General features: G+C 40.5%; 8 protein-coding genes across 8 annotated transcripts; 6 read left to right on the forward strand and 2 right to left on the reverse strand.

Moving 5' to 3' along the window:
* Positions 1–22,444: 22,444 nt before the first annotated feature.
* On the forward strand, positions 22,445–25,672 carry MELLADRAFT_102440 (uncharacterized protein; the record flags this gene model as incomplete). The annotated part of the gene is made up of 6 exons (XM_007405034.1): positions 22,445–22,682; positions 22,760–23,352; positions 23,852–24,061; positions 25,077–25,133; positions 25,201–25,594; positions 25,653–25,672. 6 exons carry the CDS (start codon positions 22,445–22,447, stop codon positions 25,670–25,672), a joined length of 1,512 nt encoding a protein of 503 aa, XP_007405096.1.
* Positions 25,673–25,687: 15 nt separating this feature from the next.
* On the reverse strand, positions 25,688–27,106 carry MELLADRAFT_59648 (uncharacterized protein; the record flags this gene model as incomplete). The annotated part of the gene is made up of 1 exon (XM_007405210.1): positions 25,688–27,106. One exon carries the CDS (start codon positions 27,104–27,106, stop codon positions 25,688–25,690), a length of 1,419 nt encoding a protein of 472 aa, XP_007405272.1.
* Positions 27,107–38,075: 10,969 nt separating this feature from the next.
* Positions 38,076–40,142, forward strand: MELLADRAFT_46840 (uncharacterized protein; the record flags this gene model as incomplete). The annotated part of the gene is made up of 7 exons (XM_007405035.1): positions 38,076–38,211; positions 38,368–38,398; positions 38,521–38,839; positions 38,923–38,995; positions 39,073–39,266; positions 39,411–39,548; positions 39,633–40,142. 7 exons carry the CDS (start codon positions 38,088–38,090, stop codon positions 39,792–39,794), a joined length of 1,041 nt encoding a protein of 346 aa, XP_007405097.1.
* MELLADRAFT_91004 (uncharacterized protein) lies at positions 40,119–40,972 on the reverse strand (the record flags this gene model as incomplete). The annotated part of the gene is made up of 5 exons (XM_007405209.1): positions 40,119–40,393; positions 40,476–40,577; positions 40,673–40,752; positions 40,834–40,868; positions 40,937–40,972. The coding sequence occupies 5 exons, from the start codon at positions 40,970–40,972 to the stop codon at positions 40,119–40,121; spliced, it is 528 nt and encodes a 175-aa protein (XP_007405271.1).
* Positions 40,973–41,167: 195 nt separating this feature from the next.
* MELLADRAFT_115262 (uncharacterized protein) lies at positions 41,168–42,985 on the forward strand (the record flags this gene model as incomplete). Its single annotated transcript, XM_007405036.1, has 6 exons — positions 41,168–41,363; positions 41,446–41,815; positions 41,905–42,039; positions 42,124–42,225; positions 42,303–42,340; positions 42,431–42,985. The coding sequence occupies 6 exons, from the start codon at positions 41,168–41,170 to the stop codon at positions 42,664–42,666; spliced, it is 1,077 nt and encodes a 358-aa protein (XP_007405098.1).
* Positions 42,986–52,352: 9,367 nt separating this feature from the next.
* Positions 52,353–54,281, forward strand: MELLADRAFT_59650 (uncharacterized protein; the record flags this gene model as incomplete). The annotated part of the gene is made up of 1 exon (XM_007405037.1): positions 52,353–54,281. One exon carries the CDS (start codon positions 52,353–52,355, stop codon positions 54,279–54,281), a length of 1,929 nt encoding a protein of 642 aa, XP_007405099.1.
* A 1,268-nt stretch (positions 54,282–55,549) lies between these two features.
* On the forward strand, positions 55,550–56,414 carry MELLADRAFT_102446 (uncharacterized protein; the record flags this gene model as incomplete). The annotated part of the gene is made up of 4 exons (XM_007405038.1): positions 55,550–55,824; positions 55,893–55,975; positions 56,061–56,101; positions 56,199–56,414. 4 exons carry the CDS (start codon positions 55,550–55,552, stop codon positions 56,412–56,414), a joined length of 615 nt encoding a protein of 204 aa, XP_007405100.1.
* An 890-nt stretch (positions 56,415–57,304) lies between these two features.
* Positions 57,305–59,044, forward strand: MELLADRAFT_59652 (uncharacterized protein; the record flags this gene model as incomplete). The annotated part of the gene is made up of 2 exons (XM_007405039.1): positions 57,305–57,841; positions 57,950–59,044. 2 exons carry the CDS (start codon positions 57,305–57,307, stop codon positions 59,042–59,044), a joined length of 1,632 nt encoding a protein of 543 aa, XP_007405101.1.
* Positions 59,045–72,089: the final 13,045 nt, after the last annotated feature.

The raw sequence follows: 72,089 nt of genomic DNA on the forward strand, positions 1-72,089 counted from the left end.
CTCCAATGGAACACAACCCACTACGATTGACCTAGTTTGGACAAGCTGGAACTTGACACAAAAGGTTCTAAGCTGTAAAGTACTCACCAATAGCCTGCTCTCTGATCATCTCCCACTAGCCACTTATCTAGACCTATCACTAATCCATCCCTTAAAATCACACATCGCTCTAAGAATAGCTGACTTAGACATCTCTCGCTTTCATAGTAACATAAAGAAGAAACTTCATCTCCTCCCACCGAATTATGATCACACTGATGATATCAACTCAGCAGTTACGACCTTATCCCAAATTTTGCTCGATTCCGCTCATGAACAGGGAAAAAAGGTCAAAACAAAACTCAATAGGTACAAAGCGTGGTGGGACAAAGACAAACTCACCCCTATCCTAAAAAACCGTAACAAGGCTAGACGTTGGATGATTCTATCAAATTCACCTGAGGCCCGGCAGTGTTATTCTGAATGGCAAAAATACTTTAGAGAACAAGTACTTAAAGCGAAATTTACACACTGGAAAACGTTCTTAGCCACCTGTGCCAACAACGATACTTTCAAGGCTTTTCGTTACGTGAAACCCTCATCAACTGGGGAAATAGCCCCGCTCAAGAAACCTGATGGCTCAGTATCTATAACTAAAGAAGAACAAGCGTCTCTACTATTCTACGGTACATCAGTCGCCCATGTCGAAGCGGACCTCTCCGATATCCCACCTGAATTCCCGCATCAAGAACAAATGGTCCAATTCTCTTTTCCCCTCCTAGAACCTTTGGAACTCCGAAGAATTGTGAACAACCTTCCAAATCATCGAGCCAGTGGGGGCAACTCTTTATCAAATGAATTAATTAAATTATCATTACCGGCTATTGAAGAAGAACTATGTCAATTAATCAACGCCTGCTTCACCAAAGGTTACTTCCCTAAGGCTTGGAGAACAGCCGTAACTATCATCATCAGGAAACATGGTAAAGATGACTATTCAAACCCAAATGCATATAGACCAATAGCATTACTCAGTGTTTTAGGTAAAGTCCTGGAAAAGATTATAACCAGCCGGATCACGTACTGGGCCGAGTCAATGAAAATCATTTCAATCAATCACATGGGAGGTAGAAGGCAACACTTGACAGAAGATGCATTAATCATCCTCACGTCTTGGATTAAGAGAAAGTGGAGAGAAAACAAAATAGCAACAGCTCTCTTCCTGGACGTCAAATCTGCTTACCCATCCGTACACAGGGAAAGACTTTGGTATATCCTTCATAAACATCAATGCCCTAAGTACCTTGTTTCTCTCATCCAAGGTTTTCTATCAGAAAGATCTACAACTTTAAGACTACAAGATTTTCTTTCTAAAACCTATAACATTGAAAATGGTTTACCTCAAGGATCTCCTCTTTTGGTTATACTGTACATCATCTACAACTCATCCATCCTCAACGCATCAAGACTATCACCGGATTCTGACACCATCTCACTAGGTTTCATCAACGATGTTGTCCATGTAGTAGCATCCCCAACTTGTAGGGAAAACCTGATTAAACTTCAATCACAAGCATCACATTCACTTGAATGGGCAAAATCACATGGGGCCATTTTTGACAAAAAGAAGGCTCAACTTTTACATCTAACCAATAAAAGAATCAAAGATCTCCCTAATTTCACGTTTGGAGATGTCTTATTAAAGCCTAAAAAGGAGGTTAAATGGCTTGGAGTTTGGTTGGATACTAAATTACTGTTCAATTATCACCTACAACAAGTCAACAAATCAGGCTCATTCACATTACACCAAATCCAGAGATTATGCCGATGCTATACAGGTTTACCTCCCAACGAAGTCAAAAGACTTATCTTAACTGTACTGATACCAAGAATACTCTATGGTAGTATTATCTGGCTCACGGAACGCACCTATAGTAAAGCAACTAAAATACTAACTAAGATACAAAACTCAGCTCACCGACTTATTCTCGGAGCCTTCCGTGGTACATCAACCGATATGATGAATCATGACGCTTACATGACCCCCTTTGCCCTCACAGCCACTCGTCGTCATCACAACTTCATTTTGAAATGATTAACTTCACCTGACACCCATCCCACACACGACATCATCAAAGTTGAATTGAATCAAATCTCAACCAGGCATAAAGGCCCAATTCAAGAAGTCCTGCAAGCAGAAGAACTAGGTAGGTTAGCTAAAGAGAAAATTGAAACTATCTTTGCTCATCCACTAGGCCCGTGGACAAAAGAACTTGGCACTCTACTCAACCTTGACAAATCTAAAGAAGAAGTCACCGAATTAATACCTCAACAAATTGAAGACAAAGAAAAAAAGAACTCGTTAATCATTTTCACGGATGGTTTGGTATCTCCAGAAGGGGGAGGGGCCGCAGCAGTATCAAAATCTTTAACAAAAACTATCACGTTAAGCCAAGAGAACACGTTCTCTAATCATGAAGCCAAACTGATGGGCCTAGTTCTGGCCGCAGAAATTTCTAACATTGTTTTCAGGAAACAGAATCCACCCCCCTCCAATATTGCTATCTTCTGCGATAACCAAGGAGTTCTCAAACTCATCCATGACTCACCTAGAGTGTGCTCGGGACAACACTTAATTTTTAAGATAAGAACTAAATTCAAAATGTTACCTACTGACGCAAAGATTTGTTTCTACTGGACACCCGGTCATGTAGGAATTGAAATGAACAAAAAAGCAGACATATTGGCTAAAAACGCAGCTTCAAACCAGACACCTACAGACGTAATAACCCTCCCAACTAGTTTAGGAAGCCTAAAAAGAAGATCGAAGGAAAAATTCAATATTAAAAACATCTCATTTAGACCAGGCAACAATCCCTTTCTCACAAAACCAGAAGAAGTATCAAAAGTCCTCCTTAACATGGAGAAGGGTAGATCAGCGGCTATCTTCCAGCTGAGAGCTAACCATAGTCCTCTAAATGACCACCTGTTTAAAAGGAAACTAACAGAATCACCTTTATGTAAAACATGTAGACTAAAAGAAACAACTGAACATTTTCTCCTTTACTGCAACAGATACACGAAAGCTAGAAAACTATTACGAAAGAATCTACGGAAGGAAAAAATCAAAGTCAACTGGAACAGCACCAAGAAACTTTTAGATACTCCAAAGGCATTTTTTCTACTCTCAGAATATATTTTGCAAACTCAACGCTTTGTACATTTCATTTCTTACACACAGGAGTCCACCGAAGGATCGCGGTCTCGGGACAGGAGTTAGCAGTTCTGAATCCGCATAACTCACATAGGTTATCACCATCTACAGATTAACCCAACAGGCCCAAAACCCCACCTCCTTCCTTAGATTGGGGGACGAGTGGGTAGTAGAAGGCGGGCAATTCAAATACAGAGCATTCTCAACACATACTAAAGCCGACACCATCTTTAAAGAAAAGAATAGGTGCTATAACTAGGCAAGATGTCACTGTTGACGTATATAAGGGCAAAGTCGCGATTGGTAAACAATCATTGACAGATCATACACGTACTACTGTCCCTTTCCTTCCACCTTAGATTGGGGATGAGTCTGGGGCATTAGACTGTCACTGAAGCTCAAATCACTGCGTTAGTAGAAAACCTCAAGAGATGAGTCGCGAATGTAAACATCCCCGACAGAACAAACAACCTCTAGGCTCGCTACCTTCCACCTTAGATTGGGGATGAGTAAACAAACTATGTTGTCACTGTATAGATCTCTTTTAAAAAAAAAAAAAAGATAGCTATCATAAATGTGTAACGATAAAAAGACAAAGCTAACTCCTGGAACCAACTAGATGACCGTTTGTATCTAGGTGGACTAGTCCTCAACAGTATTTTGTTCAGTTAGTGTTATATGCAATTAAGCAACAAAGCACTTTTAAAAAAAAAAAAAAAAAAGTCGGGCCGGGTCCAAGCCTTAGTAGCCGTAGCCGTAGCCGCTACAAAGTTGCACAACCCTTTGGTTACTTACGGTGGCCAAGGAGCGCCAGTTGCGCCAAAACGACAAAACAACAAATTGCCCCACTTTTGCCCCGATTGGGGCCCTGTCCAGCCTGTTCAGACTGGTACTCCACGGTATCAGCTACTCGATTAGCCCGGGAGACTCCGCATCCACTGGGAATTTGTTTTGGTACAAGTGGCAGCTCGCCAAACTACGAACAAGAACAGATGAACAATGTAGCAAGAACGTAGGATAAAAGATAAGAACAATAAAAACGATGAAAACAATAAACACGGTATCGTATGGATTTCTTTAACCAGAACTTCAAGTTCTAAAAAATGTTAACCGATGCCTTATAACGTCTTCATGCTTATGTAAGAGTTCATAAAGAAAATTCTCTTGATCATCAATAAAGGAAACAACAACCAATGAGATTCAAAAAGGGGGTGTTGACAAGAAATTTTGGAGTGGAAGTGGAATAGCCCGTCAAGTGAGAGGGCGACAAGAGTCGGGAAGTAACAGCCAACAGGCTGGACGGGGCCTCAATTGCGGCAAAATTGGGGCAATTTGACATTTTGTCGTTTTGGTGCATATGGCGCTCCTTGGCCACCGTAGTTACTCCCGATTTGAACGTTATGAATCATGTGAAAGGAAAAGACGAAATCTTAAACTTAACAAAGTCCCACGCTCACGCATCCTTGCGAGAGGATGCGCGAGCGTGGGACTTTGTTAAGTTAACAAAATCTCAGCTGATGGATATAATAAACTAGCAGTTTGGCGGCGGGCGCCACTGTCGAAACCAGGCGCATGACCTGGAAGGAAATTGACAAAAATGGATCGAAACCAAGTCATGTCTGACCGCCCCAACAACAATGTAATTACTTAACATTCAGACCCGTATCAAAAGATAAAGAGCCAGATCACAAAATCGCCTGTAAATTTGATTTCAAACAATGCAAGAAAACTCCAAGCCGTTAGTTCACTTATACATATGACTCGGGGCAAGCAAGCCAAGGTCCAAGTCATTGTTGTAGATGTACAATAACCACCGGCACGAACGCCTGACTCCACTATTCAGAACAAAGCATTGTCAAACTTAGACAGTTGTTGATGAAGGCCATACTAGCAAATCAGCGGCGGGCGCCGTGGCTAGGTATTTTTATTTTTAGGTAGGCGTAATGACTGAACATTGGCCTGTGGCATTGAACCCAACATACTTGTTTCTACCTGTATCCTTTTGTTATGTGGTAGTGCAAATGTAGTTCCTTTCACCCACGGTAGTGTTCAGGTTTATTCAATTAAATCATGCAGTTCCCACTGCTTTTCATTTTCCATTTGCTTAGCTTAGTTGCCAATTATATTGCTCCTGCTTTGCCAAGTTGTAATTTTTAGTTGTGGCAATGTTCACCTGCCCTGCCAAGCACATGACAACATCTTTGAGTTTGAGATGATCTACTTCTGCGTTATTGTGAGGCTGGTCAGCTCTACAGTGTTTGGTCCACAAGGATATGTGTGCTTCTTTAGGTGAGCGTATGTAGCTTTTTCCTCTTACCCTTTATCCTTGAGTTTGGTTTGTAGACTTGAATTCAAATGATTGTATCAATCTCCACGTCCTTTGACTGGAATATCTCCATCCTTTCCAAATTTAATCAAAAGAGAAGCCAAACATTGCAATTTCAAACCTTTTTCAACTTGATCATTTTCCGTACTAATACCAACATTTTGACTTCCTTTAGTTTTCTTATTATATTTCAAATTACTGGTTCCAATTTTTAATCTTTTAGAATTGTAAACTTGATTTAAAAAGTTTTGAAAAATTTATTAAATGATTTCCTTCCTTGACTGTCTTCATCACAGATGCATTTCATCAATTGATTTCTTTGTAAACTTTCTAAAACTCCTCCATGTGAATCTACAATTGTTAAGATTTCCATTGCAAAACTTCTTCTGTTGATTTCAGGTTCTCCTGTGGCAACTTCCAAAAATGTTGATCTAAATTGGGTAAAATGTTGCATTGGCCCTAGATTATCTTCTGTTGAGTATAAATTCTTTAAAGCTTTCATGGCTTCAAATCTTGCTTCTTTGTTCTGATCCCAGAACAAAAAACAGGTGTCAGACTCAAAGAAGATGAGATGATGTGGTAGAGGGATGAGAAAGATCCTTACAGTATCAGTCAAGACCCAACCCAAATACTCAAATGATGATCACCCAAAAATGATCAGGAAGTTGGTTCATCCATTGTCCTAAAGCTTGAATACATTTGATTTATACCTTGGGATCTCAATCCCTATATTGATGAACATAAACACTGTAAGAACCCAAAAATGCAACTTTATCAAGAAAAATTCTCTTATTCCATAGCAAAGAAGCTTGACTAACCCATCAAAGACATTGTTGATATATTTCTCAAGAATCTCTTTCTGATCACTAACTAAACTTATCCTTTTTTCTCACTCATTTAATCCTTCATCACTACCAGATTGATTTTTATGATGATTGCTACTTTTAAGATCTAAACTATCTTTATTCATTTGAATGAAGTTCAAACTAACTTGAATCAAAATCTTGATGCATGAACTCATCAAACCAAAAAAAGAAATGAAAGTAGAAGTTTTTCTGATTGATCTTAAGGAAGGCATAGATATACTAACCAAATGAGTTTGAAATGCATTCATCACATTAGTGCCATATCAAATTGAATTTATATGTGATGAATCAATTAATGTTTCAAGAAATTGATTGAGTTTTTTCGAAGTTTTTTTGTAGTGAGTTTCAGTTTGGATGATTGATTGATTCTTGAGTTAATGGAAGGGTGTGTATGATTAGGTACCTAGTTTGATTGGATAACATGTGCCATAATTTGTTTGTGATATAAAAAAACACAGATTTTTGTTTATCAGATTCAGTTTGACATGTGTTATAAAAGTTCTTCTCTTCTGATGATAAGGGAAATGATAGCTCTGAAGAGTTTTGTGTCTTACTAACCTTTTTGAATTCTTCTTGTATATCACTCAACCATTCAGGAACTTCATCTTTATCAATAGTACTATTACAACCACAACACTATTTCACCAAAGAAAAAGAAAAACTTACCATCCAAAATAAGAGTAGAACAACTTGATCAAATCAAGAGAGAGACAGTGTATAAATTCTACATAGTGTAGCATCACCGCCATTATAGATGCCTTGGGTTGTGAAATCCAAGGCATCATCAAAGGTGAATCCTTGGACAGACCTTGTCCAAGTTTTTTGTCTGAGGTAATCTTCTACGCCAAGAATTGCCTGGGGTCAAAACCTTGGACAGCTTCTGTCCAAGGTTTGGAATCCGATGATACCTCAGATTCAAAGATTGAGGTAAATATGTTGGCTGTGTGTAGGCTGTGCTGGAGAGGGTAAGAACCACCACTTGTGAGAGTGGATGAAAATATGGGCGCAGTGAGGCTGCCCTTGACCTTGTATTGCAGTTCAAGTAGAATGTGGAGCAATCTAACAATTTCCAATGTTCACAAATTTTCCTGTAGAACTTGGTTTATCCTGTAGAAGGTTGCACAATGTGTGGCAAAGCCTGACGGTGTATGGTACACACCTACACAGACTCTATAACCAGAGCTATACAGATTCTTGATTTTTACTACTATTTGGATCTGTGTACACAACAAGTCTTGATATTGGAGAGGGGGAGAGGGTTTTGGTGGTGGTGGGCTTATTATCCAGGAATTGGGTTCTCAGACCCGATCTTTAACAATTTATTGTATATGTAATTGCTTGAAATAAAGTGACAAAGTTGATGATGAATTTGAGCAATTGAAGAGTTTGTTGACAGGAAGGGAAATAAGTCCTAGAGATTGACTCAACCCGGCCTCGACTTGAATCAAGAGGCCGAGCTGGTGACTTCTTTTGAATCTCAAATTTGATCAATTGGAGACTGACTTATGACAGAACTCAGCAACAATACAAAAATAACTAACAACCAATCAACACTATCACACTGCCAAATCCAATGGGATGGAGGAAGAGGACCAAGAAATATATAGAAATATCTAAATCCAAGACTTGAGTTTCATTACTCAACTCAAAGTGATTGGACTTATATTATTTTTGATTATAGCTTATTTACGGTACTCAAAACAATCAGGTTCGTGCTACCTTTCTTGAAAACCTGCTTTCAAAATGTCGTTTTTGTGGGGAAAATGAACTGTAGAAAAATCCAAAAACAAAGTTCCAGCGAATTCCCAGGAATTCCCCCGCCAAAAGGTCAACTTTGAATCTATGTTTTTGACATTTTTTGAAAAAGGTGGCACGAACCTGATTGTTTTGAGTACCGTAATTAGCTTCAAATCTGGCACTTTTATTATTTTATTACTCATTTCTTCACAATAGATAGCCTATGTATAAGCAAACAAAACCATATAACAAAAGAAGAAACACTCAAAGATCAGTGATTACTATTGAATAAAGTAAAGAATATCTAGATTTCAGTCAAAGTGAAGGTGTCTGTATTATTCAAGATTGAGATTAAGGTCTAAAGTCAAGATTTAAGATTAGAAGGAAACAAGAATGCCATACCAAGATTACAAGCTGGGATCAACATGATAAACTAAATAAAAGGATCAAATCTAGGGTGTATACTTAGAGAAGAAAAAGATGTCAGGTGGATGCAAAACATAGGTCAGAGTGAAAGAGAAAAGCACTTACTTATTCAAGAGTTAAATTGAAAGATCAAAATCGAAATTGAAGTAGAATTAAAACTACAAAGATGAAAAGGACAGTGGAGAAACTTACTTACCAAATGATCAAAATCAAAATCTCAATGTAGAAGCTGAGAGATAGTGGAGAAAGAAGAGATGCAATGATATCAGTATGAATGAAACAGGAGAAATCTAAATCAAAGTTACTCAAATGATTCAAAGAGCCAGCCAAAATCGATTTTTGAATCTGGACAGGAAGAATGATAGATGTAGCAGATTAATTAGAGTATATCAAATGAAGATGCAAGGTTTATAGTAAAAGTGGCTGAGATCGAATATTCCTTGATGTTCCTATAAGGGTTCAAGATGTAGAAGAGGTGGTGAGATGGGGAAGAAAATTGATGCAAGAAAAAGTTAGATTTGATAACGAGTAGAAGCTGAGGAAGTAGAGAAAAAACTTACACAATTGAAAGCCAAATTGAGGGTAAGAGGGGAATCAGTTGATAATGGGATGCCAAGTGCGATCGGAGTAAAAGTTAAATAATCTGATTGGAGCGATTTGAAAATGGCGGCAAATTTCACGATATAAAAGCAGGGGGGACCAAATGGATATCCATCATAAGTGTTTGATTGTTTCAATTTTGTGTCTGTCTGGTCTGTGTGTGTTTTTTGTGTGTTCAAGTGTTCTGTTTGTGTGCGTGTTAGTGATTAAGGGGGCTCAAGTCAAAATATTTGCCACCTTTTCTTAAAAAGTCGGGGAAAGTTTTTTACGGTACTGTGTTGTAAAAACTTTTCCCAATTCGTAAAAAAGTACCAAAAAAATTCTTTTGGATCTGCTTCTGAGCAGTAAATTTACGCAAATTTGCTGCTTAACAAAATTTGGGATGTCGTATAACATTTCCCAAATTCATAAAATTTTGCGTAAATTTTATGAAATTGGGAAAAGTTTTTTACAATAAAAGTAGTAAAATTTTTTGACTTGAGCCCCCCTATTGTATCAAAGTGTTTGGTTGTGTGTTATCAGTTATTGAGTGTTTGTGTTTGTGTCTGTGTCAGATCGGCGTTAGTATCAGTTTGTATCAAAGTGTTTGTGTGCGTTATAAGTGTCTTACGTTTTCTTTTTAGTAAGGGTACTCAAAGTAAAGTATGTAGCGCTACATACTTTCTTTGGCGGGGACAAAGAAAAAAATATACTTTTGGCCTCGTCTTCCCCGCCAAAAAAAGTATATAGCAAAAAGTATGTGTACAGTAGTTAACGTCTACTTTGTACTACCTTCCAACCAGCCAAATGAAATCTTGTTTTTGAGATCGAAAATGACTACCTCAATGACTACCTTTTAAGTTGATAACTAGACAAGTACATTCAGGAGAGTAAGTGTAATCTATCTATATCTCCTTGGGACCATCTGAGGCATTGATAGATTTTTTTTTCACTAGATGGTCAACATTTGGGCCCAAGCATAAGCTGGGCACTTAAGCCCCTTAGGGCAGGTACATAAGGTCTTAAGCCAAGTACTTAAGGTCTTGAGCCAAGTACTTACGGTCTTAAGCCAAGTACTTACGGTCTTAAGTCAAGTACTTAAGGTCTTAAGTCAAGTACTTAAGGTCTTAAGCTAGGTACTTATAGTCTTAAGTGTCCGTGACAATGTGGACTTACACAGACCGGGGCCAGCTATGTGTCAGTGGTCCTGTGGTAGACCCAACGGGCTTACCAGCAGGGTAGATTGTAGGGAGAAGTGTTTGACCCAGGTGTGATGCAAGCTTTGCATATCTATCACAAGTTGCCTTGGGAAGCTTTTTAATACTCTGATGGTAGTGTATAACATCCTTTCTTTGTTAATCTTCAATAACCCAACCATGTTCTCAAACCATATTGGTTTGCCCTCACTTTTAATCTCTCAACCTCCAATGATGTATATTTGGGCTATTGTTCACTTTCAAGAATTCCTACACAATCATGAACCTCATTTTGCAAGTTCACACTCATTCACAAGGTCATTCTAACAAAAGCCAAGACAAAAACAAGTAGAGAAAAAAAATAAAGTAAACAAAAGGAGCAAGAAGAATTTTTAAGGAAATGACAAGAAAAAGAGGAGGAAACAATGTAACAAAGTTACATCACGTATAGCGGGTGTGGAAAGTTTCCAACCACTACTTGACCCTTGTACATGGTTTTTTTTCAAATCCATGCCAAAAAAAATAAAAATCAGAAATGCCTGACAATTGGGCCCAGGGCCAGCCCCGGGGCCGCCCGTAGTCAGGTGTAGCACAGAGTAGACTTTAACTAACGTACATACATACTTACTTTGAGTACCCTTAGTAAGTGTCCTATGAAAGTGTCAGTGCGATGAAAGTGTCCTTTGTGATTTAAATGGAAGTTAAATACGCTAAGGGGTCTTGAGGTCATAAACAAAGTCATCAGCAACCTTGACATCGAATCAAAACAAAAAACCCGCTCACATAATCCAACATCTTTCAATACACTGATTCTTGTGGCCACAGTTCCAGAATACAGTGAATTATGAAATCTAGACCTTGCTCAACCTTTGGTTCTGCAAACTTTGACATCTTTGGCAATTTTTCTTCATTACCGGTAATCAAATAAAGAATGATAATCGATCAGATTTTTTGGTACATTGATATGAGATCTCTACAATCGGGTATAATAAAAAAAAGTTGAGTGTGAGTAATTCGGAAAAAGATACAACATCAATGAGTGAGCAAATGAAGAAAAAATCCGAAGTATAAGCTTCTTTGTTTGATTGGGTTTGATTTGATTATTCCCCTTTATACATCTTGATCCAATCTTCTAGAATGGGTTTGAGAGCTGAGCTACCCTTCTGGATCAAATCTGATCAAGTGATTTTGAAGCAATGGTCAAAGGTTTTCAAGAGGATTTATAAAAAGACGAGTGCTGATCAAGTGTAACAACACTGTGATATCATCGATGAACAGGAAAGATGAGAGGAAGAAATTAGTTTGTTATACAACTGGAAGAAATGGAGATCATCTATAACTTACAGTGGTTTGACAGGCCACGAAGAGAGCAGGTGGGGTTGGAAACAGCTCAGCCTAAGAGGTTCCTTAGGTGTACAGCTTATTAAGGGCTTAGGGGTTTAATCTAGTTTCGCCGAGAAACTGGGTTGTGCCTTTAGTGTTATGATATCAATGCTAAGTGAAGAGATGGGTGTGGTAGAGAATAAAGAAAAACGCAGTGAGTTCGCGGAGGAACAGTGTTACCTGGGATTCATCTGGAATGGTTGCAAGAAGACAGTCCGTTTACCTCAGGAGAAGATAACGGCCCGAATAGAAGAGATCGAACAGTTTATGAGGGAACCCCAGCACAGGTTCAAGGAGGTGGAAGGTTTAGCAGGTAGATTGAACCACACGGCAATGGTCCTCCCACAGATGTGCTGCTACACAGTAGATATTTACCAATTCATGGCGGAGTGGCAACACAAATCAGCAAAACGCGAAACACCAGAGTGCGTAGTTAGAGACTTACGGATCTGGTTACACACGCTACAAACTGCTACCCCAAGACGTCTAATACCAAAACCAGATATACATTGGCTGGGTAGGTGATGCCTCAACCTCTTATGGCATTGGCGTAAGAATAGGAAAGAAGTGGTGCAAATTCCGTTTGAGGAGGTCATGGGATCGCTGGGAACAACACACAAATCGGACCGCAGTGAAGTGCACTACGGTCCCTGCTGCGGTGCGGTACAGTTTAAACTCTTAACCGTACCGTAGTCGTAGTGAAGTCACAGGTATTACTCACGTAGGCTGGTCACTATGGTACGGTCAGCCCGTAGTGTGCCGTACCGTAGTGACCGTAGGCACCGTAGGCTACGGGTACACAGCGGCTCAAAGAAATCAAAAACGGGCCTGATGAATTACTTACATAGAAACAGAAAGAGAGACGGGTTACAGCCATATTCAATGAGATAAAGAAAAACAAGACGCAACTAAAGATAAAACAAGATGAAAAGATAGGTGAAATAAAACAAATGAGATAAAGAAAAGAGAGAGAACTACCAAGATTGGACCCATACCAAATAAGTCGAGAACTCAAGTCTCCTTATTCTTCTTTTTGCCCTCACGCAACTCATGATCCAAAAGGTATGCAACTGCCTCCTGAAACTTGCCAGAAGGCTCTGCCTTATTCTTCAACCATTCTCGGCAAGCAACAGCCTATGAGATGGTTGAAGGTTTCATTGATCCTCGACTTGAAACAGCGATGTCGGCAGCCGATGAGAAAGTTTGCTCGACCGCGCACGAAGTTGCCGGCAACGCCATGTAATCTTGAGCCATAGTGGCCAAGATTGGGAATACCTTTTCATTATTCTACATTGCATATCGTTCAGAAATCAGTGGTGAGTAAGAATAAGAAAATAATGAAGATGAGCCAAAAAAATGTACTCACAGCCCACCAGTCAACACTGCAGACATTATTCGGGTTCCCCAAGTGGGCAGGGAAAAATGATTGGGAGTATGATTTGTCATAAAATGGTCTATCACTCCACACCTGAGCCATAACACCCACACTACATATGTGTAGCAGGCTCAGTGAATATGTGGTTATCATGTACATACAGTTCTGCTCAGTTATCTGCTCATCAGGACAAGTTATTCATATGTAATACATGCTGTAACTTCTTTCAGATTGAAAAAAGCTTCCAAAAGATTGACTACATACACTGACTCAATGTTTTGGTGTGATCTCATCAACTCAACTGCATGTAACACACTTTCTGTTACTAAGACATAGCTTCAACAATATTGCCTGAGCAGCTACAGAATTATATGTAGTGAATTTTTGGGAAAAAAATTTCAAAGTCGAAAAAGTTACATGTGGTATAACATGTGATTTATTTATTCTGATGGGCAAAAAACTGAGCAGACCTGTATGTACATGATAGACAACTATTGACTTAGCTTGCTGCACATATGTAGTGTGGGTGAAATGGCCCAGGTGTGCAGTATTAGATTCTTTTATGAAAAACTGTACTATTAATCATTTTCCTCTGCCAAATTGGGGAAGTTGAATGATGTTTACAGTGCAAGTGCACTAACTCCTTTGCCGATGGGATTAGCACCCTCAAGATATCGTTTGAGTTCAAGTTGGATGTCCTGGACAGTCTCAGTCGCTGGTGCGGCTGGAAACAGGTTATCTTCTTCATCATCACTAACATCAGGTCTATTTTCTGCAATAATTTCTACTGAAGGCGCTCGTGGGGGTGGCATGTTTGCAGAGTATTCAGAAAATAAAGTTTCTAAGGAGTGTCGCGCACTGATTTCAACGTCTGGGTAGAACTTTGTGATGTAATTTAATCGATGTCGTGGGTTGAGGATTGTGGCAATCTGTACGACCTCCGTTCCGGCGGCCTCGTTGGCATAGATTTTTAGATGCTTGAGCATCTCAGTGATCATTACGTCGAGGCTAGGAAAAGCACTGTCTTTGAAGAGCTTGAAGTTCACTTTGTACCTTACGATACTCAGACAAAACTTTGCAGCCTGAGGGAAAGTCACCCTCCATTCGAACAGTTGCACACTCAAATACCTAGAAGTAGGAAGTGGATGCTCCATCAAAAGCGTCTACCAAAACTTATAAAACAGAATGACTCACCTCAAGCACCTTGTTCACCGAACGGACAGCTTTCCATTCTTCATCGGAGATACTCAAGCCACGGAAGAAGCGATTTGTTTTTGAATCCGTATGAAGCATGCTGTTGATAATCTGTTCGCAGGAAACAGGTCAGGTAAATATATGTAATTCACATACAGAGTGATTACGATTATCTTACCTCATGTCCAGCGGTCGCACGCCTTCGGCTATCAGCTTTGGCATTCCACCGCACTCCCAGCCATGTATGATACTTTTGAGACCTTGTGCCTTTGCTCGGCTGTTGAACCATTGTCGACGCGAGGAGCTCGAACAGATCATCGTTACAACCTTGTCACACTAAAGTAGAAGTCATTTAGAAATGTCAGCTGCAAGCATTTTTGAATAGGAGGGAAGGAGAAGAGTGAGTTGTGCAATGACTGACCTTTAATAATGCACGTTTGACCAGCTCCGTAGTGTCGGTGGGTTCCTCGTTTTCACAATCGTCTTCTTTATCGTCGGCATTGACAGTGGTGGGTAACAAGCCTGCATCATCCTCGTCTGATGACGATTGGACATCGATTTCGTTTTCTCCGGTGTTGAGTGTCAATGTGGGAATTGGGACACTAGACCCAGGTCGAGTGCTTGGTTTGACGTGACCCGCTGAGATTTTCATGGTGTTGAGACCGTGCTTAACCACGAGGGCCAGCTTATGGCAATAGCATCACACATGGTTGGCGGCTGAATCCCAATGGACTGAGTGTTCGGCGTTCTTGAACATGTTTTCGAGTTCGTCGGCCATAGTCTTATTGTTTGAACCCGAATCAGTGGTTTGCGCTAGTACCTGAGATGATTGGAAGAAATACAAGAACATATGATAAGATATCAAACAAAAAAATAGAATAAATAAAAAGAAATATTAGTAAAACATTTAAAAAGAAATATGAGCGTACCTTCTCATGAAGACCATGCTTGATCAGAAACTTTCCCACCGGTCGGGCAAGCAAAGCACCACAATGGTGCCATGTTGCCAACCTCAAAGTTAGGTGGCTCGTGTGATACTTCCAATCGGAGTCAATCCAAGTGGCGGTGACACCTATGAAAGCTAGACGATTCCCCTTCGTGGTCCATCCGTCGTGGACGAGGCAAATCTTGCCTTTGTTGCCCTGCAGTGTACAAAGAAAAGTCAGATGGATACTATTCAAAGCATCAAGATATAGAGAGTACTACTAACCTTGATTTGGCTAATCAACTGGTCGTATAAAGATGAATAAAGTTCCTTCGCAGTAGCGGCAGCCCAAGTGGGGCTTCTGAGATCGGCCTTGGGATGGGTGAGATGAAAGGCAGCCCTGAGCGTTGGGTCTTGAAATCAAACCCATGGAAGGGCATGTCGCAACAGCCATATTACCAATAAAACGTTGAGGATGTCGACGCTGAAAGGCGGTCGGTTGACAAATGATTTCATAAAGGTAGCGGATGATGATTCATTTTCATTTGATGTAACTTCATGTTGCTTATTTCGTTCTTGGTAGGTAGGAGGAAGACCGTGATTGGGTTCCTTCATCGTGTTGATACGTCCAACGCATGGAGTTCGGTTCTTGTCACCGTCTCGATGCCCATATAAATTGCTGTTTCCATCTGTACCCCGTGCACATGTCTCAGGGCAATACTTGCACTCGTATCCACGCAAAACACCTACTGGCTGTTAAAAAAGATTGATCAGTTCAAATCAAAGTTAAACTAAAGTAATGATAAGTACTGAAACGAACTTACATCTTGCGGGAGTTGGACCGGTTGGGGTTTATAATACGACAACAGGTGGGTGACTCTCTTGCTTTGAGTTCGGAAGGCCTTGACAGGAGCCGCGGTTGGGCTTCCTTGATTGATATCGACACCGTCAGGTACTGTAAAGTCCTGAGAACAAGCCAGAATTTAAGAAATCAAATCAACACAAGGTAAAGAACACAGAGATTGACTGATTTGGAGCGGTACACTTACAGTTACTGCTGACCGGGCAGCTTTAACTTTGGCGTTAGTAGTACTACTAGTCTTTCGAGGCTTCTTAGCTGGCTGAGGTTGGACTTCTGATCCGGCTGTGCGCTTCTTTGGCCGAGGAGGAGCTGGAGGTCGTGTTGGGGTATGAGAAGGTTCTCTGACTCTAACGTCCTCTTCTGGATCGGGTTCGCTTTCTTCTTCTTCATCAGGTACATATAACGACTTACGAGAATCGCCCAAAGTAGGAATAAAACCAGAATCACGACGAGCAGGGCTAACACGAGTAGAGCGGCGAGAGCGAGAGGAAGATTGAGTGGATTCAATTTGGGAACTCTTAGGAGCAGATAAATGAGAAGACATTATTTCAGCGTCAAAATTAAACTTAGGAATGGAAAGTAAAATGAATATAAAGGATAAAAGAAGAGAGGAAAAGTGGGAAGAGGAAGAGGAATGAACAAAAAATTTGAGACGAACCCATTTTTTTAATCGATCCCTTGCTGGTTTTTTAATTCTATCCCTTGCGTGTTGGAAGAGATAGCATCTCGATTGGGAATAATGTGGACAGATGCGTCCGTTTCTTACCATCTTGGGATTCGAATATGGGACGCTGAGTAGTATTGGAGTGACCGCTGTCACTTCGAACTACGGTGATATCTACTCCGATTGCGGTGACAGCGGTACGGTACCCAGCCCCATATCCCTGGGGGTTTACCCCACTACGGTACAGTCGGACCGTAGTCTGTCGTACCGCAGACTACGGTGCCTAGACCGTACCGTCCTCCGTATTTCTCGACGGTCCGATTTGTGTGTTGCTGGGAAGACGGAAGCCAGAGGGGAATCGCATGGGCCGAGACAGTGGCTGCCCGGCTAGGTTATCTGATGCTAAAATCCTTACAAACAGTAAAAGGTCAGCGTTTTCTGATGCTAACAGATAATGTAGTAACAGAGAACGCGATTAAGAATGGGAAGTCAAGGGACAGATGGGTAAATCAAGAATGGCAAAACTTACAAAAGTTACTAATTGGCGATCAGGCCTGCATTGAAGTAAGAAGAGTGGTATCAGAAGACAATGCAGCGGACAGATTGTCGAGAGGTTTCGATTCGTCAAAACACGTCGCGGACGTAGTAAAACTACAGGTCCCAGAAGATTTATCAAGGTTTATTGTTCAAGAGTACGGGAAACCTCATCCGACCGCACTTCGACACGATTCAACATTGTTCAGATGAAAGACCTACCGCAGCACTTCAAAACGGCAGCAAGCGGAACGTCAAGGGCCGGCAGACATGTGGCAAAAGGGAGCTGGGCAACGTCGACGTTAGCAGGCTACAATTTGGGTGTGACAAAGTTCATGGAGTTTAAGAATCGAACTGCCGGCGGTTTTGACCCTACTAGAAAGATCTCAGACGATGACTTGTATGACTTTATTGCATGGGCAAGTGAAACGGACGAAGACATACCAGACGGCCCCTCGAAAGCACTGAGCTCGGTGACAATAAAGAAATACCTAGACGGTATTTGTGCATGGCATATTGTACAACACAGAGCAAAGCCAACGGCAGATCAGGATATTGTAAAAACTCTTATCGCGGCAACGAAAAGAAAGGAAGAAGAGAAAGACTTAGTGACGGTGAAGAAACTGATAATGGTCAAGCAACTATTTGAACTGTTACAAAATACGTACAAGGGGTCAGATACCCAACAACTCATTGGTGTGGTAGCTCTCGTCGCCTTTTGGGGTGTGGCACGTCTGGGTGAGCTGCTGAGACCGACAGTAGAGAGTGGAGCTTTACTAAGGAAACACATCGAATTCGGGTCGAAACGAGGAGCGGTCTACGCGAAACTGTACTTGCGAAAGGCCAAGACGGCAAAACTGGGGGAAGTTCAAGTAATTCACCTTCAGCAGCAGTTCCATGTTTTGGACCCAGTAGCGGTGTTGAAACAATGGCTAGAGAAAGACCCAACCTTAGATCCGGACAGTATCCTGTTCGCCACAAAAGAAAAAGACACAGTTTGACCCTTAACAAAAACTAGATTCATGAACGGGGCAGCGAAAGTGTGGGGAAAGGACAGTGTCAGTACGTGGAGCGGACACTCATTCCGGGTAGGGGGAGCGTCGTTGAAGTTCAACCTAAACACATCAATGGAACGGATAGCAAAGCAAGGCAGATGGACCTCGCTAGCTTACCTCAGGTACCTAAAAGAGTACACACCGGAAGAATTGGAGGAGTCAGAGAAACTGCTGGAGGCCATACACAATGTGAACTGGAACGCCAAGATGACAGGCGACTTAGGTAGCTGAATCGGCCAGAATAAGAGGGAAAGATGAAATGAGAAACTTAATTGATGATTGGTGGTCTGTTTTTGATAATAGACAAAGACCAAGCCGTGAGTATATGAGACAATCGTTGTACCATTCAAGGGGGAAGATCCACTTCCCCCCCTCCCCCCTGAACTGAACAGCAAGTAAGTGAGTGACGTACCTGCATGTGATTGTCGCACGAATCTTAATTAGAGTTCAGAAGATGAAGGAAGAAAAAAGGTCTTCAGAAGACTCAGGCGCGCGGTGACCGTGTGGGGCGTGTGCCTGAGGCTCAGGACGCTCATCCAGGCACCTGAGAGGAGGCACATGGCACACGCATATACACAACAACACAGGCGCGCGTCTAGGGCGGGGGGTGGGCCCAGGGATGGAGGATCCCAGCCGGGGCCACATGGTTTACGAAAACCAACTTGGTTTCAGAAAACCAAGCCCCGGGATGTTTTAAGATAATAATTAGGGAAATTATTAAATATAATTGACGGATGTTGCTTGTTTAAAGTAAAGAGCCCCAGTGGAGGGACCGTTGTAGTATTTAAAGCTCAACAAGAGCTTTACAACACCTAAGAAGGGATAATCTACTACGTGTAATATAGTAGAAGTTGCCTAAAGACTGCCTTCTTCAAAGAAACCAGCACAAGGGCACTTGCTGACCACTTTGTGATAACAGAGAAAAGGATAAAAGGCACCAGAGAAATAAAGCAATACTGTTGTTAAGTATTATTCCCAGATTTTAAGCGCAAAAAAGTCACACACTATGTTTATTACTAGCAATACTGTTGTAAGTATTATTCCCAATTAGACTTGTAGTCTTTAACACACGTAAATAAATTTCTCCTTCCTTTTGAAGGGGCGGATTTAAGTGATCTTAGTACAAATATAGTAAATAAATGATGATTTATGACACTACAACAAAGGTATAAGATGCAGAAAAGGGCGCTACAATCCCAAAATCATCAAGGAGTACTTATATCCACATGTAACAATCTTTACAACAGTCAACAGCCTCAAAAACCAATCAAATCCGCCTAAATAACCCTAAAAACCATGTAATGACGCAATGTAATGATCTTGTTACTAATGTATGATGTAATTTTCACAGCCAAAAGTGATCAATGACGCAATGATGTAATGTACAGCACTTCTTAAGATGAATACAGGTGATTTTTTCCTTGTAAACTAGCTGAAACCCAATTTTTGAGATTACGAATTTTTTCAGATGTGCTCCAATTTTTGATTACTAAAGTGCATCTTGTAGCCCACGTGTTACTGATCATTTCTGACACCTATAAGACCTACTTCTGATGAGTGATGAGTAAGATATTGAGTTGTGAAGTTAAGGTTTTTGGTGTTACATGTGTCTTGTGACTGTAAATTCGAGATTCACACCAATTTCTTATTTCCCTTATAACTTTTTACATACACCTCCGTTACTAATGATTCAAAGGTTGTACATTATGTAATCCACTCTTCTGCGTTGCATGAGCCATCTACCAACTTATTCTGACGTCATTTGACATATGTAATTAGCTGAAAACCTCCATTTTCGACGATTTTCACCTATTTTCTTCACTTTTCACAGCTGCTACTCCCTTTTCCTTGCTCATGTAATATGACATCATCTTCTATAACCTTACAAATCCCGGAAAATCCTCTTGGCAACCTTAAATTCCATCACTACCACCATTACATATGTAAACTACACGCCTAACCCTTGTTTACCAACTTCGAAAAAGTACCTTTCTGCTAATAACCTCTGTTTCCCCTTATCAACCTTGAATATTAAAATTGTTCCTGTATAGTAAACTGTTGTTCTTTCATATTCTAACCTTATAAAACCCATAACTTAATTATAAATAAGCTAAAAACCATTTTCCAACTTTTACACCTATATTTTCGAATTTTTCTTATCTTTTCTTTTTCTGTCTTTTTGTAATAACTTTGTAAGTAAACTATGTTGATCTTAATAATAATTTTGAAATAAGATGACATAATAATGAGCTAATAAGTATACATAAGCCTCTAAGAGCTTCAATTGATCTGAAAACCTGAATCTCGAATTCTCTGCTATATTGAAGTTTGCTAATAAACTGGTAAAGTAAAGATGATTAATTTTTTTGCTTAATATCATAAATAGATCACCACACCGTGGCTTCACGTACTTGGCAACGCCAAGACTCGTCACCCAATCCATACTACAACTCATACGAGCAAGTGTAGAATGGATGACTAGAACCACCATATCACAGGTGGTTCGCCAGTCCATGACAGGCTTGCGGGATGTGTGACAGGTAGGCAGGTGAAAAGCGCACCGACAGAGTTCTCGATAAACTCTGCCACTCACAAGGTGCAAATCTTTCCCACGCCCATACCGATCACACCTGTCAACGACAGACCCTCGCAAGGCCTCATCTATCTCACACCACCAACAAGGTGGTAGATCACGCAAAACCGCCCCACCCACCCACCAACCCTATGGAGGATCCCAGCCGGGGCCACATGGTTTACGAAAACCAACTTGGTTTCAGAAAACCAAGCCCCGGGCCGGGGCCCCGCACTACCCCAACCCGCGCCTTCCTGACATACATGTAAGGTAGGCGCACCTGGGCAGGACCATCATGCACCAGGTAGCCACGGGACCGTGGCTTCACGTACTTGGCAACGCCAAGACTCGTCACCCAATCCATACTACAACTCATACGAGCAAGTGTAGAATGGATTAATGAGGTTATATTAAATTTGTTCTATTACATCTACAAGTGGCGGGAAGGGTTCATTACAAAAAGAAAGAGTGAGCTCATCAAGTCGATGAGCTCGGTGACCTTGTTTACCGAACGACAAATGATCATTTCGTTGTTAAATGATCACCATCTTCATTTTGATTTGGTTACCTAAACTCATCAGAGTCCCACGCTCGAGTCCTCGCGAGACGTCGAGCGAGGGACTCAGGACAAGTTTGCTTGTTTTGGCCTGTGAGGGTCAAGCGTTTTTGGTGGAGAGATTTGCTGTCCTTATAAAACTTTTTCACCTATTTGTGAAATTTTTTACACCAAAGAAACTTTTTGTTCGCCTTGGTGAGACGCACATTTATATCGAAAAAAAAACCGAGGAAGTAGATCCCCTCCCTTCTTTTTTGCCTCCAGAAGCTGGTGGTTTGTGCCTTTACTATTCCTGTATTTGTATGTAGCACGCAATTGTAATTGCTGCGAGTATACACATCCACCTTGTGCTTTTTGGCTTGGTTTTTCCCAACTATCTTGCTGAAAACTACAGTTCAACAAGTGATGCTTACGATTTCATCTCTTTCATGACAGACGTATTACCAATTCTGAGCGCTTCAAATGACCCGATATGTTCATAGATATTCATAAGTATTTGACATATAGACCACATTAGAACCATCTGAAGCCAGGGGTTGAGTAGAAAATACAAAGAAATACATAAAAAATTCAAAAGCAGAAAAAATTGATGGATACATTCTCATCTCTTTTGCAACGTATTACCAATTCTGAGCGCATCAAATGGTCAAATGTCCCAATAGATATTCATAACTATAGTCATACACAATAGAGCATTACAAGCATCTCATATTTTATGACACGTGGATGGATACCAATTGCAAATAATTAAAAAGGAAGAAAAACCCTGCACAAAATCCCCTAGTAAACATTGGAAATGTGATCCCAAAAAGGTTATATGAAATTGCAGAACATTTCTATCTTCAATACTCCACATATAACAATACGGCCCTCATTAATTCTCGGTAAATCTTTGAGCAAAAAAAACAAAATCAAACTTTTATCTTTTTTGATCCGCTGTTATAAACTTCTATAAACAATTTCTTCCTCCTCATCTCTCAACAAACTACAAACCAGCAGAAATGCCAGCCCGCCGCCAAGTTGAGGGATTTAAACCTACTGCCCGTATGATATCAGAGACTGTTTCTTTCTTGAAACACCTCAAAGAGATAGATTTGCCTCTTAAAGATGTATTACTTACTTTGATCCTGGGTGTTGATGACAACGATGAACTCGCCACACTGCGACGATACTGGAGCTCCAACCAAGGTTGGCCTTCAACGTTGAACATCCTGATGGCCTTCAAGAAGGCGGTCGTTAGTAAGTCACTGACTGGTCAACAGCACTGGGATCGATGGATCTTATCTGAGGTATAGATACTTCCTTGTATAACTAAGCTTTGACGTATGCTGATTTGGCCACCCATGATGGAAAACCTTGTCATTTTATTTCACAGGCTACGAAAATAGTTGCCGCAGAGAGCAGGCCACGCTCAGTCTTTGGACCTCCAACCCCAGCACATAGGATCACTCATTCGTTCTTTGGTATTGCTCGCACCGCTGAACGCTATGCTGCTCTCAAGAGAGGAACCGGTTTCCTATGGCATCTGATCCGGGGTAGTATTGGCTGTTATCGTCAAGTGGAGGGGATAGATGAGACAGCCTATCTGATTGACCCTCCAACTGTGTCGGAGTCTGAAGCCGCGCCTAGCAATCCGGCTCAGTCGTCAAACTTTGCAGCTGCCCACGGCGATGAACTCTCTGAGGTTACAGTCATGGATACTGACAAAGTGCAAAAAGACACTAGTGATTCTTCTAGCTCCTCCGAAGAACCACTTGTTCCGTTGATTGAACCGGATGTTCAACATGGAAATGATGAAGATGAAATGAAAGAGATTGAGGAAGAATCGGATTGGGGAGATGAAGAAGCTGGAGTTATTTATGTTGATTCAGTGGATCGCAAACAATTGTGGACCACACGGGCAACCAATGTGAGATTTTCTTTGGTTTTATTTTTGTCTCCAAAGCTGTTTTGAGGAAAACCCCTACCTTTGAACCACAATTTTTCGGAACCAGGTTGCAAACACAGTGTGTTCAATGGTTTCCTATGTCTTCAATCGAGGCGTGAATGGCTTGGCCCTTGAAAACTCTCTGGCTTTCATGGCCTCAGGGGCAAGCAGCAGGTTACACCACTATTTACATCATATCGGTCTAACTGCGTCACGCCGGACTGCCATTAGGATGGCAGCGCGGCTCACGCATGTATCTCTAAGTATTATGCGTGACCGATTAGCCCGCAAATATGTGATTCGTCCGTTCCTCACGATTGATAATTTTGATATCATGGAACGTGTGCATTATTGTCGGCTAGACGCAGCTTCACGCATGTTCCATGGAACATGGGGTTATTTTCACTTTCACTCTAAAGACCTGATTGCGGAAGTCAAACCTGAAGAGTTAACTTTTGACTCTTTTGTTACCTCAATGCAGGAAGCTGAAAATGCCCCTGTCGAAGCGAAAAGCTTTCTACCTGATGACTCACAATTGTTACATTGGGATTCCGTCCTCAGGAGTCAACTTAATCAGGCCTACCTTGACTACATACTCACCAAGAACAACACTCACACCCCAAAGTCCATACCTAAGCTCTCAAAAAATCCACACTCAATAGAACGCATCAAGCCGACCGAGCCCGATGTGGTAATGCTTCAGTTGATTGACGCACCAGACTCTTCAGCAGGTGGGGTTGGCCAAGTTCTCGAACAAGTAGCAAGACAAACGGGGCGCTTGGTCAAAGATAACGTAGATGATCTTCAAATAATTGAAGGTGATGTAGGTACATGTCTGAATCTAGAAAGTTTGAGATGTAAGCGAGCCCCCTCAGCCAAGCGTTATGACGGACTTCATAATTTCCTATCAATTCCCGGAGCAGCTCATACTATGTGGAACAACGCTCAAGCGCTTATTGGAGAGGGGTGGGGCAACCCGGACGAGACAGACGATACTGGATTCGGTGCTATGTGGCAAACTTTGGGTGGTCAACCTGAAAAACCCGTCATCAAGAAGGACTTTGGTGTGATTATGAGAATGATATTTCATATTCACAGTGCACTTTTGGTCCATTGCTTGAGGTCAGATCTGATATGTATGATGTGCTCAGCTATGTTATAATTACTGCCTGACAGTGATGCTTTGAGAATTTGCAGCCAGGTCAAGGATCAGATGAACGAGCCTGTCGATCTTGAAGATACTAAAACGGCGCAACAAATTATTGATACTGCTCATGATCAGTTCATGACGCTGAGCAGCCTGCGAGCTGCTAAAAGCCGAGGTGATATTCGAGGCTACAACATGTGATTACAAATCCGCGACTTGGCTACCATGGTGGAGGCTAATCAAGCAACCAAACAAGGTGATATTGGCCGTTTGATGCTGATGTGGAAAAGGTGGTCTATCATGGCGCACGGCATGTCTGGTCTTTTGCATTATCGAATGCATCTTCCTCGCCTTATCCTCCTCCTCGAAGATTACCTACCAAGGGGTCTAGCACATATCATCAAACAGCGTGGCCATGCAGATCATTTTGTAGCTAAAGATTTGTATCTCGAGCACCAGAACTGGTGGCTGAAATACTTTTTTAATCGATCAGTGAGTTCCATATGACGTTGCTTATAGTTTGTTAAGTCTCTTATTGGTTTATAATTTTCACACATAGGGTTCTGGGACTAGAATCAAGATCCTATCGGACCGATTCTCTGCAAATATCAACCTAGTGAGTTTTTAGGTTCTTTTTGGAGGTGGCGCGTCATGCGACTTAGATGTGTGATTTTCTTTTAAAGCTACGCCAATTGATTAGAAACCTCCGATTGAGATCGGGTATGGTGGAAATGTTTAGGCATAAGAAGCATCTGATCAATTCCCGATCTCTTGCTAAATTCCTAACTTGGAGTAACAAAAATTTGACCAAAACAAATGTAGCACAGCAGCCAGAAGAGAAAAAGGATTTGATGGATCTGGGTTACATCAATTTTCAGAAATTGCTTCAGAAAGAAGTCATACACAAGGAAAGTACCCGATTTCGATGGGGAACCCCCCAAGCGTCATTCCCAAACATAGACGACTTGGATTTGCTTTCGGAAGCTTCCGGCGAAGCCGATGCTGCGGATGCTCTAAGCAAAGCCAATGCTGAAGGCTCGTTGGATAATTCAGCATCAGAGGAGGACACGCATATGTGTGAGTTCAAACCATCTTTGTCAGATAAATCAATTCTGAAACTACATACCTTTTGTAGGTGGGATGCATGAGCATTAGTTATGAGGGTCATATCTAATGCTGATTGGGTGGAACTTGTGAATGGTAGTGATGATGATAGGTTTTGTAGTAAACATTTTGATGTTTGGAAGTTTGAGTGGAGTAGTTGAAGTCTTCATGATCAGCGTAGTTTTGAAGATGTTGTTGGTTAGAAGGATGGTTTTGAGTTTGCATAGGAGTGTGGTCGGTGGTCTCATAGTTTGGATAATCGCGGTAGTTTTGATTGTCACTTCTAAGATGAGCGTAGTTTTCATAGTCACAATGTTCTGTGTAGTATTGACTATAGGATCTATTTTCCTCGTTAGTGTAGTTTTGACGATCAGGTGGTAACATTCGATTGAGATCTCCATTATTTACTCTGACCTCACCTAAGTAGTTTTGATTATCACATTGTGGTATTCGATTGTGATTATAGTAGTTCTCATTAATTTCTCCGTTCTTTTGATATTTTTCCTCTTGATTCTGATCACCGTAATTTACTCTGCCCTCACCTAAGTAGTTTGAAAAATCACGTTGTGGCATTTGAATGTGATCGTAGTAGTTCTCCTTATTTTCTATGTTCTTTTGATAGTTTTCCTCGTTTCCGTAGCTTTGAAGATGAGTTTGTGGCAGTGGTATTGGATAGTCTTTTGAGTAGATCAGATCGTGATTCAAGGGGACGATGTTTTCACTGTAGGTGTTTGCATCGTGATTGTTGTAGTTCTGATTGCGATGAGAGTAGTTGGTGTTGTTATCGTAGGTGTGGGCATTGTTATAGTAGTAGTAAACATTGTCATGGTGGTAGTTTGGATTATGTTCATACGTAGGTGTATACATACTTTCATGACTATCTTCTAATCGTGGTCGAAGGGCTGGCTCTTCTGCGGAAGCGCCCAAACCAATTGATCTTTTGGGAGGTCGATTTGAAACTGGAGGTGTTTTTATGATAGGATCCAAGCAAAGTTCAGACTCTACAACCTCATGACCATTAGTTGGAATCGGATAATGGTGAAGCGCCTGACCAGGTGGATGGGTTTGAGGGTCTTGAGATACAAGAAGCTCTGGAGGTGGATTGCTGATAGTCTCCAAAAAATTTTCGTCTTGTCGAATATCTGACTCTACAACCTCAGGGTCCTGAGTCGGATTTGGATCCTGTATCATATGAGTTATTTGGGATACCAGTTGAGCTAGCTCCTTTTCTTTATTCCGAGTTTCTTTCTTGGCTTTCCGGACCTCCTTTGCCCAAGCAGCATCGTATCGCAGTTTTAATATTCCCAAAATGTCCTTTTGATTTTCTTTGTAGACAGATGAGCACTTCCACTGCTCAATCGTATTCAGAACACAATCGAACTGCCCATCACAAGCTTCACTTGCCAGTACTTTGCGTAATGAAGAATGGTTGACGAGTATGTCAGAATTCTTTGCCGCGACCCAGGCTTGTTGCTCTGATAGCATGGAGTCACTTGAAATGAAGTGATCGTCTCTGGGGAATAATGAGCTGTACAATGATTTGAAGTTTTTAAGCAGAAGCGCCTGTAGTTCGATAAAAGCTGGCGATGAGCGACATTTATCTTTTGCAGGACAAGTTAGAATGGTTGATTCGACAGAAGAAGGCTGTCTCGGTTGTACGGTCACAGTTTCTGGGCAGATTGGTACCGGAACTGAGCCGTTAACTACATCAACAAATGTAGCACGTGTGGCATGCTGTTGCGATTCGATCAGGCCAAAGAGCAGGTCAGGCCGACAATTTGAGCAGAGACAGGGGGCGATCTTAATTTGCCGATTATATTCCTTGATATACTCCTCATCGTCGAAGTGCAATGGAACATAGCCCAATCTAACGTTTGAAACTTTCCATCAATAACACTAGATAGCATAATGAAGTTTGAGAAAGGGTATACTTACTCATTGTCTATAGCAAAAGCCACACGAAGACACACAGGTGTAATTGCTAACCCATCCATTCGGTCATCATCCGACATTTTTTTGACGTTCTTAAAATCTTTTACCTGATTTTTACCACCCCTGCGACTTGGCTCAACTAGCATGACCCCCAAACCAGCGCGGTTATCTCGTCCACAGCGGCCAAGCATTTGACCGATAGTGGCTGGGTCAGCCCGTCCCATCACAATTACACGCTGTACTATATCCCAGTTTTGCCCCAATCCTAGAGCCATGGTACAACATATAATTGCAAACAATCCGGCCACAAAGTCCTCTCCACGCTCCAATTTGTCTTCCGCTCCAGTATCCGCATGATAGCGACGTGCACATGAGCTATTACCATGATGTGTATCGCGAGGACGTCTTCGAGCCACATTAACCGCTTTCATAGTGTTATAGGTATGGTTCTGAGTTCCGGAGTATATCAGAGTTCGGGGAAGATCACAATCAGGTACACGGTCCGCCGGGGGGAAAAAGCGATTTAGGTCCTTTGCAGACTTGAGTGAATGACTCATTGTCAGTCTGATAAAACGGATCTTGTAACGGACCAAGTCGGCTCGAATTTCATTGACATCACGATCTCGGCGCCAACGTAGATTTTTTAGTATTGCATCAAATGCCTTGGGTCGACATGTAGCCGACATGAGGAGTACAGGTGCGTGTTCAGTAGCGGTCAAACGACTAAAGAGGTTTCCATATGAGGGGCGAAAAATACCAATATCCTGCACTTTTCCCCAGCTTGCTGTTTTACGGGCTAAACCACTCGCGACAAGCCCCCACGTATAGATCAAATGTGCTTCGTCTACCACTTTCAAGACAACACGCTTCTGAAAACACTCATTAAAGTACACTTTCAAAAAGAGAGGACTATTGAGAAATATTTCGGGACTCTGGAAGGAATGTCTGGTAAGTTGATAGAACTTTATTCAGTCAGAGTGATGAACTCACAAGGTAAACGAACTGATACTTTGCAGCTAAAATATCTACAGCTACTTCTGGGGTCATGGTTGCTTGGGTTAAGTTGATTGCCGAGAACTGATGCTTGACTTTGTCGGACACCTGAAGCAATCTGATCTGTCAGTTTCGGTAAGATCCAATTATTACTAGTTGAGCTCACCTGATTATCTCCAAGAGCGTCTAATGGGTTCAGAATCAATACAATTGGCTTGGCCACTTTTGGAAAGAGCAAGAGGAACAGCTCAGCCACTTGAGTTTTTCCAAATCCCGTTCCGGCCAGCAGGAAAGTATTGAGGCCATTAATTAAACTGACTACAGCATCCACGTGTTTTGGTCGTGGTTCGTGACCAAAGTGAGAAATACAAAGTTCTATCACATGTTGACGCATGGATTCATCATTGGCAGTGGTAAGCCAATTTGGAAGCGTGACACGTTTGTTTGCAGTATGATCGGCGGGACGGGCCAACACGTCTACCAGGCCGGGCATCGATTTGCTTTGCGTTAACGGCATGATTCCGGGTGGGTGGTCAATCTTGAAAGGATTTGGTGGCGATGGAATGTACAGTTGAACCGTGAAAGTGATCTTTGGCAGTGAGCACGCAAGAGTGAGTTTAGCAAGAGTGATACTTGGCAGTGAGCACGCGATGTGGCCTCCAAAATGCATTTTGGGAGACCAGGCATTAAGGTTGAAAGAGTTTCTGACTAAGGTTTTGTCTCCGCAGTCGTGCTACAGTTACATTTGACAAACCACCAGCTTCTGGAGGCAAAAAAGAAGGGAGGGGATCTACTTCCTCGTTTTTTTTTCGATATAAATGTGCGTCTCACCAAGGCGAACAAAAAGTTTCTTTGGTGTAAAAAATTTCACAAATAGGTGAAAAAGTTTTATAAGGACAGCAAATCTCTCCACCAAAAACGCTTGACCCTCACAGGCCAAAACAAGCAAACTTGTCCTGAGTCCCTCGCTTGACGTCTCGCGAGGACTCGAGCGTGGGACTCTGATGAGTTTATCGGTTACCGAAGGTTTTCAAGGATCACAGCTTTACATATACATACACGGTGAGAATATTCATACACGGTGAGAATATTTCGGTGAGAATATTTCTCACCGTGATGTAAAAGTCATATATGTAACTTTTTTTGGGTTTTGTTACCGAAGTGGGTGTACACTACAACTTTCTAATTATTATCGTAGATAGTTATCTCCATACCAACATTATTCAAATATCCTTAACAACTATTTGTTTATACAATTCTATTCCTCTACAACTTTCTTCGCAACTACATTTCAATTTCTCATACATTTCAAATCATTACATGGACCTTCTCCATACCGATCATATCTTCTCTTCGACAGCAAAAATCGATACATCCAATCCATTTAGCAGTCAATTTTTTCTTTCAGATCAAGAGCTCTTACATATCCATTCTACATTTTGTAATCCATTTTCGCCTCATTCGCTTATGCAATCTTGCTTTTATTGCCAATGATGGTATCATTTCTATCTTCTCATAAATTTCTTGTCATCTTAATTGGCATCTGTATTACCCAATTCCTTATAGCCTCCACCCTCAGGATGAGCCCCGACCCCCGAATGCCGGGGACTGGGCTGCCCGGCCCACCGACTTTTTTTCAAAAGTCAGAACGAGGACCGACCCCGGTATTCCCCGAGCTTTTTCTGGCTCATAGGTCAAGCCCGGCTCCCGTACCCTGACCCCCGACGAACTACCAAATCCCCGGGAAATTACGGGGATCCCCGAGTCCCCGGCTATTTCCGGCAGAAACCGCTGAGCACAACCTCTCCCAAGCGTGTATTTATCCGCTTTTTACAGCTTGATTTTTCCTCGGGTTCCCCGAGGAGAGTCACTTTCTTTTGACTCTCAGAACGACTCCCGGGCCCGATAATCCCCGCGGTTCTGCGACCCTTCGAAGGCCAGAACGACCCCCCGACCCGACGGGCTGTCCCGCGGGTATCCCCGATTTGGCGGGTCTCGGGGCTCATCCTGACGAGTCCACCCTAAAGAATAACGTGGTATGTGCGCTCAGATATAAAAGGGGTAAAAAAGGTCACTATCGTAAGTGAGATGATCAAACTCTTTTCTTGTAAAACAAAATGTCTAGCTCAAGTGTTTATAAATCTTTGTTTGCCTTTCAAAAAAGTTTGCATGGATGCTGACTCGTATGCTTGGGAATGTGAGATCTGCTACCCCCAAGCCATTACAGTCAAACCCGCGCAAATGCATACCCGCGCAGGTGCATAACCCTTGATAATGCATAGAAAAAATCTAGAATCTTGACGCTTTTTACTGCCAAATTTGACAACAGAAATGCATAACCCGTCAAAATGCATAGCAAAAGTCTTCCACCCAAATTATGCGTTTGCGCGGGTTTGACTGTAGATGGTCTTGTCCAATCGGGAGTTCGCAATTCCAATGGACATGTGAAGCATACTACATTAATCAAGACAATCGAGCCAATTACAGTCAGCCATTCGATCCTTTCTGTTTCCAGATGCACTCGAGAAGCTCAAACCTTTTTAACAAATTTGTCATCTGACTTATTCTACTCCAGTTTGCCTCAACAAGAGAAACCAATACACATGCCCCCTTACAACTAATTTAGTATGTAAGTCATTCTACTTTTTCACTAACCACCCAGATGTCTATCAATTGTCTAGCCTCTGAGCTGTTTTTATCACCCTCAATAGCATGCAATGGTTGTGGTAGGTGAAGTGATCCATTATCTTAGTGGGAGTCACCATTATCTTCATCATCTTTTTATGGCTTTCGACATCATGTTCAGTCGGAGTCTTCTTCTGTCACATCTATCATCTATTGGTCAAAATAGCAAACATTTGGTCTGATGTGTTCGTAGGGCGTAGCTAGGAATCAGAAAGATCAGTTTATTCTATCCACCGGCTGGTACCTTTCATAGAAAAATTGTCTATGTTTCTTTGCTTCATTTTGTTCTCCTACATTGGTCGTATCTTCTATCATAATCTTTTTCATCGCATTACGTACAAGACAGCGGAATGGCCTGTCCCTCGGTGATCGGATATATTTGAAGCCCAGAGAGATCCCAGTACAAGCAAGCAGAGGTAAGCCTCAGGCTGCGCTGACGTTGAGAGTGAGATTCAAGCATCTGATATCCACTACAACAAGACAAAGAAATTGAGCTGGTGGATACCGGGCAAACATGAAATGATCTTCGTGGTATGAATCTGATGTGTACAATATTTTGATATCTGACTACACATCTCCAAGCAAGACTGATGGCTCAAAGATTGTACATCTTGCTCTGGGGTCTAGCGTTACAAAGAAGATGAGGTCGCGCACCATCATCTATTGTCGGGTTCCGATTTCTATTCAGCTTCTGTACTTAAACGTGTCTCCTCCTCTGAGTCGATCTCAGCGTGAATTTGAGTTGTAGTAGGTTAGCCTCGATTTGGATTTCGGGCTGAGTATATGATCATTTCGGGGTTCTGGTTAAAACCAAGCTAGCCATAAAGCTCACGAGCCAATTCACCCTTCTAAGAAAGGTAAACAGATCCTTATTGATGACCCTGATTCAAAGACTTTACAACATTTGACTCGTGTATTCAATGGTTTTTTCATTCTATTCGTTTTGCATGTTTTTCTGGTGGTAGATAGATCAAAGATGCTGAGCTATGTTTGATATGAATGTCGAAAGAATCCACATTTCAAACCACATCTGGATAAAAAAGCAATACTAAAATGCACTCGAGAAGAACACAACAAGATTTGTTCAAGAAATGCAAAGTAGATCAATTTTTAGAACTCCACCAATTCTCAAAAAAAAACATTATACAAACAAACCTAACATGAATGATGAGCCAATCACAGCTACTAAAAATTGGTTTGGCAGGGTGGTAGATAGATCAAAGATGCTGAGCTATATTTGATATGAATGTCAAAAGAATCCACATTTCAAGCCACATCTGGATAAAAAAGCATTACTAAAATGCACTCGAGAAAAAGACAACAAAATTTGTTCAAGAAATGCAAAGTAGATCAATCTTCAAAACTCCACCAATTCTCAAAAAAAACATTATACAAACAAACCTAACATGAGTGATGAACCAATCACAGCTACTAAAAATTTGTCTGGCAGGTTTGACCCAAAAGGTGTTGTACCCGGATTTAACCTCAATGTGGTAGAGCCTGGGGTCTACATCCAGTGACACAAGGATAAACTGCCATTATGCTGGACCTATAGACATTGTAGACACTTGAGCCATGTGGTCCAATGGGTCAACAACCACTGCTTGAGTGGTCAATTAGTAGAATCATACCATTGTTGGACCAAGGTAAGGGACAACTGGATACCAAGTGCAGTCACAATCTCCCAAAAGGTCATTCCTCAAAGGACCATCCATACACCCACTGGCTTCACTTTGGGAATGTGGATAATATGCATTTGCACGGAATTTGAAAAAGGAGAACAAAGCATTGAATGAGAAGAAGTTGAACAACAGGACAGAGAGAACAAAAACTTACCTGGATGAGGCTTGGCAGGTCAAACCAGAACAAGCAAGAAATAGGGAAGAACACAAATGGACAATCAGATTGATTCCAGTGTAAGGAAAGATTGAAAAAGCAGAAAAAGAGAAGGGACAGGGGTAACCGTAAACAGAACATCATATGTACAATTCCACTGGTACATTCCATGCATGTGGCTCTGTCCTTTGATCAAATCTGAATATCAGTTCTGGCCTGCCGGCAAAGCAGCCAGTTACTAGATGTCAAAATCACTACACTACAGTCCAATCAATATCCGGCAAATATCCTGTTTTGCGACATCCAGTGGAGATCTGGCCAATGTGCATTGATTATCCTTACAGAGGAGGTTGTGAGCATGAGAGCAGGATATTGGTGCAATATCTTTGCTTTTGGTTCTAGGTTCAACTATCAAAAAAAGTAATGAATTTGTTTTTTTGGTTTGTTAAGTAGTAAGAAAAGGCAATGAAAACTTCCAATGGGTTCCACCTGATTGTGTGCCGTGTAGTATAGCAGCACCACTTGAAGATTCACCAAAAGTCACATCAGATACAATTGTATTGTGCTGTACAGTTAAACCCGCGCAAACACATAATTTGGGGGGACAACTTTTGCTATGCATTTTGATGGGTTATGCAATTCTGTGGTCAAATTTGGCAGTAAAAACCATCAAGATTGATGATTTTTTCTATCCATTATCACAGGTTATGCACCTGTGTGGGTATGCATTTGCACGGCTTTGACTGCATACCTTTTTTGAGTCCCACTTTTCCTTTTTTACATTGGAATTCATTTGTAACATATTGTATTGGCATGTATTGCTTGGGCAACACCATATGAGCCACAAGATTTTTTTTTTCTATGGGGATTGAGAAATCATTGATGAGACCAACACCAATGACTGGCCTTCTGTATCTGCTTTGGCCATCAACCTTGACTTGTGTCAGAGTCCTGCCAACATGTGATCAAGCTGTTGGACATTTTTCACGCTTGACTCATGCATATCACATTATTTGACAGCCAGCCCAAAAAGATATTGCAAGGATATCTTGCAGCCAACCGCACAATGTCCTTGGGGAGGATGAAGAATGGAAATCCTAACCCATCAACTGGTTGACCCGTAGTGTAGTGAGGCCATCATGACAGGTCACTCACGACCTGTAATGGGAGCAAATTTTTAAAAAAAGGTTTTCATTGATTTTTAACCCTTTTGGACATGATCCCCCCGGAACACTGGAAGGGCTGTGAAATTTTGTATCTGCTACTGAGTAGCAGCTACTATGTGCTACATGCCGTTTTCTGACGTGCAGGTGTTGATAATTTCAACTGTAAGACCTAAGTGTACATATTGTGCATCAGCCTGAGCTGCAACTCAAAAGATGTGGGTAATGGCCTACCCGCACCCCAAACCAATGTCCAATAAGCCCCCCCGCGGCCAAACCCTACGCCAAACTGATCAAAACCCAGCCCTCAGAAGCCCCCCCACCCCTATCCCAAATGTCTATAACCCGTGGGAAGCCAGGGGTCCCTGCGGATCAGATTGGAGGTTTGAGGACTATGCCCCCCCCAAACCCTACAGTGCCCCCAATGAATTGGGGTCCCAAAAAGCCTGACCAAACCCGCACCCCAAGGGTTTGGGGCTCAGGGAACCCTTGGTGCATTGGTTCCAGGGCTCAGGCTGAATTGTGCAGAACCTTTAATAGCCATATGCTACTGTATCCTTCCTGAGCTTGACCTCTTCTGCACTGTCAACCAAAAAATTGCATCTCCTGGAAAACATAGATGATGCAGACTTGGGAGTTCCCAAATATGCTGAATGTTACTCTGAATTCAAGAATAAAGGGTGTTCCCCACGGTAGTGTGTGTTTACTCTTGCATTGTGAATGCTTATAGAGCATACTCGGAACAATGGTTTTCTTGCTCAAGGCTCTAAAGTCCTTTTATCATAAGATATATTGTGATCTATGGATCATTATAGAGATTTTCACATCATATAACAGATTTTCATCTATACTCTGGAATTCCATATTTGCCAAAATGTATGATAAAAATAGGTGAATGGCATGATGAATGTTAATGTTGAGTGGCCCAAAAGGTAAAAATCAATATACTACAAGTCAACAAAAAGCTCATGATGATCTTATTTATGAGCATCTCAGAAGAGAAACAATTTCCTGTCCTGAGCGTTTGAGTAAATCTACTTCCTGATTTGACATCTATACAACAAGGATCAAATGAGGTATTCACTGTCCATATTAAGCTATTGGAATTGATGAACTACTTGGTCCACATTTTGAAATGATCTGGTTCATTGTAGAATTTAACTTGACTTTCCTCTAGCTCTTGCCTTATGAGGAATGAGAGCTGGAGTGGTAATCAACACGATCATTCTCACTCCTTTCTTGGTGCAGTTTCAATTCTCCATCATATCAAAGGACTGAAGTCTTTAGAAATAATTTGCTAAAAGGACTCTTAACTTTCTAAAAGTTGAAACACGCTTTGAATGTAAGAAATTGACCTCATTGAGGTTCATGTACCAACACTGCCACAATTACTTTACCAGTATTGGTATCGTAGCGGTATCGTAGTTTTTTTTTGGGTATCGTATTGTCAGTATCAGTATCGCAGCCACAATACGGTACTGCCCGATCCTCCTGGCAGTATCGTGTATGGCGTTACTTTACTTAGTATCGTATCGCCCCCCAAGTACGATACTGGAATGGGCCCAAGGAAGTATCGAGTACAAAATCTCTATTGATTTTGTGTCTGGGAGTGCAATACTACGATACAGTATCAGTATCTGATCGGTATCGTGACAAGATACGGTACTAGGTATTGGGCGGCACAGTATTGCCATTGCGATACTTTACTGAGTATCGTATGGTGGGTACAACTACGTTACTGAGGCTCAGTTTCTCTAGTATTGTAGACCCGTTACTTTACTGAGTATCGTCAATACGATACCAGTATTGTATTTGTGGCAGCGTTGCATGTACTGCTTATTTCACAGTGGCTTATTTCTAACCAGGTTTCCCTTTGAATTATCTAAGAAAACAAGGCAAAAGAGATACAGCACAATCTGTTTGTAATAACACAACCTTTGTTGATTGCCAGGCTTAATAAGCTCGTTGATAATGTACAGAACCATTTGAACATGGTAAGTGGATGTGTTAGGAAAGATCAAGGAAGGATGCCTGTCTGGGGGTGCAGAGGAAATGTAGCCAGGTTGGACAACGATACCAGTAAGCAATGAGGATGCAACACTTGGAATGACACTGAGCAGCTGGATCTGTGTTGTCAACATATGCTGTAGATGGTAATCTCTGTTCTGGTCAGGTTCTTGTGAATTCTGGATTTTGAATTCTGAAAGGGGAATATACATACTGTGTGCCATATCATATATGTAGCCAAATTTTGTTTGGTAATATTAGCCATCACAGAATTTTACAACCCTTTGGTCACTCTGCATCACTTGGTGATACATTAAGGTGAGATCTGCCAAAAGACTTTTAGCATGTCTCCTCCTCTGATTTGATTTTTTAAAGTGAATTTTTCTTTTCATTACATATAACACTGACTAAACAAGTCAAATAAGAGAGTGACTAGCTTATCTCAGAGATTTGGTCATCTAGTTGGAGCAAGGCAGGTTTCAGACTTTTCAGACATCAGGGGATTAACACTTTTTTCTTTCTTTGACTGATGTTTTGATCTCATTTGAGACACACTTGAAGTGTTGTTAACTTTTAGGATTTTGGAAAACTTGAGTGTATGAATATATTAATATCCAGTAGCAATTCAATCACCTTTAGGCTTTGAGCCTACCCAAATTAAGGAGGCAGTCATCCAGAGTCATCCTCTAGTCTGTCACACCTATATGCAATTGTGGCATACAAAGTAGAAACCCGGAATCAAATCTAGTTCTTTTCCCAGTTTGTTTGGCTGTATGTAGAATCAGTTTTCTCAGTTTTCCCAAACTGATTCTACAGCCAAAAAAAAAACTGGAGAAAAATTGGGAATTCATTCCGGGTTTTTACTTTGTATCCCATAAATGCACACCCAATCAAGGAATTCAGTGGAGGATGCACAAGTCATTTAGTCGTGAAACTTTTTTTGATATCTACAGAGCTGAGCAGGCATTTGATTCCCCACCTTAACCGCCTATCCTAGCATCAAGAAGAGTCACAGGGGGAAAAGGGGGTTGCTTGTGGCGTGGGGCAACAGTGATGAACCTGGTGAGATTGAGTGAGCGTAAATGGGCTCAATATTTTTGCTGGTTAAATACAAACTTCAGTTGATGGATTTGGATGCTGTCTTGGATAGGTCTCGGATGGGTTTAACTTTTGGGAGAGTTGACAAGTTCGTTTTTGATGAATATGTGGGATGGATATGTTCAGCAGGGTCTGGGAGAGTTCAAACTTTGAATTGAAAGTGGGCTTAATTCGGGTCGAGTATTAATGGAACACCACTTCGAAGTTTCGGGTTCAATACTCGATCATCCACTGTTCAAGTTCCTGAAGAAATCCAAACTCATCAAACCTCACGACAATTCTTTCATCTCAAACCAAAAAACCTCGAATCGAAACCCTCAAGAAACTCCGCGACCAAAAATGTTCAAGAAATGTGCACCGAACCGGATTCTAAGTTTTCACCGATTCTCAAACCCTCGATTTCCCACACCCATAGCACCAACAAGAAATTATGATCCATCACGAAATTCTTACTCAACTCAAACTCCTATCATTGATCCGAAATATATCATGAATCCAAATTCAGACTCAGATTCAAGAAATTTCAAAACATTTAAAGTTTTAGATTCATTTGGAAATTTAATTTCAAAAGAAACTAATCTTTTATCTATGAATGATATATCATTTAGTACAAAGATATACGAATTAATGGTAGGATTACCCATGTAAATTTCACATTCCCATTCCTCTTTCCAAAAACAAAAGTCCTAATTTTTTGTGGGTTTTTTTTCTTTTTGGCTTCTGTTTTTTTTTTGTGTAGGATAGATTCAACTATGAATAATTTACAAAGACAAGGTAGGGTTTCGTTTTATATGACAAGTTATGGTGAAGAAGCTTCAGTGGTTGGGTCTAGTGCTGCTTGGAATCAAGATGATGTGGTCTTTGCTCAATACAGAGGTTCGGTTCTCTTAATTCATCCCCTCTTCTCCTCCCCCGAAAAAGATGATGTATTTTTGATACGTTTTTTTTTGGTTTAGATGAGGTTTGAAAACTGATCATGTTTTTTGGTTTTTTTTGGTGCTTATTTGGGTGGAATGTTTTTTGTTTCGTTAGAACAAGGTGTTTTACTTTGGAGAGGTTGTAGGTAAGAACTAAATTTACAAAGTCGAAATTCCAACCCCATCCATCGATCCATCAACCAAAAGGAAAAAACAAACTAATCATCAAACCCGTGAATTGTGTTCCTATAAAAAAACTCAAAAACAGTTTAGATTACTTAATGGCACAATGTTTCTCAACCCACTCAGATCAATCATCCAAAGGCCGACAAATGCCAGTCCATTACAGCTCCAAAGCCCATAACTTCTACTCTATCAGTTCTCCATTAGGCACTCAAATCCCTCAATCATCCGGTGCAGCTTATAGTTTAAAAAGAGACATCAACCTAAAAAAAATCAAAAATGATGATAACCAAAAAAGATGTGTGGTGTGTTATATTGGTGAAGGTGCGGCTAGTGAAGGTGATTTTCATGCGGGTGTTAATATGGCTTCTGTACTGGGTGGTCCGATCGTTTTCTTTATAAGAGTTTGTGAATTTCTTTTTCTTTTTCGCCTCTTCTTTATTTGGGGGTTTCAGATTTGGTTTGATATAGAGTGTTTGGGTTTTAGAATAATGGATTTGCGATTTCTACACCTTCAAATCAACAATTCAAAGGAGACGGAATCGCATCCCGAGCCATCGGTAAGCCCAATCCACAAATCCCAATCCCGCAAAAAACCTCAATCCAACATAATTTCCTTTTGCGTATCTGTTTGTAGGGTATGGAATTAAGGCTATCAGAGTAGACGGAAACGATCCGATTGCCGTTTATTTAGCGTGTAAGGAAGCCAGAAGATTAGCTATCCAAGGTGAAGGAGAACCGATCTTGGTAGAAGCTATGACTTATAGAGTGGGACATCATTCGACTTCAGATGATTCTAGTGCTTATCGAAACCGTTCTGAAGTTGATGAAGTTTGTTTCAATCTCTTACTCTTTCTTTTTTTGATTTCTCATTTCTTTTTCTCTTTTTCTCATTTCTTGGGTTGATTTTTTTTTTTTTTTTTTTGGTTTTTTTCTTTGGGTGGGGGTTGGGGTTTGGGTTTGGTTTGAAAAAAGTGGAGAAAAAAAGATAATCCTGTGGATCGGATGAGAAGGTTTTTAGAACATCAAACTTGGTGGAATTCAACCAAAGAAAAAGATTTGATCGATTCATGGAAATCTAAAATTTCAAAATCCACCAAACTTGCCGAAAAAGTAAAGTTCAAACTCCTTACCATTAAATCTTTCAAAAATTGAATTGAATTGATTTTTTTCTTTGGTTTGGATGGGATGGAATAGGCATTCAAACCTGAGATTTCTCAAATGTGGACAGATGTGTTTTATGAAACTGATCAATTACATTTAATTCAACAAAAAGAAGAAAGTGAAAAGGTTTTAAAGAGATGGGCAAAGTATAAATTATATGAACATGAACTTGATCGATACAAATCAAAAGAATGAAAGACATTCATCACCATCAATCAAGTTATTTTATGATTTTCTTTTTTCCCTCTTTCTATCTATTTTATTAGCAAAAAGTTCTTTGAATGTTGTACAATTTGTTTGTGACATTTATTGTTGTTGTTTTCTTTACATCGTTATTATTGAAACCAAAGTGTGTGTAGGGTATTAATAACCTGAAAGTCTATCAAGTTTAGTTTTTTTTCGATTTTTGTTGTAATTCAAACCAATTCAATCAATCATAAAATACAAAACCTCACACAAAATAGCAATAGGCAGTAACAGTAACAAGTAGTATTCAAAAAAACCAAAACTCAACACAACTCATCCCACAAACCTAAACGAATCCGCCAGGATTTGATAATTATCAGAACCATTCTCAAGATTCTTAACCGAAACCAGTATAAAAGATTGACTAAAGATTCTAGGTAACCCATCTAATTTCTCATCCAAGTTATTCTTCTGATTCGAAGAAGAAGATGATTTAAAGTAATCCGGAATTATGTAAGTTGATGGAAAAGAAGTTGATGCATAAATTAATTGTCCTGTGATCGTGATTGATAGAGTCGGTGATGAATCGGGTGATTGAGCTTGTGATGCTTCTATTCCCCCAGCCACCCACGCAAAAAGAAAATGGAATTAGTTTGATGCGGTTTTCAGAGGAGGGAGAGAGAGGTTTACCTGAGATTAAATGACAGTCGTAGGATTGGATTTCGTGTTTTGTGAATGGTAATTGATTGATCAGTTGGTTTGATAAAGATTGAATTCCACTAATCGCATTACCTAAACGCCGCCCCCCAAAAAAACAAAAGATTTCAATTTTTAACTTTTTATAAAGGCTTTTGAAATTTTAGAATATGATTAAATTAAGCGTTTACCATTCCATACTATCCTTGCATCTGAATGATAAAGTTTTGGTAAATTAGTAGACCGATTAATCGAATCATACGTAGAATAACTAAACAACAAAAAACCCAAACCGGAATTCAATCGTTAGGGGTTTTGTTGATGGATTGAGAGGGATGAAGAGAGACTTGACTAGTTGTTGACGAATAATTCGGCTGATCTGTTTGCCTTTGTGAAAATCAAGATTGGTTAGTGATAGGTTTAGTGATGATGATGGTGATGAAGATATGATTTACTTTGTGTTGAAGGTGTTTGATCGCGCTGTTGACCATCTTGACTGTTTGATTTGGTAATTTGGTAGTTTGAGGTATTTTGATTTTGGTAATTTGTGAAGTTGGATTGAAGTTGGCTGATGATCCGACCCGAGCTGGTTTGAAGTTCAGGGCCGAGTCAAGTGAATATAAATGTCAAGTTGGATTGAAAAGTTTCAAAAAGAAATTCCAAAATTTCCAAAAAATCCAAACATCATGAAGAAAGAAGAAGCTCATCTCAAAACACCCATTCGACCTAAACTCAGTCCCACTAACTTGACAGTCTCTTCACCAGATATCAAATCAACCATCTCTTCATCATCTTCAATCACTTCCATCTCCTCATCAACTTCAATTCAATCTCAATCAAATCATCAACTAAACCGATCTCATCCCATCACTCTCATCAACCGTACGTTCACCCAAACCTTCATCACCTTAACCCTTCCCAAACCCAAAACCCTAATCCATCCAACTGTTTTTACCCAATCCAGAATCAATTTCACCACCCCATTCATCCAAACTATCAAATTCTCAAACCGATCCCACAAACCCTTTCAACCAAACCCAACACTCAACCCCCAAACCATCAAACCATCAACAAGCCTCAAACCCTTCAAGTTTCCATCACCCAAGCTCGTCTTCAAGTACATCATCTAATCCAAACTTATTCGATCCGTTACCTAGTTTACCTTCTAGACTAAGAAAAGCTTCTCTTAAATGGATCCCTCCTCCTAACTTTGGTTTTATCGAATCTTGGTTATACAGATCGGGTGAACCTAATGAATTGAGTCATCAGTTTTTGTTGTCTTTGAATTTGAAATCTTTGATTTGGTTAGCTCCTAGACCTATCTCTTCTTCTTTGTAAGTTTCTTTTTCTCTATCTCTTTTTTTGATGAGATGAAAAGATCTTGAGGCTTTTTGGGTTGTTTGGTTTTGGGGCGGCGGTTTAGTCGAGAATGTTTGAGTTCGACTGTCAAGTTTTATGATTTAGGAATCTTACATGCTGCTGCTATTGATGAAGTCACAGATGAAGCAGTAACAGAAGCCTTACGGTTGATCTTAAGTCCAAAACTGTATCCATTAATGTTGGTCATCCATATTTCTTAAACTCTTCAAATTCTCTTATTTCAAAACTCAATGTTTTTTTTTGTTTTTTTGTTTTTCTTTAGGATTATGTGTGCTGGTGGATCTCATAGGACTGGTACGGTTATTGGTTGTTTAAGAAAATTACAGGGATGGAACCTTGCTTCGATTTTTGAAGAATATCGTAGGTAAATACAATTGTTTTGAACAAAATCAATCATATTCCCAACAACATTATTAATTGTCTTTTTTTGGGTTGGTTTAGGTATGCTGGTGCACAACATCATATAATGAATGAACAATGTTGAGTATATTTTCTTCTCTTTCAACTCACAAATTCCAAATCAAAAAAAACTAACCTAATTTGATTTTTTTGGATTGGTTTGGAATCAGTTATTGAATTTTACGACACAAGAAGACTTACCCAAAACTTATCACAAGAAACGATGAAAAGTTCAAGAAATGAAACCCATTCAAATGAAAAAGTGATGATTCGAGTCGAAAGAAATCATGAAGGAATCGATTTAGAAAGTCTTGGATTAGGTAACCAAGTTGGAATGGATCATCAGCTTTTCAAAAGGGCTACTCCGGCTGATGAGATGGGGTGTAGGGCTTATACTTTGAATTGATTTTAGTCATTCATTTTTGGTTTGCATTTTTTATATATTAAGTATTCGTTTGATTTATGGTTTGTTTGGTTTATGTTTTGTTTGGTTTGTATTTATGGAGTTTTTTTGTTTGTTTGATTTGCTTTTTTTTGTTTTTTCAGTTAGTTATTAGTTAAAGTTTTTATCTTTTCCTTAAAAAAACATTTTTATACAACATTTTGCATTAAGAAAGGATTTTTGTTTTTCTGAAAAGAATGAGAAACCTTTAAATTTTGTATTCTTATATATTAATTATTTAACTCATGATTTTCTTTCACTTAATTTACTATTTAATTTAATTAATTGGGATGATTTTGATTTTCTATGATAAAGATTTTTATATAGAATATGGTATGAATAAAAGGTTATGTGTAACGTATGCATAATTGATTTTCTTTTTGTTGAATAGGGGCTCTCAAACCTGACCCGGTTTCAAAAAACCCAGTTGACCCAGTTGAGTTTTTGGCTGGGAGCTGTCAATAAATGTCAAATTTATATACAAAGTTACTGCCAAAAAGTCAACTGGGTCAACTGGGTTTTTTGAAAACCGGGTCAGGTTTGAGAGCCCCTAATGTTTAATTGAATATTTAAGATTTAAGGCATGTTCACTTAAGGAATTTCTGAACAGAAATCAAATTCTGTAAATTTTAAAATGCAAAAATCAAACATGCACCACCAAATAGACACTTTAAATTTTTGCAGAATTTGATTTCTCACCAGAAATTGCTTAAGAGCGCGTTCACTTAAGCGATTTCTGACTCGAAATTGCTTTTTACACATAACAGAAATCGCTTTCTGTAAAAAGTGTTTGATTTGTTATTTACAAGCATTCTGTAATGTACAGAATGCTTATAAAAATAGCTTTTTAAGCTGATTTCTACAATTCGATAATAGCGAATTTTACTTGATTTTTGCTCTTTCTGTCCTCTTGACCATTTTCGACAAGTTCGTGTCCAACGTACAAAACCCACCAAACCCCATCCAAAACTCCAAAGCCATATCAGACCCGATCATCCTCTCTTCAAGTTCTACTTGACCCTTCCTTTCTCATCGGACCATTCCATTTCTTCATCCCTCTTTCACCTCAAAAATGTCCGAAAATGAATCAAACAACAACAGCAACAACGAAGATGAAACTTCGACTCAAATTGCTCCGACCAAATTAAAATCAAACAAGAAAAAAAAATCAGCTTCCAAAACCAAATCGATCAAAACCAAAGAAAAAAACAAATCAACCGATAAGAAATCAAACATCAAGAAATCAAATAATAAGAAATTAAATGATAAGAATGAGAAATCAAGTAATGATCAAGCTGAAGATGAAGGTCAAGATGATGATGATAATGATGACCATGGGATTGTAGTTAGTGGTGGCAATTGGGTGCACAAGTGCACCGTTTGGCTGATTGATGAGTATTGCCATCAAATCGAGCTTGGAAATGGTAATGATGGAGGACTGAAAACGGCAGCGTGGAAACTAGTCCTTGAATCCTACAACAAACGATGGAAAACAAAGGAAGGATTAACTCGGTTAAAAAATCATATCCAGAAGGTAATCAATGAATTCTCTTCCTTATTTTGTATTGGATTACCTTTAACTGACCTTACTGAAACCTCAATATCTAGCTCAAGATAACTTACCGAGCCTTCGATAAGATCATGGACTCGTCTGGAGCTCCTGGTTGTGATACAACAACGGGAATAGTGACTGCAGACAAAGAGTGGTGGGACAAATGGATCAAGGCAGTAAGTAAGATTGTTGTGATCTTCATATCATCGTTTGGTGAATTCTTTTTTCTATCTTTGTTTGCTTATAGGATGGAAACAAAGATGCTATCCCTATCAAAAATCATAGTTTCCCAGCTTATAAAGCTGTTGGCACGATTATGCCTGCGAAACACCTCCGAGCGAATGGTGCTGAAGGCTTTGGGACGCAAAGCAAGAAACGACAATCGGCTTCACCGGGAACTGATGATGTAGATGAGGAAGCAGCAAATGGTAAGTTAATTTAACCATTTGATCATTGTAGATCCGACTCAATTGACCAGTTCATTCAACATCTTGTATGCTTCACAGATTCGTTTCCATCTGAATCTGAATCAATCCAAAGAGTGGCTACTGATCACAGTGAGGAGGACATCAAGGACGATGATGATGGTGATGGGAGTGTTAGTGAGTTGGATCGTCCTTCAAAATCGACAAAAGGTAAAGCAGCTGGAAAAACCAATAATAAAGTCAGTAATCATCAATAAAAGAAAGTAGTCATCTAAAGATTTGTACTAACTGGTTTTATCGATATCAAATACAGAAGAATCCATTTGCGAGGCATCTGAAAATTGCTAAGCGACAACTTGCAGAAGAAGAAGAAGAAACTCCTGAGATGAAGTTTGTACGCAGCAAAAGAGGACCGATTGACAGAGATGCGTCCACTTCATCAGGAAAACGATCTCGCACCACTGGACCAAAGCTAGTCTCTCAATCAATCAATCGTGCAGTGGATCTGGAAGAACAAGCTGAAAGTGATCGGATCAAGATTGCAAGGTTGAAGTTAGAACAACATCCGAAACGTCAAGAAGCAATGAGTATTTTCAACGCTGGATGTAACATTGAACTCAAACCAGAGCTCATTTACACAGTAGCAAGTAAATTAAAAGATGATGATGTAGCGTCCTTCTTCTTCCACATGCATGAGGATCATAGGTGGAACTGGTTGAAGGAGGAAGCTGGAGTCTTAGCAGAGTATCAATAGGAGGTTTGAAAATTGAATTATGATCTTTATTACTGATTTATATTATTATCTTTATTTTTGATCGTATGATCAATATATCTTAAAAGGTCTTATTCTTATAATTTCATTCTTTTTTGTTGTATTGTTTTCTAATCAGTTTTCATTTCAAAATTGGTTAAGTTTGCAATTTCAATAAGCTGTAGCAGTTAAATACATAATAACTTTGTGTTTTTAAGTTTGCAATGCACTGATTTAAAACTTGATCGCTTAGATATTGTTTTGTTGACCGAATGATTTAGTTTGAAGTATCAGTATGATAAAACGATTTTGAGATTAAAATTCGACAGTGATTGATGTGATTAAAAAAGGATGAACAATTGGTTTATTGATTTGGCACACTGCCTTCCAACAAACATCAATTGATAAAACAATGAGGTATGGACAATCGGTTTATTCATTTGGCACACTGCCTTCGAACAAACAGCGATTGATATGAATGAAAAGGAACGGGCAATTGGTTTATTGATTTGGCACACTGCCTTCCAACAGACGGCAATTGAGGTGATTTAAAAAATTAAGCTGGGAGTTATGTTGAGATGGTTAGGTAGGTGGCAAAATTGTTTGCAACCCCAGTATTTATATGGCATCAACAAAAAGCAGGAGCTGATTGAAAGCAAAATTGGCTTTTCAAAAGCAAGAGTTGCTTTTCAAAAAGCCAGAGTTGCTTTTCAAAAAGCCAGAGTTGCTTTTTAGAAAGCACGAGTTGGTTTTCAAAAAGCACGAGTTGGTTGTCAAAGAGCTAGAGTTGCATTTCAAAAAGCAAGAGTTGTTGGAAAGCAAAATTCACTCATCAAAAAGCAACAGTGACTTTTTAAAAGAGGGCTTTATGTGTGTTTAATTGGCTGGTTAAATAAATATATATTTTAAACAATGAGACTGTGATACAGAGAGGTGCGATGTGAATGAAAATAAAAATTTTAAAACATGAAAATTATTAAAGTACTTGTATAAATTGATACCATCAAACATGTCGGCGAGCAGCGGCAGCATGCGTATAATCATGAAACATCTGTTCAGCAATATGATCACGCATGTCATTTGCTTGAGTACGCTGAGCAGGCGTGGGTGCGACCCACTCAGGGTCGTCATCATCACGGGCTAACCTGGCTTCTAATCTCTCCTTCAATGCATACTCTTCGTAAAAGTCGTCTTTGCCAGATTCAAGTCGAATTATATTATGTAAGACACAGCAAGCAATCACAATCCTTACTTGGGTTTTGTAAGGAAAGGCCGGCATACAAGCTAAGATTGGGAATCGCATCTTGTTGACGCCAAAGATTCGTTCAATTATGATTCAAAGTGATGAGTGTCGGTGATTATACAGTTCCTTCGCCGTTTGTGGTGCGAGGCCGGAGTGCTTCCATTCCTTGAGGTGATATCGAACCGAGCGATAAGGTGTCAGGAATCCTGGCACATTTGCATATCCAGCATCCGCAACATAGAAGTGGTCTGAAAGGCGTAGACAAATCAGTGAAACATTTGCATAATGATGTATGTTGATCACGTACCTGTCGGAACCACGAATCGACCCTCTTCAAGTGCTTGATGAAGTACTCGAGCATCTGCGTAAGAGCCTTCTAATCCGGCATACACAAAGGTAAATAGCATGTTGAAAGAACAAGCTGCTAATACATTTTGGCTGATGTCCCCTTTTCGGTTTTGATGTGCTGGTTTGCGATCCGCAGGTACAATACAAGGGATGTGGGTGCCATCAATTGCACCCACACAATTGTCGAAGTAAGGAGTCATTCTTGGATTTGTCCGTATCTCTTTCGGACATAGGCCATTTGCGATAGGTTGGACAATGTAGATAGATTGAAGCGAGGTGATTGCATTGAGAACCTTGTTGAAATAGCGGCTGATGGTGGCACCAGAGCGCTGGAATCGTTCACCCGCCAGTCGATTAGAACCCGAGTTGCCGACAATGAATAAAAAAATCATAACACGCTCTTCCACAGTCACACTTCTCTTGCGTTGGACAGTGAGCTTGCCTTCAAGGGCTTTGATTAAGCCCTTGAAGGCAAGTTTGTCCATTCTACACAGCTCTCGAAAGCGTACGTCACTTCCTTCTAAAATTTCTTTGGTATAATGATTCCCCCGGAGCTTGGACGTTCGACATGGAATCTTTGGAATGGTATTCAAAGTATCTAGGAATTGTTTTCCGGCTTGAATCACAATCTTGAGAAGATTGCTTTTTCTCAATGAGGTTGATGACCTTGAGGAGTTTGAGCCGGATGAATCAGACATGATTGGTGGTGGTTGTTTGTACCATCACCAATTCGATCTTAGAATGTGTTGTTGTTAAAAAGTTAACAAAGTGAACACTTCTCAGATGAATTTTGATGTCCTTCATCTGAAAAGTGAAATTATGGCATTTTACTATAAAAAGACTTTTGTACGTGTACGAAAGTGGTGCCTTAGAAACTGATTTCTAGAAAAGCGGGCTAAGTGAACGCGCTCTAAGTGATTGTGCCCTTGATCAATGATGATTTTCTTCTAAGAATCCAAAGTATTTGTTGGAAGATTTTTTAGCTTTAGGATATGAATTTGTACAAGTACTTTTATGAGTGATGTGAGGAGTGGGTGTCAGTTGAGTGTATGTACTCTTTCACTAAGAATATGATAAGAAAGGTAAAGTGTGGTCTTTGTGTGGTACAGCCAAGTGAAGACTACAGCTAGTTGAATTCTTAAAAGAGGATTTGAGGAAGAGAAAAAGAGACTAAGGGCAGTGAAGAGATAGTATGCTCTAAGCTCATGAGACTACAAGGGGCAGGCTTTACACTTTGGTGAACCAAAGATCCTGAAGGCTACTTTAGACTCTGTGTAAGGGAGGAAGCTTTGCTACTTTAAGGTATTTTTCTAGAGACTATGATTGCCCAGGACTCATAGAATTCGTTACCAAGGGTGTTCAGAAATGGGACCTGTGATGCTCAAGTTTTCTCTTTGGACTACACAACTAAACATGTACTCAAGGATCCTCTTAATAGGATTTCAAGTATGATGTGAGTCTGATGTTGTGATGTGTTAAAGGATGGGGGATGAATCAAGGGAGAAAAGGGGGGCTTGTATATTCACGGGTCAAGTGTCAACTTGTGGTTGATGTTTGATCCTTGATTCAACTTGTGGTTGGCACTTAGGTTAAGTTTGTTATGTATTCAATACATTATGTACATGTGTTTTTGTGGCTCTTGACACTGAGCCTTAGTACTTATTGGTTTATACAATATTATTATAATATTACATGTGTTACTGTTGGCCCGTGGTCCTGTAATGAGCGCTCAGGGCTGACAATGATGATATAAATGACAATGAATCAATGACATGTCAACGTTATGCCTGGCCATCAAGGAGGTACCATAGCCATATGAAGAAGGTACAGACCATGGGGCTAACTCAACCTCAGGGCCCCTTGCTGGCCATCAAGGGGGTACTCAAGCTGTATCAACATGGATGCAGGGCTATTTTTGCCTGGGGGCACTTATTGAGGCATTGGTGGATGGAATGAAAATTTCAAGTCACAATGAAACATTTTGAGTCATGACTTGGATATGAAATTGTAAGATGCAGATTTGATATCAACACAGAGAAAGAGCTTTGGGATAAACCTGAACAGACAGGTGACATGATTTAAGCTCTTGTTTGAACTCGATACTAGATAGACACAGCGGATGATCACATTGTTACCTGGACAGACAGGTGAAATGATTTAAGCTCTTGTTTGAACTCGATACTAGGTAGACACAGCGGATGATCACGCTCTTACCTGCGAGAAAGCAGGAGAAAGAAAAAGAAGTGAACTACGTAGAAGAGTGAGCTTGGTCCAAGTTCGTAAGTAGTAGGATAAAGAAAAAGAAGTAAAACAACTTACTCTGAGTGTTCATGTTCCTAACGGTGAGGAACAAACTCAGAGTCTGAGAGAGAGAGAGTATAAGAGTCTAGACAATTTAGAAAACGACAAAGGGAAATTTTTTGACAAAATGTGGACAAGAGAGGATTCTGATCCAAATGGGACAAGTGTACGGAGAGAACAGAAACACTACTACACAAGAATCCAAAAAGGGAAATAGATGACAGTTCATAAGATGATTTGAGTGAGTTCTTCATTCTTGATGTAACCCATTTTGTCTTACTGAAACATTCACGTTGTTAGCATCGTAACCTCATCCTGCACACCCCTTTACCATCCTGATTCGTGATGTACTTGACACAACAGTACCTTATTCTACAACAGGATATTGGTGAACAGCAAAAATGTTTCAAGTTACAATCAGGATATTGGTGGATGGAAGAAAAATTCCAAGTTACAATCAAGATATTGGTGGACAGAATAGAAATTTTGAGTTATGATTAGGGTATTGGTGGACGGAAAAGATGCTGGAAAACTAGCACATGTGTTAATATTCCCCCAAGATTTGAGATGTAAGTTCCAGAAGACAGTGCCTATATGAGTTTGTCAAAATATAGGTACCTGCAAGGGTGGAAGTGTAATGTGGGCTGTATTATGAGTTTTGTTCATCATGGGTTCAGACATCTGGGATTATTAGTTGTTCAAGACTTCCCCCTGACTCTCCTTTTTCCTTGTAGCTTTTTCTTTTATTGTTTCATCTTTGAAGTTGGTCACTTGTTATTAACAGATAGGAATGTTAAATAACAGGACTTTTTACATTACAAGTTGAATTTGACGGGTCGGATTCTTTTACTTACTTCAATTTGATTTTCAATGACGTCACAGCTGTTTACCACATCGTCAGATTTCCTTCCTCTTGTTATCATCACTTCACTCGCAAAACTTCATAGTCAGTGTTGTGATTTTTTGATGCCCACCCTCTCCACCCTTTCTTATTAGAAGAGCTTATGTTTATTGAGGTATTATATTGTTTCAGCTTTTTCAGGCAGTGTTATTTATTAAGAAATGTCTTTGGTTTATTTTCTTTTAAGAAGTTCAAAGATTGTATTTCTATTTTTTAAGTTTTTTATGTTTGTTTAAGTTATCATTCTTAGTTTGGTTCTTTCACGATACGTGTAGTGCTGTCCGCTGTCCACACCATGAGTTGTTAGGTTTTAGGATGATTGAAATTTACTGTCCCTTGGTTTCAGACCGATGGGCTTTTTTGCCACTCCTAACTATCAGTTCATTATACTTAGTTTTGTGAGTGTGACTGTATTTAAAACATTTCCTATTATTCTTGGTTACTGGTTTTTCTGATTACTCAACTGCTGGATTAAGTATACTATGGGTAGCTTTCTCTTTTATTGTTTCATCTCTATTATTCTTGGTTACTGGTTTTTCTGATTACTCAACTGCTGGATGGGCAATTGATACAAGGGGTTAGATAAAACCCCGCTCTCTCAAGAGCTTGTGCCAAGTTCCGATCCAGTGAAGGTAGAGAAATACACTCCAGCTTACAGTACCAGATTCAACCATATAGGCACCTTCTTTTGGATATCTCCCCCAGAATACACATTGTAGGTACTTTCTGGATTGAAACACACATGCAGGTGCTGATTTCCACAGTGCCTACAAATTTGAATTTATGGTGGTATTGAGAGGGACCTTAAATATGTATAACAATTTGATTGTAAAAAACCCACTGATATTATAAATGGTAAATATGTCAATGGATCAATGACATGTAAGAGTTATATCTAGGCATTTGAGGGTAATCTCTGAGGACTGGATCCGCCTTACACAACATGTATGCACTGTAGAGCCAAATTCACTCCCTTGGAGGTCATTGGTCTTCTATTTCATTTGGTCAGCAGCCACACTCTTTTTTTTTGGTCTAGAAAACTGTCCAGACGGTTGCAGGCATCATCTGAAGACTTTTTGAAATTTGTCTGAAATGGCTTTGAAATTTGTCTGAAATGACTTTGCAATTTCTCTGAAATGACTTTGAAAAATTATTGAAGTTGTGGTAGTCTCTAGCCTACCAGTGACTAGTAGCTGAGGGCTGTGAGACATGAAACGTGGTAATTGATTCACATGGTAATTGGTTCATCCCAGCAGAATTTGCCAATTTCTCCACTGGCAAATTTTTCACAGATGTTCAATGTCATGTCAATCATAACTCACATCACATTTCTTTCAGTGGAGAACCTTCCATGGAAGCCCCAGTTCAGTTATGCCAGTATTCACAGTACATTGAAAAACCCTTGATGGTTTTGGCATTGTGCAAAACAAAGTTGAAAAACTTGAATTCTTGATTTTTAAATATAGATGAAATCATCAAAAAACCCTTTTCATCCTCACTATTCAGTTCCATCATTGGGGTAAAACAGCACATGATATATATGAAGTATGAGTCAAAAATATATATAGCAGGGAATCACAGGTGACATGGAAAATATTCTTCTTGGTGTCTGATTAAAAAGAAATGGGTTTGAGGCAGAGAGGGGAGATGGATGAGTTAGAAAAAAAATCATTACTGACTATCATTAAATTCTGAAATCATCAGCAGATATGAGCAATCTGAGATATTGATCAATTTTCTGAAGATATGATCTTCAAATTGTGATCCTGGCTGTGATATGTGTCTGATAGAAAATATACACTCTCAAAAAGAAGGCATATTCTAAGATCTCCAGTGCCCCAAGCATCCTGTCAAGGGAATGATTTAGTTGAAATTGATTGTTTCAAATTTCATTGGCTCTCAATCATGCATTCAGAAGTGTTCAGTATTTTTGACTTCACACTTGTCTTGGGCTTTGGTTTTCCTATGATTGACTTCTTACTGGTATTGAGTTTTTGTTTCAGTATTTTTTATTTCAAAAAACAGGTCTCAGGTATCCCGGGGCTCTTGAAATATGTCTTTTGTTTTTAGCATGAACCCTTCATCTCAGCCTCTGAGCCCAGTCTTACCTTGAAGTCCCCATTTGCAAAATGAACATCCTACTAGGAATTTACAGTCCTTTCTTTCTTCAAGCTTTATGTTTTCCCATGGATAAGTCTTGGGGTCCTAGTGAATTCTCTTCAAATATTCACCCACACCAAGTTGGAAGATATTTGAATAAGATTGAATTTAATCAAGATATGCATGGCCACAATCAAAGATCACCAAGTTCTATAGCAAATCTTCATTCAAATCCAGGCATCTATGCTTCTGTCCCAAACTCAGTACAAACCTCTTCAATCCATTCAACTGACACAAGAAACAATAGGGCACCTAGTCTAAGTCTAGACTTAACCCTTGCTCCACCTGGATCAGTCTTGGGCTGTTCAGGAAAAGATGTCCAGAATTTGGATCTTTCCCTTGCTCAACCTGTAATTCTGAAACTGGAAAATTCACAGAATGTCCATGGTCCTAATTTACCAAAGGAATTATCAAGTGATAGGGCCCAAGATTTATTTAAGCTTTCATCTGAAAGGACAAGTACCAAGATAGGAGATAACCAAAAGCTCATCAATAATAGATCAACATATTTCTCACCCAAACGTTGCCATGGGGATATGGAAGGAGAAAGCTCCAATGCAGGTGGATCAAATCTTCCAAAGTTTCAAAAGACACAAATCAATCAAATGTCAAAGAATCTAGAAGCTTCAATACTGGATCATTTTTGGCAGAAGATAGGTGTGGGGGAACCCATCACATCTTCATCAACAGAGAATCATCTCTTAAACCAACTCCATCACTTTGGAAGAGAACTCTTGCTCAAAGAGGCCACTTTGCAAAACCAAATTGAAGCCTATTTCAAGAACATGGAAGATTTTTTTCTTCAGAAACTGAAAGCCCTGAAGATCTTGTTGGATGATAAAGTTCAAATATGGCAAGAGATGAACAACATTATAAACATATACTCAAAAATCACCTTAGGATTCTTTGCCTCTCTCAAGATTGTTTGTCAGAAAGATGTAGGAGAGCTGAAAGGATTATATGAGGATGGATGGATGTTCCTCTCACAATTGTTTGAAGATTGGAAAGATTCAAGTCTTGATTATATGGTTTCTCTACAATCAAGTTACATCAAAGCACTGTCATCTGACATTACAGTGTGTACATATAGACCAAAATATTCAATGCCAATGAAAGAGAATGGGGATCCCCCTATCTTAGTGTATTTCTCACTTTTTAAAAAAGGGTCAGAGGTAAAGAACTTTAGAAGATACCAGGAAAAATCCAATCTTAGTCTCTCGGACTTTGTCATGGCAATTGACACAGGACTGGATGGTCAAAAAGGGGATACAGAGACTGAAAAAACAATATCCACAGTGCCATTGAAAAATACTTTGCCTGTACAAAGAGGAAGAAAAGATGAAGTTGCAAGGACAATGGAAATTGGCAAGATGATCACAAACAACAGTTTGGGTCGGTACATAAATATATGGCTTGGAATACTTGAAAACAAAATGCAAGCAAGGTTTGACCAGAAAAATCTTCCTTCTGGAATCTTCTATGGTAACATCAGATCAGTGATCAATAGGATGAGATCACATATACTTCCTTTCTTTTTTGGAAGTCTCCACATCTTACATCCTGAAAGTCCTCCAGATAGAGGTGTGGATGGGGTACTCAGTGATGGGTATATATTTGTAATGGAATACTTCAAGGGTTGGGAAGCTCCAGATCTGGACACTGCTATTACACTGCCAGCACCAAAGATATCTCAGTATGAATACAACCCACAGGCTAGTGTCCTACTGAGATATCTTTTGAATCTTCTGCCGGATGGTTCTGGTAGAAAGTCAGTACATTTGCTCTGGGGTCTATGGAAAGCGTGGATCAAATGGGACCAATCAAGCTTCAAGAACAAGAAACAATTCACAAATTGCAAAACATTTTTTGATACTTTGAGAAAGGTTGCTAGTGAATGAATTGGTTGATCTCTATCCAACATGAGTCATTTGACCATCTTTTGTCACATATGCTTGTGGATTCCATACATTTTCAGACTGTGCTATTATCAATGGATAACTGAATGCCAACTATTTCTCTTGCTGATTTCAGCACTATACATACTCATTGTACATATGAATTTATATTTTGACCACTCTTATCAATTTTCTTCTTAGACAACATTGCAACCTTATTGTTCTTGTATCTTAGCCCTTGGATTTCTCTTTTCAGTGTTTTCCATGTTGATGTCTTGGCTCAAACTCTGATATTTGCGTGATGATCATCTAGTCTGATCCCTTTTCAACTTTCCTTCTTCTGTAATCTCTGGATTCCAGCATTATATACAACTTGCAAACTGGTCACTTTGATTATTCAACTGATTCTACATCACAAGACACCTCTGAAAAGATTGACTTGATGATGTGATTGAAACACAATGCATCAAGCTCCTCCAAAATCTTTCCCCATCAGCGATCAGCTCAGCTGATCAAAACTTTCATCATGTGTTACTGGACTTTTTTGCCAATTATAACATTTTGCTCTTGGTATTGAACAAAGAAAACCTGGCTTGTTGCATATTTTGCTCGATCATTCCCGTACGTTCAATATCAGCTTAGAATCATCAGCTGATGCGGAAATGTGATTGTAGCCCAACTCAGCGGACAACGTCAGCAAACATCATAAACTGTCGGACCTTTGAAGATTTCTCAGAACCGAAGGGAAGAAACGTAGTCCAATTCATTCACACAGCGTCAAACGCTTCTCTTACCGACATTCTTGACTTGAACCTTCATTTGGTCATACACCTGGTCATAGCAAATATAGCCATATTTCAATCAAGGTATGATATCTCTTTACGAGGCTATGACTTATAAGTAAGTTTCAACTTTCCATTGCTTCCGTGATGGAGATTGGAAGTTCAATTGCTTGAAAGTTGAAGTTGACATATGAATCTCCAAATAAACTCTGCCAAGTCCCACGCTGGCCCACATTTCCTCAGACGTCTTGCACGTTTTGAGCCTCGAGAAAAAGTGCCACGCTGTCTCTCGGAGGTGCTCCGGGAGCACCGGGACTCGGAGGTACTAAGTATTTTTGAACATCCCGAGTCAAGGATTTCAACTTCCACCGCGGAATATAAAATATGGCTCTCTAAAGCCTTTGATCATTCCAAATCATTGCCGTCGCCCTCATCGCTTTACCAAATTATTTTGTCTCGTCTCAACTTCAGCATCTTCGAACCTCAAACATGGTTTTCACCAAGCTCATCACTTTTGTTTTCGTCCTCTCTTCCATCAAGGCCATTATGGTAGCTGAGACAAATGTCATATCTCCTCGATCCGTGTCACCTATGGTCCATTTGATGCCGCGGGCTCTACCTCCCTGCCCCAAATTTGGTTTTTCTGCTGAGGTGCCTTCTGAAGCCACATTGAACGCAGCCATTGCAGAAGACGAAGCTTACGCAGCCAAATCATACGCTTGGGAGCCCAAGAGTTGCGCTCTCGGTGGACAAAATTGTGTAAAGTAAGCGCTGTGGCCGCATCTTGTAGATTTGATATATCGTACAATGCTAATCTTGGTCTTTCTCACAGGACGCCAAGCGTCGCGGGAGCGCGGATGAACATGGCGACAGTGGCCCCCATTACGCATACTTTTGAAATTCCTGATGAACAGGGTCAGTCGTCTGGTGGTAAGTCCAATGTTCGCAAATCAGACCATACGAGAAGAATCTCAGCTGATTCCTTCTGGCTGCGGTACAGCTGTGATTTATCTTATACCTAATGGGTATCCCACATTTCAGGTTTGAAACATTCATCACTCATGCTTGAATTTGTCGAAAGCCTTAGCCGGCCCAAGCCTTTCAATGTACTCGAACGCTGATTGCCTTACATTTCCAGTGGACGGCTCCTGGTGGAACTGTTAACTCGTACATGGCACACGGAACTGATTACATACTTGTGAGGGGTTGGGCACTGTCAGTCGAGTTTTGGGATGGTGTCACTCCTAAAATGGAGGCTCCAGGACAGGGTAACCCCGATATTACCTTTTGCTCGCAAATTCCCGACGGTGATAAAACTATCGTGTATAACCCAGACGCTCCTCACAACTCATGAAAGCCTTTTTGCACAAGCCTCTCAACCTTTAGAGTAATCGCATAAGTAAACGCACCAGAAATCGTTAGGTAGTTTTTATAGAACAGAGGATTTGTATGTGTACGGCTGGTCCAAATCAACAATGACATGATTGACTTTCCTCAAACTACACCGCTATCGTCCCTATTCAGATTGATCTATCATGAGTACTCGAATCATGATTCTGTACTTACGCAGCTAAATTCTTACATATCCTTATGCAGCTTGTGGTGTCATTCAAACAAATGGTCAATTCATTCATTTCTACATAGTGCAAGACTTCTTACAAACTGATAGAAGATGGATCCCAAGTCTTGAACCACACTGTCAGCATGAATTCTGTTCCTGCAAGAAAAGACCACACATCATGTCTCACTCCCCTTGAAATAGGGGTTCTCATCGTGAAATGTAAGTGTAGCATTAGAATTTAGGAGGGCTATGAGCTCTCACATATCCAGCTGATTGCCATAGGTACCCAGCTCTTGAACAAACCATGCTTCCTAATTGTGAGCAGTTGTCGTTGTCTGATTCAGAGTCATATTGTTTGTTTTTGACTATTGGGCTGCGACAGACCCATCATTTGCTTTATAGCAGGCCAAGACTTTGATGATGGTAGATATATGTCTGCCTTGTGTCTTTGTATATGATGTACATGTAAGGCTCATCGAGATATTTGAATTTTGATCCCAGACCCAGACTAAATATTGACCATCTGAACCAACAGCGTTCGAGCGAGCATCCAAGTCTCTTCGAATTTCTTGATATCAAATAGAGACGATTCATAGCATTCTCCAGCGAAGCTTCTCAGCGTTTACACTGTTGAAGATACAACCCACTAGTTCAACTCATATCCTGACGAAGGATTGAGTGAGATGCCATCCTCTAGTCGCACGACTCAGCTTGCACTTTGGCGCGAGATTGTCTCTAAACGCCACGCGGGGACTACGCCAGTAAACCGACATCTCGACTTCATCCGAAGGCGTTTCGATGAACTAGAATCGAATGGCTTTATCTGGTCAAAGGAATCGATCCTTGGTATCTTCCTTCAAATCGGTCTGTCAGAAAGTTCACATGGCCCTTTCTCATCTGTCGACAAATTACTCGATTCTCGCATTCTTCAAGGACTTGAGACTTCATCTAGCGAAGTTGAAGAGGTCATCCGAAACGAGGAATTCCGACATAAATCTCATCGTGTTGGCCTCATGGATCTACCGGTCGAAGTTTTTAACAACATAGTCGAACACCTTGATTGTATGGCCAAGCTCGAAGCTGAGGAGATTGAGGAGAAAAGAGAAGAGGGCCAGGTGATGATCTATGGTTCAGCTGGCCGGAAGCCATACTGGACCTACTTGCACCAACACCCGCCAATCTTGAATACCATCCAGAACTTTTCACTTATTTCTCGTGAGGTATATCAACTCTGTCGCCCATGGTTATGACGAGTAAGTGGTCTCAAATCGTACTTGGGGTTCAGGAAGCCTTACTGATCAAGATCAATAACTCAATCCGATCCCCAGAACTTACAATTTCCTACTTCTCTTCCGGCACCGATTGATCTATGGACCAACGATATTCTCCTCAGACATGGCTCCTATGTTCAGTCTCTATCGCTCATGCTCTCCCAAAACTGTAGCGTACCTCTTGGTGGTCCTGTAGACTATGATCCCTTCTACGATAACCTTATAACCGACTTCCAAGATGACCCTCCTATAAAATGGATCTCTCCAAAGAATATTAGAGACCTGATAGATCGGTGCCCTAACCTTTCTACGCTAAGGTTTCATTTTGACTATGATGAACCATTTGAAGATGAGGGTAGAAGAGCAGCCTTTATGATAGACCTAGTGCCGCTGTTAGCAAGTCTCAAACAACTTCGACATCTGACATTGGAGGATGACTATGCAAGCACTATCGAGAATGAAGTCACATCAAAAGTTATTCAGAGTCTACCTTTGCTCGAGTCCTTTACATGTACTGGCCATTCAACCTCCGATGATGATAGAAAACTTGACAATGCGTCTTTTGGATTCAATCTATCAAAACTAAAATCGTTATCACGATTGAATTTATGTCGAATAGATATACATGATAACTGGTGTCTTTACAATTGGCCCAGGACCATCACCGAGCTTACAATTCACGATTGTTGGCGTCTATTACCAAGTACAGCACATGGGATCATTCAACACATTACACCTCACCTAAGAAAGCTTGACATCTCCTTCTATTACGCAGTAGGAGATGACATCGGGGCAGTTGATCCTGCCTGGAATCCGCAAATACGTTTCTCTCTTCCGGTTCTAGCCGACTTGAAGATTTCTCCTTTGAACGCGACCCTACTGGACAGCTTTCAAAACTGCCTTTCTATGAGTTGTCTTCAAGGGACGTACAAGTCACTAGAGCATTGTCAGTCGCTAAACAAGATTCTGTCAAAAGCTCCTTGGCCTCAGCTCAAGACACTGGTTGTCAGACCACATAGTGAATATCTGAGTCCAACTGAATTTGCTCATCAATATCAAGAAATTGAGGATCAATTGGTTCTATTGGAGAAGTATTGTGAACAAGGCAAAATTGAAGCACTCATTCTCCGGCGTACCGAGAGAGATTGGTGAGGCTGGAATGATGTGAGTAGATTTCAGGTTTTGTTCAAAATGAGAGGTTCTGATCTTTTCCAATATAAAATTGACCACTTTTGTCTATATTTCGACCTGGCCTGACATTTCTAACACTTGAGTTCTCTTTCTTTTCTTATATCCAAACCGTGTAAAAGAACAACTACTAGATCAATTTTTACGGCCTTGCTTATGTATTCTCTATATATTGTCTTTGTACTGTTCTAACTGAAGATAATCCTTAGTATCTTTCTTCAACTCGTTCTTTCCGGAAGTCTACATGGCCCTTTTGTTCTCTAAGGATTGATGATGACACAAGCGACCTGCTTTCCAGAGGGTGCCACTCATTGAAACATGTTTCAAGCATGTTGAAGGTCCCTGGGCCTATCCTGGCTGACTTCAAAGAATTCATTAGGGAGGTTCAAGTTAGGATATTCTTGTGTAAAATCTTTACAAAATGGACAATTTTTTGAAATTTTATGGTGTTTTTTTTCTGCATATATATGGTTGATAGCACTTGAGACACCTAAAAATTTGTGCCAAATTTTACACGTTTGTGGTAAATTTTACAGTCTTGGACCAGTTGTTGTAGTGTAAAAATGCCATGAAAATCTTAACTTGAAACCCCCTATTGTCCAAGAATACTAACCAACACTACCACCAACACACCTTGCTTCCTGAACCCAACCTATTCCTAAAAACCAATGAATGACCTACCATTCTACTTCAGGAATGCAGTGGTGCACAAATCCAGGGTAGGCTGTCACACAGCCATAGAAGGCTGGGCTAGAATGAAATTAGCAGGATACATCTCAGGAATGGCCAAGTTTATAAAGTTATAAGAGCATCCCCAGCTGTGCCGTAAATTGGTAACGTACAGAGGGTTGCACAGATTGTTTAGGGAACCATTTGAGGTATGAAATTTGAGGCATGTACAGCTGTGGTCCATTTATCCTTCCGATTTTTCTTTCTTTCTGGAAAAGGCTATGCCCTCAATAGGTCTTTGACCTGTCAAGGACATAACTGTACGGGCTACAGGCCCTCTCCCAACCGGAGGTTCAAGAGAGGGCCAGTTTTGAGGAAATCCATCTTCTTTCTGGCAATTTTGTGATGAGGAGTCTATTTACTCAAAGACCTTATCAAAAACAGAACATGAAATTGGAATCCCTTAGAAAGAAGTGAGCATGGAGAGCCATAGTCTCCCCAGGGGGGTATGTCTCTCCTGGAAAAAGGGAGGGTGGGATGGACAAAAATTATTCTTAATAGGAGATGTTAATTTCAGTTAAGAAAAATTTGCAAACAGATTCAGGATAGGGTGTGACAGATTTACAAAAATTTAAAATGGAAGAGACGGACAAGCGGATAGGAGGAAGAGTTGGTAGTGAACTCCATTCTTAAGTATAACTTGAGAATTCATATCTGTGGTTATACTTCCACCAGTGACGCAAAGATGACCGTAGGCTGTTTGCTTACTAAAACTGCCAGAACTCCGTATAGACCCAAAAGAGGACTGTGGGTTAAGTCTGTCTCTTCCTACCTGATTTTGTTCATCACTCATACTGAGGTACGTCGTCATGGACTCGCTTTACACTTTGTGCCTTGTGAAAAGACTGATTCCCTACAGTTTGGCTAGTAGCATAATTTGGGAGCAGTTTTATGGCTTAGATGATTATAGAGGCGCATGATTTGTGGAGAGTCTAATTGTACAAGTCAGAGTTTATGAGAGAAGTGAGGTACAGGAGGATTTAAGGTGCAAGTAGAAAAATACCATATTTTGCCTATTTTGACTTGCACGTAGAGAATTGCCCAAGCTAAATATGTTTTTGGGTGTAACAGCTGTGAATAAAGATACCTCAAATCTATGTATGGCACAGTTTACGGCACACAGCTGGGGATGCTCTAACAACGTACCTCAGACAAATTTCTAGCTTAACACATTGAATATCAGACAATGAAATCTACATTTTGGGCTAGTGATTCTGGCCCAACAACAGACAAAAGTCCATCAAAACCACTGAGCTTAGTGACAATCAAAAAGTATTTGGATGGGACCTGTGCAACACAGAGCATGTCCAATGGCAGATCCAGAAGTGATGAAAACACTTCTAGTGAACATGATTCAAAATGAAGAGTAGAAGGCATCAGTTAGGCAGTTGTTTGAACTCCTGCAGGAAACTCACAAAAGCTCCAACACTCACTAGTAAATCAGAACAGTAGCACTTGTTGGTTTCTGGGAAATGGCCTGACTTGGCAATTCTTTGGTTGTGTGTAATGACATGCAAAAGAATTATGAGAGATGTCACATCACTATTGTACTACCTTTATCTTTCTTCTCTCGTCCAACAATTTCTTTTGCACTGAGAATTGCCTTGGACAAAATCTCGGACAGTTTCTGTCCAAGGTTTGTAATTTGACAATACCTCGGATTGAAAAATTGAAGGTAAATATGTTGGCAGTGAGGCTTACCGGGCTTTCTGTCCTGTCTTGAACTGTCCCAATGAGCTAGGAGATTTGTGCTTGAAGAAGGAGCACACACAACCTTGAAGCCACAATATTTGCACAGATAAGCAGTTGTTGGTTTGCCGTTTTTTCTACATAATTTGAAAGGGTTCAATCAGTTCAATAGCTTGTTTGTCAAAGAGAGAATACCAATGAAAAATAACAACAAGGATGACAAAATAGAAATGAAATGAAAAATAGAAGTCGCTTACATCAATTACTGTGGTCATTTCATCATAGTAATTGCGGACGGGATCAAAGGGATCATGTTCCTTTGTCTTAGCCTTATTGTCAGCCCTGAGCCCTGTGTACAGGACCACAGGCTAACAAACACACATGTAAATACATGAAATACATATCTAAATATATGTAACTTGTTTAAAACCATAAAGATTACATCTCATGGCTCAGTATCAAGAGTCACTTAAGTAAGAAGACTTACTATGACTTAAATAAGTAATAGTAAACCTAACCCAAACCTAACCCAAAGAAGAAGTAAACCTAAGTGACAACCACAAGTTGACACCTATGTCTAGGATATATAAGCCCCTCTTCTTCTCACTCTGGAAGAAGAACCAACTTCATATCATTACACAACTCATCATCACAATTTACTTGATTCTTCACCAAGAATATTTAGTAAAGTGATATTGCTGTACTTTGATTGTCATAGTTCTTTTCTATCTTTGTTCAGGTTATTGTAAAACCTCAAGTGGTGCTCTGAGCTGGTGGGATTAATAGCTAGCAGAACAAGCTTGGAATTTACAAAGGGTTCCTCTTCAAAAGAGTCTAAAGTACCCAGCGGCACCTCTGAATCCTCAGAGGCTAAAGCACTGCAGGCTCCAGAGTTGGAAGATCAACCAGAGCTCCAAGTAAGATCCTTAGAGGGATTACTCAGCCATCTCACTGGCTATAAATCCTCTCCTCAGAGGTCAACTAACCGTAGTCTTCACTTGGGTGTACCAAGTGAAGACTTCATCTTTGTCTACTCTTTGCCTTTTTTTAGTGAAGAGTCAGCCCAACAGTTGCTGACTCCTCACACTTATCATTTTCCGCATTGAAGTCCTGTGTCAAGTCAACATTGACTTTTAAACCTTGACTGCTTGCCTCAGGTTTGCTGGCTTTCTGTTTTGACTGATCTGTGCTTTTCTTATTGGACAATTTGTGGGTTTTTTTGCCCTTATTGTAAGGCGGTTGGGAGTTCAAGTGTTCCAAAGAAGCATCATCCATTGTCATTTTGATGCGCTTGTGTTTGGAGGAGGGTTGGTACACACTGACAGAGGTATTCAATACATCATCCTCATCTTGGCGTTGGATTGCACAACAAGAATCAGAAGGGGAGGCAATAAGGTGGGACTGCTTTCTAACTGGGGACGGGCGGGTACTACGACAAACATTTGAGCAAGATTTGACTGGGGTAGATGAAGAAGACATGTGTAATTTTGATGATATGGATGATGATAGCAAGTGATTGGGGCAGATAGAACTATGGGAAGTGCAAAAGAGGAAAAATGTTAATGATTATAATAATAAAAGGAAATAATAAAAGATTGGAATGGGCACACAATGTCGAGATCATAGCTTCTAGATCCTCCATATAAAGCCTCTTGAAACTGTGACACATTGCCATAGCCACATCCCTAGATCAAGACACAATGGGTCAGTGAGGCAAAGTACAAAGGGTGCAGATTAGGTAGAAAAAGATCAAACAGAAACTAGTATGTGATGTACCTTACCAATCTGGCAGAACCAATGTCTGGATATGGGGTTGGCTGCGTGGTTTGAGGGTGTGTGCTGAGTCTAGGCTGTTGGGCTGTGCTGGTCAAAGGGTGTGAGGGTGTGAGGATGGGCAAAGGGCGCGAACAGGGTGGAATAGTACAGGTACTGTATTGGTATCATACCTCAAATCCCGGTACTGGCTGGTCCGATACTGGTATCGTATCGCCGGGTCAGGTACAATACCGAGTACAGTACCTTAACAAAACTGAGCTCTCGGGTCATTCAGTACCGTACATGTCGCTCAAGATGGGCACCGGTCGATATCCGGCGTCTCTAGCCTCATCCGAATACCAAACCGGCGGATATTTAATCTATCCGTACCAATCGGAGAACATCCGATTGGTTTTTTTTAAAATAATCCTCCATCCGACAACCGAACCGGCTATCCGCCGGTTATCCGGCCGCTATAGCCGAAAAAGGCCTGTTCTCGTTTTTTTTTTTGAAATTTGTGTTCAAGCCCATCATCCATCGGCAAGTCAACTCTGTCTTTACCTTCCCCACCTCCTCGAATCATTCCATCACACTCTTATCCCGCTCAATCCACAAGATTCCACCATTCACGTGGTTTATATCTATTTTAAGATGTCTCAAGCCCCAAGCAGTGCATCTGGGGCAAATACTGATGGCACCTCCCAACCCGAACACTCCAATCTGACGGAAGATACCTCAACTACCACTCGGCCAGCAAGTTACGTCTGGAAATACTTTAAAAAGCTTCAAGATCAAGAAATCAATCAGTGTCGATTTGTCATGGCCAACGGAAACGAATGTGGCAAGCAATTGTCTCGTGATAAGAAAGGTAGTACTACCTCGATGAAAAACCACCTCGAAACCAAGCACGGTGTCCGTGATGGCAATCACAAACAAGGAAATATCCTAGCTGCTTTCAAGAAGGTTAAGACTGGTCATTTGGTGAGTGGTACTGTTTTTGTCTTTTATTCAATTCTATTTTGACTTCTTTTCTTTTCTTTCATTTCCACTTCAACAACTTTTAATTATATCCAATCATTTAATTCTTTATTCGCTTTTCCTCGTTTTATCTTTCATATTATAATCTTTTATCATTCATAAATCTTTTATCTTATTATATTCTCAACATTCAATATCAGAACACACTCAACCTTACCAGCGTGAAGACTAGTATCTGTTACTTTATAGCCGATAACGATCTTGCTTTTTCTATTATCGAGAAACTATCTTTTCAACGCCTTTTATCGCTTTGTAATCCTCATGTTATGCTAGTCAAACGTAACGCTATTGCTAGACACATGCGCAGGTTATATTATCTATACGAAGATCATATCAAGAAGCTTTACTTGGGACCGGCCAAATCGATTGCGATCACTCAAGATGTGTGGACATCACCAAATAATGTTGCATTTATGTCCCTTACTTGTCACTTTATAACCGAAAACTGGGATCTCATGGACATTACACTTGGTATTGCTGAAATCAAAGGTGAGATTTTTTTTTTGATCATTTTTTCCTTCTTTCATAACGTATCAACTGATACTAATCTTTCCGAATGTACAGGTCCACACAACGCTGACAACTTTGCTACGTTGATTGTTGAATATCTCACTAAGTACTGTCTAAAGGATAAGCTCTGCGCAATGACTGCCGACAATGTTGGTACCAATGCGGCTATCGGTCGAGTCATCGGACAAACGGATGGTATTAATTTTGATCACCAGGCCCAAGTTCATGGCTGTGTTGCGCATGTGATCAATCTCGCGGCCAAAGACGGACTCAAAGTCTTTGGTCAACTCATTGAATCGGAAGAAGACAAAGAAGAGTCGTCAAATCAGATGGCTCTTCACAATCTTGTGGACCCTCCCGATGTTGCTCAAGTTAATCTGAAGACAATCTATTCTCAATGTCACGGTCTTGTTACATCCACCCGATCCAGCCCTCAACGTGGTTCTCATTTTTCCAGCATAGTCAAAATGAGACGTGAAATTGCCAACTTGATGAATCCAGAACCCTCTCAACCTTCAAGCGCCTCGAATGCTCCCAATTCCGAGGATCCTGCCGATACCGACGCTCTCAACTATCTATTAGAAGATCCAACCATAGATAAAGTTGAATCCGCTCGTTCAAAACGACCTGTCGACACGGCAACTCGGCTGATTGTGGATGTTCCCACTCGTTGGAACTCTTCATATCATATGTTTCGAAGGCTCCTCCGTCTACGAGAAGCGTGCGACGAGTTCTGTAAGGGTAAAGATTTCAAGAAGTATTCCCTCTTACCAATTGAGTGGAATTACGTCAAGCAAATGTGCGATTTTTTGGAGCCCCTCAGCGAAGCAACCAAAATCCTTTGCAAGTCAAAGTTCCCGACTATGCATCAAGTTGTGCCTATGTATGTTGTAGTCTTACAAGGACTAAAATCTGTAAGTTCAATTTATAATCTTTTCATGCTCACAACCCAATTTGTTAATGTGAAATGATGTGCTTATAGGTAGCTCAAAAATACAATCATGATCAATTAATTCCTGCTTCACTATCCATGATATCTAAGCTTGAAGAGTACTTCAAGAAGGTGCTTACAAAACCTGCACCAGTCTGTGCTACTATTCTTGACCCACGCCTCAAGTTGAACTATTTTCATGTAAGTTTGTCTCAGCACTTTTTAATCTAATGTGGTACTAATCAGTGTATGTATTTCTCATTTACAAAAAGGATCGAGCCTTTTTTTTAATCAATATGACCTCGTCACTTCAGACATCAGATACATCTTTGAACAGGAGGTGTTGAACTTTGAGGTCGATATACCAATACCACCTCCAAATACCACCAGAAAATCGACTAGTGCAACATCAACTTCCCAGTACTTTGAAGATGCAATTTTCGGAGCCCAAGATGTTCAACATGATCATTCAATTAACAACGAGATCAATCAGTACCTACCTTACAAGTTAGAAGCTCGCGACACCAAGGTGTTAGAGTTTCGGAAAAAAAGAGTGGACATTTATCCAGGATTGGCCAGAATGGCGATGTATTTCCTGGCGATTCCAGCAACTAGCTGTCCTTCAGAAGGGGTTTTTAACAAAACCAAAAGAATTCTGGGCCCTCAGCGTACTAATCTATCTTGTTTACATGTGGAGGCGCTTTTATGTGTTAAAGATTGGTACCAGGTGTTTGGTCCTTTGAAATTGACTAGTGAAGAAGTGGAGGATAGTGATTAATTTTTTTAACTACTTTTTTTTTTCTCTTATCCTCTTTTCAATGTTTGTTATCTACAATTATACATTAATACACGCCTTACACGCCTATACATTTCAGACAAATATAAAGGGTATATTCGTCGGATATCCGACGGATATCCAGTTTTTCCTCCTACTCATCCGACTTCCGAACCGGCCGGAGTATCCGGCCGCCGGTTGGCTTGAGAGGCCTTTCCAACAACCGCTCCCGACGGAGCATCCGTCGGAGATCCGGCCAAAAACCGGGGCCGGTGCCCATCTTGACATGTTGCCCAGGTACGGTACCGAAGAAATTGTCAATTTTTAGTTTGTATGCAAGCAACAGAATAATAGTTTTCCGAAGGAGGCACGACGTAGGTGGACGTTGTCCATGACTACGAGTAATGTATTTTAAAAAAGACTTTAAATTATAATCCATTTCTTTGTTCATAATGTAGTCAGAACGCAATAGTTCAGACTTACTTTCATCTAAACCAGACCAGTCAATAAGACCAGGGTCTGACCTGAATAGTTATTTGATTTCGAACCTACGGTATCAATCCAATTATTAAATGAACAAAAAGGATTATATATCATGATGATGCTGCTAAGAAGTAGATCACTCTACTCCTTACCCGCTTATCATTTTATATTTCCTATTATCCAGAAATTATCAAAGTTTTTAAATTCGATTAGAAATTAGCATCTTGTTATAACAATCAATTTACAAAACTTATCTAGAACTTATCTACGATTCCAATTATCTTTTTGAAAACCATCCCTCCCACCCTAGCAATAAAGATAAAATCGAGATACCAAATTACGAAGAATTAGGTGTCGTAGATTGGTATATTAAAACTCAACCATAATTCTTGATTCTTATATTGAATCAGAAATTTGGTCATCCCTCTAGTGTGTTCTTAGACCCCTAATCCAATTACCTAAAGTCTTATAAGGAATCTTTATGATTATTAATGATAATATTATATTATTGTCAAATAATATACTAGAAGTTTAGCTCATAATTATTCTTCAGCTCAGTAAAGCTGGTAAAATAATTATAACTATACTTTATTCCTAATACTCTTCAAGTTATCGGAAATCTCGATATCTTAGAAGCTACGACTTATAGAAATTGGTCATTTCCGAATTCTTATATGTTTTATAAAACATTCTAAAGAATACGGGGGTTTTTAAGTCAAACCCGAACACTGGTAATCCGGGACGTAATAGTCGGGATTACCTAGAGAAGATCCTAAGATTAAATCTTGAATTTTCAACTTTGAATCCCTCGACTTCATCAGAGTCTAGACTGCCAGTCCTCCCAGCGATATCGATTCTCATTGTTCAATCGCACCAATAAACCACAAAACCCCCCCTGATGCCTCAAAAACGGCCGCCTGACACAGGCGAAGGTGATCCGAACACCCACCCCCCCAAAAATCCGACGATCCTACGATCAAACGAATCGGACTCTCTGATGTGCGACCTTAGATCGCTCCCGCTGAATAACTCTCACACAAACAATGGTCTCATTCAAATCATGATTAAAATGATGAACGGCTTCAAAAATACAATTAAAGAACTTAACAACACTATCAAGGAGCTTAGAGACGAAATCAACATGCTCAAACGCGATCACGTCAATCCGAACTCCCAAATTGACCCCTCTCCCCAGTCATCAACAAACTCGGACCCCCGCAGAACCAACGTATGGACAAACCCTTACCCGAATAAACCAGCCAAATCAATGCCAAAACCACCACCAAAGAACAGCGAAATCAATAAATTCAGAACGGCAACGCTTATCATACATAAGGTACAAGGTAAAGAACCTTTCAAAGATATGGCCAACTCGGAGATAGTCCACCACGTGAACAAAGCACTCAGAACTCTAGATGCTCAAGTCGACGGTCAGATAGTCAAAATTCGAGGTGCAATGCTGATGAAATCAGGCGACGTACTCATGAACATGGACAATAGACTCATCAAGAACTGGTTATTAGAAAACAAACACCAATGGACAAGACTAGCGCACAAGGACTTTGAAACAAACCAGACCCGGTACCCCATCCTATTCAATTTTGGACCAGCCTACCTCGATGTTGAAAGCGAAGATTTCCCAGACCAGATCAGCCAAGAAAACGACTTCCCCCGCGAATCCATCCACTCCATCAGATGGCTCAGGAACCCAAACGACAAAAGGAAAAAACATGGAACGATCATTATCAACTTTCTTGACAAGACGCTAGCACAGAATATTGAAAAAGGCGGACTGTTCGCAGATTGTAATAGACTCAACAGTAAACACTATGTACAAGGACCAACTATGTGTTTCAATTGCTTAGATCTTAATCACACACATTCCTCATGCAATAATGACACTAACTGTGCTAACTGTGGTGACCCACACAACACCAGAGATTGCGCTAACAACGACACCGCACAAGTATGTGCCAGATGTGTAGGTTATGACGCTAAGAAATCAAAAGATAAGATTGACAGATACCTTCCCAAATATAACCATTCTCCTAAAAGCGTCCACTGCCCCCTTCGTAAGACGACCTTCAAGATAACCCAAACTCATACCCCAAATGAGTCATAACACCCGAAATCGAACCCCAAACCTACCACCTCAAACACCTGATACAGAGTTTCTAGAAGAAACCTTTTCCCAAGATTCAATTCCACAGGACAAAGACCCTAATTTTCAAAAATTTTCATTATTTCATTTTAACTGTCAGAAATCACTAACCACCACCCTTGAAGCGCTCACCATGACCCAGTTCACCATCTTAGCTTTACAGGAACCATGGTTCAACACCCACAGTCTAGCATTCCCACACCATGAAGCATGGAACACCATCTCAGCATACGATTACCACCCGAAATCCCGGGAGGAAAGACCCAGGGTTGTCCTCTACATCTCAAAACGAATCCACCGCTCCCAAATAACCATTCTACCCAGCCTATCCGACATCATCCTAGGAGTCGACATCAAAAACCCAACGACGCATACTCCTGCCATAAGAATAATCACATGGTACAACCCACCTAACGCCGCCCGTGGATTAGTAACTTTAGAAAGCTGGCTAAGGATACACCACAATCGAAGAATACCAACCCTCATCTCATCAGACTCAAATCTTCACCATAAGACCTGGAACCCACCTACCTACCACCGAACAGACACGCAAGCAAAGAAACTCGTAGCCCTTCTCAGCTCCAAAGGATTCAAGTTATCCTCACCTAAAGGCGCGACCACAAGATTCTCCAGAGGCACCCAAGATACCACTATCGACCTCATATGGTCTAGCTGGAACCTCCTGGAAAAAGTCCTGACAAGTGTCGTAATAACAAATGGTATAGCATCTGATCACTTCCCAGTAACTATTTCCCTAAATCTACTTTTAACCCCCCCGGTTAAAACACACATCGCTATCAAACACACTGACCTGAACGTAGAAAGCTTCCATGAGAATATTCATAATCAACTCACAGCCCTCCCACGAGCATACCTGTCTAAGGACGAAATAGACCAGGGCGCGGCCAAACTGGCGCAGATCATCCTCAAAGCGTCGCAGGACCAAGGTAAAAAGGTAAAAACTAACGTAAAGAAATACAAATGTTGGTGGAATAAGGAGCTACTGAACCCGATTATCAAGAACCAAAACCGTGCCCGTAGATGGTGGAAACAGACGGAATCACCAGAAGCTCATAGATGCTACGAAGAGTGGCAGCAATACCTCAAACAACAAATCCTGAAAGCTAAAACTGAACACTGGAAAAGCTTCTTAGCAAACAGCACAGGTAACGATACATTCAGAGCTTATAAGTATACCAAAGCCACTTCCTCGAGCAAAGTAGCCCCCCTCTTACGCCAAGACGGATCCACAGCCACTGACATACAGGAACAAGCTGATCTATTATTTAAAGGCACCTCCATAGCGCACCTGGAGGCAGATCTATCGGACATCCCACCCGGTTTTTTCACACGTAACGAGTCTCCCCCCTACACGTTCCCCACGCTCGAACCACACGAGCTATCAAAAATCGTGGAGAAGACACCGAACAAAAAGGCAAGAGGAGGAGATAACGTCTCGAACGAACTCATAAAACTAGCCCTCCCAGCGATCACGCCTGCAGTCTGTAAACTCTTCAACGCCTGCTTCCAACACGGTCACTTCCCAGTAGACTGGAGAACAGCGGTGACCATCATCATGCGAAAGGCAGGTAAAGACAATTACTCTGACCCAAACGCATACCGCCCAATTGCTCTATTGAGCTGTCTAGGTAAGATCTTCAAGAAAATCATCACAAGCCGCATTACTTTCTGGGCGGAATCTTTCAACATCCTTTCTCCCAACCATATGGGAGGTAGAAAACAGCATAGCACCAAAGACGCCCTACTCATCCTTACATCCTGGATCAAAGAGAAATGGAGAAAGCAGGAATCCGTATCAGCACTCCTCTTAGATGTCAAATCAGCATACCCATCAGTACACAGCAAACGATTGGAACACATACTTCACAAACACAACTGCCCACCTTATTTACTTCAAGTAGTCAAAGGCTTTCTAACTGACAGGTCCACTAACTTACGTATACAAGACTACCTCTCGGAAGATTTCCAAATTGAAGATGGCCTCCCCCAAGGATCACCCCTCTTGGTTATCCTATACATAATCTACAACTCAGAACTCCTCGGGAAAACACCCTCATCGCCAACCAAAGACAGCATTTCTATAGGCTTCATCGACGACGTAATATACCTGGTGGCCTCCAAAGATCTAGAGAACAATATGACCCTCCTAAAAAGTTATGCTGATAGCTCACTGGAGTGGGCGACAAGACACGGCGCAATCTTCGATAAGAAAAAAGCCCAACTGATTCATTTCACTAACAAACGTAACCCAGCTCTTCCCTCATTCCAGTTTGGAAACATCAGGATCCAACCAAAAAAGGAGGTAAAGTGGCTAGGCCTTTGGCTCGACCCAAAACTATCCTTCAACAGTCATCTAAACCATGTCAAGAAGAATGGTGAATTCACTCTACACCAACTGAGGAGGTTAAACAAATGTTACTCCGGTTTGGCCACAAAAGAAATAATTATGCTAATCAAATCCGTCCTAATCCCCAAGGTACTGTATGGTAGTATAGCATGGCTGACCCAAAAAACTAGCAGTAAAGCAACTAAGATACTCGAATCAATCCAGAACAGCGCCAACCGCATAGCAATTGGAGCTTTCAGAGGCACTTCAACAGAGATGATCAATCACGATTGTTACCAAGTACCTTTTACCTGGACAGCAGCAAAAAGACACCACAACTTCATCCTTAAGCGGTTGACAGCCCCACCCCATCACCCGTCAAGGACCTTCATCGCCCACGAATTAAATTTCCTTCCCAAAACCCACTTAGGCCCGGTACAGAACATTCTGAAGTTTCAATCAGTCAAGCCACTAACCGTCGAAAACACGGAAACTATCTTCCCCCACCCGATCGCACCTTGGGTAGGACAAATAGGGGAAGTTTTCAACATGGAACTGATTAAAGAGGAAGCTACAAAAATTATCCCTCGA

This window comes from Melampsora larici-populina (assembly GCF_000204055.1).
Source record: "Melampsora larici-populina 98AG31 unplaced genomic scaffold MELLAscaffold_3, whole genome shotgun sequence".
In the NCBI taxonomy this organism is placed as follows: Eukaryota; Fungi; Basidiomycota; class Pucciniomycetes; order Pucciniales; family Melampsoraceae; genus Melampsora; species Melampsora laricis-populina.